Source organism: Humulus lupulus, chromosome 1 (assembly GCF_963169125.1).
Source record: "Humulus lupulus chromosome 1, drHumLupu1.1, whole genome shotgun sequence".
Taxonomy (NCBI): domain Eukaryota; kingdom Viridiplantae; phylum Streptophyta; class Magnoliopsida; order Rosales; family Cannabaceae; genus Humulus; species Humulus lupulus.
Window position 1 is genome coordinate 255,441,956 of NC_084793.1, and position 72,089 is coordinate 255,514,044.

At 36.5% G+C, this 72,089-nt stretch overlaps 5 protein-coding genes and 4 long non-coding RNA genes across 9 annotated transcripts; 6 read left to right on the top strand and 3 right to left on the bottom strand.

The window, feature by feature from the left end:
• Positions 1-13,201: 13,201 nt before the first annotated feature.
• LOC133805686 (uncharacterized) lies at positions 13,202-13,827 on the top strand. The gene is made up of 3 exons (XR_009878997.1): positions 13,202-13,436; positions 13,579-13,712; positions 13,813-13,827. It is a non-coding gene; the product is annotated as an uncharacterized LOC133805686 (long non-coding RNA).
• Positions 13,828-13,853: 26 nt separating this feature from the next.
• Positions 13,854-15,073, top strand: LOC133832696 (potassium transporter 4-like). The gene is made up of 5 exons (XM_062263009.1): positions 13,854-13,998; positions 14,144-14,387; positions 14,505-14,750; positions 14,851-14,901; positions 15,003-15,073. The coding sequence occupies exons 1-5, from the start codon at positions 13,939-13,941 to the stop codon at positions 15,071-15,073; spliced, it is 672 nt and encodes a 223-aa protein (XP_062118993.1). The 5' UTR covers positions 13,854-13,938.
• A 17-nt stretch (positions 15,074-15,090) lies between these two features.
• Positions 15,091-19,574, bottom strand: LOC133805698 (uncharacterized). Its single transcript, XR_009878999.1, has 3 exons — positions 18,032-19,574; positions 17,838-17,903; positions 15,091-15,410 (listed from the first exon to the last, which is right to left on the bottom strand). It is a non-coding gene; the product is annotated as an uncharacterized LOC133805698 (long non-coding RNA).
• Positions 19,575-22,179: 2,605 nt separating this feature from the next.
• On the bottom strand, positions 22,180-22,831 carry LOC133832702 (uncharacterized). The gene is made up of 2 exons (XM_062263015.1): positions 22,273-22,831; positions 22,180-22,184 (listed from the first exon to the last, which is right to left on the bottom strand). The coding sequence occupies exons 1-2, from the start codon at positions 22,829-22,831 to the stop codon at positions 22,180-22,182; spliced, it is 564 nt and encodes a 187-aa protein (XP_062118999.1).
• A 1,703-nt stretch (positions 22,832-24,534) lies between these two features.
• LOC133831915 (uncharacterized) lies at positions 24,535-27,750 on the bottom strand. Its single transcript, XR_009892563.1, has 3 exons — positions 27,505-27,750; positions 27,311-27,376; positions 24,535-24,854 (listed from the first exon to the last, which is right to left on the bottom strand). It is a non-coding gene; the product is annotated as an uncharacterized LOC133831915 (long non-coding RNA).
• A 1,019-nt stretch (positions 27,751-28,769) lies between these two features.
• On the top strand, positions 28,770-30,153 carry LOC133832710 (potassium transporter 4-like). Its single transcript, XM_062263021.1, has 4 exons — positions 28,770-28,819; positions 29,404-29,518; positions 29,615-29,869; positions 30,149-30,153. The coding sequence occupies exons 1-4, from the start codon at positions 28,778-28,780 to the stop codon at positions 30,151-30,153; spliced, it is 417 nt and encodes a 138-aa protein (XP_062119005.1). The 5' UTR covers positions 28,770-28,777.
• Positions 30,154-30,164: 11 nt separating this feature from the next.
• LOC133805692 (uncharacterized) lies at positions 30,165-34,832 on the top strand. Its single transcript, XR_009878998.1, has 3 exons — positions 30,165-30,264; positions 31,187-31,294; positions 34,602-34,832. It is a non-coding gene; the product is annotated as an uncharacterized LOC133805692 (long non-coding RNA).
• An 8,450-nt stretch (positions 34,833-43,282) lies between these two features.
• LOC133832715 (protein PHOSPHATE-INDUCED 1-like) lies at positions 43,283-44,146 on the top strand. Its single transcript, XM_062263028.1, has one exon. The coding sequence runs from the start codon at positions 43,283-43,285 to the stop codon at positions 44,144-44,146; it is 864 nt and encodes a 287-aa protein (XP_062119012.1).
• Positions 44,147-45,601: 1,455 nt separating this feature from the next.
• On the top strand, positions 45,602-47,683 carry LOC133805702 (uncharacterized). The gene is made up of 6 exons (XM_062243868.1): positions 45,602-46,013; positions 46,107-46,218; positions 46,307-46,476; positions 46,602-46,881; positions 46,951-47,123; positions 47,280-47,683. Exons 1-6 carry the CDS (start codon positions 45,713-45,715, stop codon positions 47,426-47,428), a joined length of 1,185 nt encoding a protein of 394 aa, XP_062099852.1. The 5' UTR covers positions 45,602-45,712; the 3' UTR covers positions 47,429-47,683.
• Positions 47,684-72,089: the final 24,406 nt, after the last annotated feature.

Here is a 72,089-nt window from a genome sequence, read left to right on the forward strand (position 1 = left end):
GTGAAATGCCAGTCTGAAAGTTTATCAGATATCTTTAGGGATTGAGCGCTGAGTAGGCGAATACTTGAGGTATTAAGGGAAGTGTAATCCCTGATGAGTTAGTCGTGGTAGCAGTTGCTGGTGTCTGGTTATGAAACGCGACATAGGACATGGTAAAAGGTGAAGGATAGTGGATACTACTATTTGGCAATGGCTCAGAGAGGAAGCCAGAGAGGCTGTTGGAATTCTTCAGGCAGGAGTGTCTGCCTATCTGAAAGAATAAAGAGCTTGTGAATTGTTAAATTATGAGGAAATAAAGCTCCGGAAGGAAAGAGTTGCATCTCTGCGTAATAACAGACGAGGATCTGTAAGGTGTTCAGAGAAAGAAGGGAGAGTTCGGACTCTTGATTCAACATAAAATTTCGAAGTTGTACTAAGTGTTAGGCCAGTGGGGCCTACAAGCTGATCCCACCTAGTAGAGGTGATGACGTTTGAGTATCTATGGAATCAGGAATAAGACAATGAATTGGTCATTGTAATCTAGGCAGACCCTGGGCTTCGGCAGGGTTGCGGTGTTAAAAGGGGCTATCGAGGGTATGGCTATTAGATGAGATCTTGCGAGCCAAGATTGTTCTCCTGAAAGAGCGTTGGTGGGAACTAAAGTAAGGCGATGGACCTTGGAGATTATGGTCAGATTGCGGGTTGCTGACTGATGTGTTTGGATAAATTTCGAGGACGAAATTTTTATGAGGAGGGGATAGTTGTAACAACCCAAATTTGCTATTAAGGCTTAAGGGCCTTGATTAGTGTGCCAGGAGGGCAGGTTGGGATTTATGTGTGATTTTATGAGTTAAATGCATGGTTATGATTTAAAGCATGTTATTTGGCTATTTGTTTAACTGAGATGCATGGCTATGTTTACTAGTATGCTTGTAGGCCCGGATCGTGTTAGAAGGGTGTAATTGTATATTTGGCCATGTTGGGCATAACTGTATTGATATGTGATAATTGTATTCTGTGAATTGTACCACGTGGGTATGGTTTTATTATTGTGATGCACGTGCTGAGACGGTCCTAGAGAGCTAGTTAACTTAAGAGTCACAACGGGATTTCTATACCCGGCTCGGGAGGAGCCTAGGGGTACCTCGGGAATTTTATGGCTAAGTTGAGATTTAGCGGGTAATGGTTATTGGAGATTTAGTAACCTGGGTAACCATTAGTTACTGCTGTGGGTAACAAGTTTTAAGGTAAAAAGTGATAAAATTGAAATGAAGTGTAAAGACTTAAGTGCCCTTGAAGGTTTAGTTAGGAGGATTAGTAGGAAAGGGTAAAATGGTCTTTTGGCAAGGATTATAGACAAAATTCAGCTGGGATTTAGGTGGGTTCAGTTTGGGCATTTATGTCACTTGAGGCTTGATAGAAATTGAAGAGAAGAAAGAGAAGGAGAAAGAAGTTAGGGCAAGAAGAAGAAGAGAAGGAGAAGTGGGAGTCTAGGAGGAGATCAAGGACTTTGTGTGGGTTCTCCATTTGAGGTAAGGGTTTTATACACATCTAAGTTTTGATTTCTGTTTTGATTTGTAAAATCTGGAGCTTGAGTTAGTGTGTTTGAGTTTTTGGTGTGAGTTGCTGAAAATAGGAATCAAGGGGTGGATTCTTGAGTGTGTTGATGTTTTGGTCTTGTATCTAGTGCCTATAGGTTGTTAGGTTGTTCATATGAAGTTTGAAATTGATTTTGGGGTTTGGGTATTGGTTTGGTTTGATTTGGGAAGGTTTTAGCTCGGTGGAAACGCAAGAGAAAACCCAGTTTTCTGGGTTCGCGAAGGAGCGCCGCGGCCCTGTTCTTGGGCGCCGCGGTGCGAGGCTGTGTCCAGGCGAGGGTGGCTTTCTGTCTTCCTGGGCGCCGCGGCGCTATAGGGCAGCGCCGCGGCGCTAGGCCATTTTCAGGGGTTGGAAATTTGCATTTTTGAGCTTTTGCTCCGGGGGTTCGGGGGGTGTTTCCGATGAATTGTTTTAGGGATTTGGGAGTCCCGAGAGTGTGGGATTGGTCCCGGGAAGCGGTCTTTGATTTGATTAGTGATGAGGGATGTTTCTTGTGTGTTGTGACTAGGTTATTGGGGAGGCTCGTGCTAGGGGACCGTGCTCGCGGCATGAGTGCATCAGGAGGCTCGGAATACAGGTAAGAAAACTATAACACCCGTAGGAGAGGGCATGGGCCCGTAGTATGATTGCGGGGCAAGGCCCTATGTTGCATGTTGCATGATGAGATGATTGCAGGGCACGGCCCTATATTGCATTATGTGTTAGGGTGTAGACTTAATTGAATTAATACTTGTTGGAATGTTGTTGTGTTATACTATATGTGTGATTATAGTAAATTGTACGGCAAGGGCCGAGAACGGCGTAGGCCGGGTACGGCAGCAGAGCCGGAAGTAACACCTAGCACATGGGATGCTTATATTCAGGGTGGGACCCAAGGGATACATGAGTTATCCTCGCGGTGAGAACCGAGACCTCAGGCTTTGGTAAGGCCTCGAGGGCGGCACGGCCGTACTTGTTTATTATGATGGTTTTCCTATTTATCAGTGAATTATGCCAGTGATATTATTATTTGCATATGTTATGTTCTGCATGAGTTTTCTTGCTGGGCTTCGGCTCACGGGTGCTCTGAGTTGCAGGTAAGGGCAATGGCTGAGTCAACCAACCATGAGTACGGAGAGCGTGAAGCGACGCGTACGTGTTTGGCCTGCCCGACTGCTTTGGTTGGGGGTTTATTTGAAAATGGCTGTAATAATCTATGATTTTATGATTTATCAACTGTAAACTTATTTCAAGATGTAAATAGTTTTCAAACCTTATTTTGGGATCCCAAATGTTTAATACTAGCAGTTTTAAATGAAACGACGCATTTTCTAAGATTACAGCCTTAAATTTTAATTAGTCACACTTTTGTCTCAAAACCTCGGTTAACGAGTTCATTGCACACTGTTTTGTCTTAAAAATCACTTAGTAACGGCTCTAAGGAAGTAGGGCGTTACAATCTCAACTCCAAATTCCTCACAGGCATTGAAAGTATTTTGTTAATGGGAAGGATACTACTCTTGGAGTTGAAAATGTAACCGATTAAGCTCAAATGATAAAAGATAAACTTTTTAGGACAAACAATTTGAACAAGTATTGATCACAAGATAGGCAAATCAACTTATTGGAATTCAAATGACAAACAACCTTTGGGATTTACATGAGAAAGCTCAAAGAACAAAATGACAACTAACTAGAAATGATAAATAAGAAAATGAACAATAATGATAATAATTTATTTTTAATACAATTACACAAAATAATAGATTTTTTTTTTCAACAACTACAAAATAATAGAGGAAAGTGTTTCTCTTATTCTCTTTTTTTTCATTTTTTTCATTATTCTTTTCCCTTTTGTTTTTATTTCTTTTTTTTTTTACAAGAGACAACACAAAATTAAAAAGGAAATTACAAATAAAATACAATAAATAGAACACAAATTTAAAATTTATTAATAAGACTTATTCTTATATGAAAAACAGTCCTCTAGGAAATGTCATGTTTTAAATTCCAAATATATGACTTTACCAACTCAAATGATCAATAAAAGTTCAAAAAGTTGTTTTCTCAATTCTCACAACTCACCAAGAAATGAAAAACTTTAAACTTGAAATGTCTCTCAACTATTTGTGTTAACAACCAATTTATCACATGTTTGGAAAGTGCACAAAAGAACTCTGAAAATCACTTCTTAATAGATAAACATAGTAAGAACTGACTCAAACCAACAAGTTATACTCATGCTTGGATAATTTTGAGAAAATTTGACTTAAAAATTCAACAATAATGTTTTCAAAATGAATGCTAATGACACAACAATAAGATTTTCCAAATGAGAGCTAATGCATGCTCACCACCCCCAACCAAAAATCAGACAGTGTCCTCAATGTCAAAATGAATAATCAATGAAAAAGGTAAGGAAAGAGAGCACCTGGATGATGACCATGTCCATGAGGCAAGACCGAAAATAACTTGGTAACAATACCCCAAAACAAACAACATACAACAAGAAAAGAGAGACAGGAAAATAAAAGGAAAAATAAATAAATAAATAAATAAAACAAACCATTCAGAACTTCAGAGGGTATAAATTGGGTCCTCGAGAAGGAGCTCTTCAACATGACTCACACTCTCAATATAATGCTTCAGTCTTTGGCCATTCACCCGAAAAATTCTCCCATCGGTTAGGTCCTCGACCTCATCAGAACCGTTGGGAAATGCTTGCTTCACAATAAATGGACCAGTCCATCGCGATCGTAGTTTATCGGGGTGCAAGTGCAAGTGAGAATCATACAGATGCACTTTCTGATTTGGCTCATAGTGTTTTCGCAGGATTTGTTTATCGTGAGCGATTTTCAATTTTTCTTTATAAATTCTAGAATTGTCATATGCATCATTTCTCAACTCCTCAATTTCGGACAACTGGAGTTTGCAATTAATACCTGCGTCATTCAGATAAAAGTTTAGGGCCTTGATAGCCCAATACGCTTTATGCTCGAGCTCGACAGGTAAATGACAAGCTTTTCCAAAGACAAGCCGATAAGGAGACATCCTAAGAGGGGATTTGAAAGCAGTGCGGTATGCCCAAAGAGCATCTAGAAGACTGTAGACCAATCTTTGCGGTCGAGATTTACCATATTTTCCAAAATGTGTTGTATCTCCCTACTGGATAACTCAACTTGACCATTAGTCTGTGGATGATAGGCATTTGCAACTTTATGAAGTACACCGTACTTGTGCATAAGAACCTCAAAGGATATGTCGCAAAAATGAGTGCCTTGATCACTGATGATAGCACGAAGAGTACCGAACCTTGATAACACATTTTCTTTCAAGAATTTGACAACTGTAGCGTTATCATTGGTTCGACATGGTATGGCCTCGACCCATTTGGAAACATAATCCACAACGAGAAAATGTAAAGGTAGCAAAAAGAAGGTGGAAATGGTCCCATAAAGTCTATCCCCCAACAATCAAATATTTCGATAACAAGAATTGGGTTCAAGGGAATCATGTGCTGACAGGATAAGGAACCTAACTTTTGGCACCTTATACAAGAACGATAGAAATCATTGGTGTCTTTGAACAAAGTGGGCCAGTAAAGGCCGCATTGTAAGATTTTTGTAGCGGTTTTCTTCACAGAGAAGTGGCCACCACAAGCATCATTGTGGCAAAAATTCAGCACACTAGACACCTCATCGTCGTGGATGCATCTTCGCATAATTTGGTCGGGGCAATACTTGAATAAGTATGGGTCATCCCAAAAGAAATTGTGCACCTCGACTAGAAATTTGTGTTTGTCTTGTGAACTCCATTTAGATGGGAGTTCACCTGTTACTAAGTAGTTTACAATGTGAGCATACCACGATAGCTTAGCAACAGAAAGCAATTGTTCATCGGGGAAATCATCATGAAGAGGAGGACCATCAGCGGGATCGCTGAATTCAAGTCGGGACAAGTGGTCTGCGACGAGATTTTCAACACCTTTCTTGTCTTTGATCGTTATATCAAATTCTTGCAGGAGAAGGATCCACCGTATTAATCACGGAAAGGAGATACTTAAGGGCGGAGTGATCTATGAAGATCGTAATACGCGATCCAATCAAATAAGATTGGAATTTGTCAAGGGCAAAGACAAGTAACTCTTTTTCAGTAGTGGAACAGCTCATTTGAGCACTATTGAGAGTTCGGCTTGCATAATAGACAACAAAGGGTTTCCCCTCCCTTCGTTGTCCTAGCACAACGCCAACAACAAAGTTGCTGGCATCACACATGATCTCGAAAGGAAGACTCCAATCGAGTGACTGAATGATGGGAGTGGAAAGCGCTCAGAATGATTCCTCACACTTAGGTGTCCATTCAAAAGTGGCATCTCTTGGCTAAAAGGTTGCTTAGCGAACGGGCAATCATTGAAATTTTTTGTAGGAACCTCCTATAGAAACCAGCATGACCAAGGAATGACCTAACGTCTTTGACAGTCTTAGGAGTAGGCAGGTTGGAGATAAGGTCGACTTTGGATTGATCAACCTCAATTCCTCTTTCAGAAACAATGTGGCATAAGACTATGCTAGAAGATACCATGCAGTGGCATTTCTCCCAATTGAGCACAAGTCCTTTATCAATGCATCATTTTAAAATAGCTTCAAGATGAAGAAGGCATGTGTCAAAGGAACTTCCAAAAATGGTTAGGTCATCCATGAATACTTCCATTGATTTTTCAATCATGTCACTAAAGATGCTCATCATGCATCTTTGGAAAGTAGCTGGTGCATTACACAAGCCAAATGGCATACGCCAGAAAGCAAAAGTGCCAAAGGGACAAGTGAAAATTGTCTTATCATGATCCTCTAATGCAATCTCAATTTGATAATAGCCAGAATAGCTATCAAGAAAGTAATAGAAAGGATGACCAGCTACACGTTCAATGATTTGATCAATGAATGGGAGTGGAAAATGATCTTTGCAGGAAGCGACATTTAATTTTCTATAATCAATGCACATGCGCCACCCTGTCACAGTTTTTGTGGGGACAAGGACCCCTTTTTCGTTTTGGATCATGGTGACACCACATTTCTTGGGCACAACTTGAGTAGGACTGGCCCATTTTCTATCAGCTACTGGGTAAATAATACCAGTATCTAGCAATTTCAAAACTTCATTTTTTACAACTTCTTTCAGTGTGGGGTTCAGTCACCATTGAGGGTCTCTTCGAGGGATAGCATCATCCTCCAGATTGATTCGATGGGAGCAAAATAAAGGGCTAATACCTTTGATATGAGCAAGCATCCAACCTATCACAGATTTATGCATTCACAGTAGCTCGAGTAACTGCAATTCTTGAGAATTTTGAAGGTTGGACGAGATGATAACTGGAAAGGTTTCACCGTCCCCAAAGAAGGCATGTTTCAAACCCTTGGGAAGTTGGGTCAATTGAACAATTGGAACCTCTTCGGCCGAAGTTTTTGGATGTGACTTCTCACGAGGTAGCTCTTCAAAGCGAGGTTTCCAAAACTGAGTCCTTCTATTGCATGAGTCTACGCGATCTGATATTACAATAGTAGACCGAATAGAACTGGGACTTTCATTGTCTGACAGAAGGAGGATTTCATCAAGATTATCAAAGTTGCTTCGCAATTGAACCTCCTCGGGAATTAAAGATTCAATCATGAAGGTTTGATAGCATTCATCATCTTCTCGGGGTTGTTTCCCGATGGGGAAGATATTGACTTCAAGAGTCATGTTTCCAAACGATATCTTCATTAGACCATTCTAACAATTGATCAAAGCATTTGCAATGGCAAGGAATGGTCTTCCAAGGATAATAGAAATTTTAGACTCTATGTTTACCACAGATTGGGTATCAAGAATAAGAAAATACATAGGGTAATAGAATTTGTCAATTTGAACTAATACATCCTCAACAATACCCCTAGGCCTTTTGGTGGAATGATTAACAAGTTGTAGCACAACAGATGTTGGCTTCATTTCTCCAAGACCGAGTTGCGAGTATACAGAGTAAGGCATGAGATTTACACTCGCGCCAAGATCAAGTAAGGCTTGGCTGACTTCATGGGTCCCAATTTGGCAGGAAATGGTGGGACAACCAGGATCTTTGTATTCCAGCGGTGCCTTTTGTTCAATCACCGCACTCACTTGCTCAGCCAAGAAAGCAGTCTTCTTGACATGGTGCTTCCTTTTTGCAGTACATAGATCCTTGATGATTTTGGCATAAGCGGGCACTTGTTTTATGATGTGAAGCAAATGAAGATTAATCTTCACTTGTGTCAAGTGCTCAAGGATTTCATCTCGATTATCAAGAAGTTTCCCAACAGGTTTCAAAGCCTAAGGAAATGGTACTTTTGGAGTGGCATTGAGTGGTGGATTTTCGGGAATAACTTTTGTAGTACTGGGGGAGTTGGATTTTATGGGTGGATCTTGTAAAGTTTTACCGCTTCTAGTCGTGATGGCATTTACCTCCTTGACATTTTGATCATTAGAATTTGAAGATTGGGCCATGTGTTGGCCTTGCACATTGAATTTCGGTTGGGAAGGAAGTTTTCCTTTTTCCGGAATGGCCAAGGATTCAGTCAATTTTGAGAATTGACATTTCATTTCCTTGATTTCTTCCATCATTTGGCGATTTAGTTTGGATTGTTCCTCCATGAATGCATGAAGGGTATTCTCGAGAGAATTTCATTGTGGATGAGCATTATATTGAGGTGCAGAATACGCCTTTAATGGTTGAACTTGTTGCTCATTTCTCCATTGGCCTCCAGACGTTTGAGCTTGGTTGGAATCTCTCCAACTGAAATTTGGGTGCTTTCTCCAACCAGGGTTGTACGTATGGGAGAATGGCTAGTTATATGCCCCTAAGGAATTGCGTTGCTCCTCATAAACCCCCATCGTTTCATTCAAAGCTAAGCAGTCCTTAGCTAAATGCTTCGTCCCTCCACAAACAAAGCAAGGCTCTTGGGATTCCGCTTGAGTGACCATGTGTGGTTTTTGGCCATTTTTCTTCATTAAGACCTCAAACTGCTTTTTCAAAGCTTCGAGTTGGGCCTTAACACTATCCTCTTCTCGAAGTTGATAGATCCCAGATTGTTTGTGTCGGTTGGTGTTATCAGTAGCACTTGGGCCAGTCCAAGTGTGAGACTTTTTTATGGTTTCTTCGAGATATTCAAGAGCATCGTCTGGCTCTTTTTCGAGGAATTTACCATTGCATAACATTTCTACAAACTGGCGCTCACAACTCATGAGGCCTTCATAGAAGTAATTAACCAAACGCCAGTTCTCATAAACCTGGTGCAAGCACTGATTCAACAGATCTTTGAATCTTTCCCAAACTTGATAGAACGTTTCATTGTCCTTTTGGGAAAATGTGGAATGGATTTCATCATTGCAAGCCATTGCGAATGGATTATTATAAGCTAAAGTTTGTGGAGAAGCAGGATTGGTGGAAGGAGTTCCGGAAGGAGTGGCAGATGAATTGGAAGAAGTGTCACTGGAAGTTTTGTGATGATTCATCCACTCTCGGAAATCAGAATTAGATTTATTTTATGTCTTTGTTATTATTATTATTATTATTATTATTATTATTATTATTATTATTTTAAACTTGTTCCCAGGTAGATTTAGAGGTTTTTGGGTGATCTCCAACGCCTTACTAGAACTCCCCGAGGTTTCTGAGTAAGTATGGTGGATCACAAGTTAAACATTTTCGACCAAACAACATTTATTCAGAGTGAAATTGATTATTTTGACAGAGCAAGCTTGGTTTTCTTATAGTAATAAGTTCAACAATGTAATAGTGCAAAGGTATATGCTCGAAATGTTCTCATGCTGATTGGGAAGGTTGCCAAGGTACCGCTTTAGACCCACACTTACCTAGACAGAACTCCTCGAGGTTCCCAGGTAAGTGTGGAGAGTAACGCTATCACAAACTTTAATTAACAACCAATCTTTCTAGACAGAACAATATCTGTTTCTACCATTTGTAATATTACACAATTGTTCTCAATACTAAGCGTTTTATGATTGAAATTTTAGGAATAATTTTATGCAATTATATGTTTTTTTTTTTTCTTTTGGAAAACCTAAATTCTAAGGAAAACTAAGGCAAAGGAAAAGAAAAGCCTAAACTAAGCAACAAAATAAAAAACACAAAAATAAAATAAAGAAAATTAAATTAAATTAAATTAAAGTGAAAGTAAAATAACAATCTTAATCTTTTTTTTTTTCAAATATGTATTAAACTAAAAAGAAAAATTAAGAAAGGGAAATGAAATAAAAAAATTAACTAAAAAGAAAAAAAATTATATATATTTATATGATTCTTTTATTTTTTTTGTAACCAAAAGAAAGGAAAAATATATATATATATATATTTACGTTTTTTTATATATAAATATTTATATATATATATAATTTCCCTTTTTTTTATTATTTTGATTTACCGAAAAAAAAGAAAAGAAAGAAAGAAAATATATATATATATAAATAACTATTTTTTTTTATGATTTTTAGTTTTTTTTTCTTTTTATTTTTGTTATAATAATAATCCAATTAACTAAAAAAATTAGTAAATAAAAAAAACTATACTAACATAATATTTATACCAACAAAAGTACAACTAAAGTTACTAACATTTTTGTAAAATTTTCACTAAACCTTTGAAAACTACCTCCCCGTCAACGGCGCCAAAATTTGTTTAACGCCCAAAATGTGACTACCACTAAGCGGTAGTTGTAGTAAAATCGGGCGGTCGATCTACAAGGAAGTAACCTAAAACCAAAAGATTAGTAGAAAATAACACAAAATGTTAGTAACATGAAATAAATAATAATGGAAATGAAAATAGATTTGAGATATTGGTGTTGTCTTTTTGATGAAATGATAAAATGAGATAATTGAAATAAATGTAAGATGCAATCAAGAGTTTGAGAAATGGAAAGGTTTCAAGAATCATCCATATGCTTTTTTAGTTACTTAGTTACTTGATTTACAAAAATACACAAGTAAATAGTTCACATCCCAACATTTACTTGGAAAATCTAATATTAAAGTCCATATTATTTTCTAACAAAAGTCTATTTGAGTTATAAAGTTCTTTACTTTAAGAGCATAATATTAATCTTATGAAAAATATAAAATTGACAAAATACCCAAGGGCAATAATGCAATAGAAGATTAGACATAAAATTATGTATCAATATTACTTTTACTAATTAAAAGCACATAGAAAGAGCATGACTAATCCTATATACTATTAGCACAAGTAAATAGAGATAACAAAATAGAGATGAGGATGGAAGAACATAAATAACTCAAATACATTATATTAAGAACATAGTAAATCAAAGTAGCAAAATAACATCACTAGCATATGGAATCATCCCTAACCTTCCTAGGAAGATTAGGCCATTGTGCTCATGATTCTCACAAAATTCTAAGAAGAAAATATGAGAAGAAAGTAAGTATAAATTTTGCTATAGTTTCTTTACCCTCAAAATTACGTACTATTTGTGAAGAAAGAATCCCTATTTATAGAGGGAGAAAGTGACTAAAAAGAAATTAAACAACAAAATTGGGTTTACAAAATAAATATGAAATATTAATAATAAAATATGATTTTGAAAAAAATTAAATATTATTATAAATATTAACCTAGTTATTTTGGTGCATGGTCAAATTTCTATTTTTCTAAAACACAAAAAAAAAAAATTGAGCTTTGAAGCTCAAAATAGCAATGTGCATGGCCCAATACCCACAAAATATGAGTTGAAGGTGGCAGGTGGAAGAAGTGGGTTTTGGACCCATTCCCAGCCAATGGGGAGGCGCCACGTGGGCGCTGGCTGAAGGGAAAGGAGGAGGCCTTCGGTTTTGGGCTGCTGGAGGTGTTGGGCCTGCGTGGGCTGGGCGCTGGAGTGCTGGGCTATTGGGCTGGTGGGGAGCTAGATGGGGAGTGTGTCGTTTGGTCGAGGATCTGGGTCAGAGGCGGGTCGCCAGGAGGGTCTGCTGGGAAGGGCTGGGTTGTGTGGCACACTGTGAGCACGCCACCTGATGCGGGGAGAGAGGAGGAGAGGGGACTGGGCCTTCAATTTTGAGCCTTCGGGATTGGGCCAAACTTCTTCAAAAATGTAATTTTCTTTTTGGACCATGCACCAAAATAACTAGGTTAATATTTATAATAGGCTATTTAGGTTTTTTACCCCCCGAACTATTACATATGCATTATCATGCCCCCTAAATTTTTCAGGCAGTTAAAAAATCCCCCCCATCTATTCACAGTCATGTAAATTAGGACTTCCGTCCAATTCCGTTCATTTTTTGTAACAGGAGGATGATGTGGCTGTAGAGTCCCAGAATTTACTTAGCTAGTTAGATAGTACTAGTAGTAGTATTAGTAGTAATAGCTAGTATTAGTTATAGTATGTTCATTACTGAGGATTTCGGTTCAAGCCGGGACTTAGTTGGAAACTCCTAGCAATAGTTATGGATTTTATAAGTTTAACCTATAGTTTAAGAATATTAATTATAACATAAGGTTTGATTAATATTGCTGGTTATTAATATGATAATTATTATAACCTAAGGTTTAGATAGAGCCAATAAGAATATGACACTTGTCATGAGCATAGTTATTCATAAGGTTTGGATAGAACCAATAGGAATATGACACTTGTCATATGTATGATTATTAAGGAATTATTATTTTAATGATAAAATAAGGGAAATATAAGACTTAGTCTTCACCAGAATTTTTTAGGCGCGTGACATTTGTCATAATTTTATTTATTTGTGATTTAGATAATTAAATAGATTTTTCGTAACTTTAGGGTACTGTAACTTCCGACCTATTTTTTACCCAGTTATGTTATGAATTTCGAAAAATAGTATTTCTAAAAAGTTTTAGATAATTTAATTATCTTTCTAAGGGTATAAAGATATTCTAAATCGGAGTCCTATAGCTCCAGATATATTAATTTTACTGTAGGTTAGTTTAGAGTTACAAGATTTAGAAAGTTAGAAGTTGGGATTCTATTTTAAATTTAAATTTAAATTTGGATTATAATTAGAAGATTTTTATTCCTAGAACTCTATAAATATGACCTAGCACCAAGCTTTTTCATTCATTCTTCAAGCATTGATCAGAGCCTTCTAGGTGCTAGTGAGACTATAGAGTGATAAACACTTGGGTTGGGGTTATAAGCTTTGTCATTCTAAGCTTATTAGACACTTGGGAAGTAAGGTTCATAGAGTGTATTTCGGTTTCGAGGTGTAGTTCGGTCATAGCAATTTCAAAGGTATTCCTATTCTTAGTTCCTTTTCTGTATTGTTAGTTCTTATAGTTTTTCTCTACTCAATTTCTAACCCAATCTTCTCTATTCTTGGTTAGGCATCTAAGTTCTTTGAACTTGCACTACACCAAATACCCATTTCCATAACACATGAATATAATACTAATAAAAAAGTGTTATGCTAGAGTACTATAATGGGCCACTTTGTGAAAAAAAAAGGGCGGTAATAAAAAAAGGGCGCCACTTAGATTTTTTTTCATTTCTGACCTCAAAATTTGTGAGACCCGAGAGAGACCCAATTCTCATACCTTTTTTCCCCTTCTCCTTCTCATCTCTCTCTTCCCTTCGCCCTAGCCGCACTCCCATAACCACCATCATCCTCAGCTCCAACCACCTAACCACCATCCTCACACCCGTTTTTCTCCGAGCCAAGCTCCAAATCTCAGGCACCCGTGAACCCAACCCCCGAACCAAGTGACCCCAGGTGCGAGCCCACCTCTGCGTGCCTTCGACCCAGTGGTCTCATCGTTCTTGGAGATCGCCGTTGGACAAACTGCCGAGACTGCCAGGCAGTTCTTGCAGGTTTCTCTATCTCTCTTTGTCAATTTGTACTTTCCTCCATTGGTCTTCTGGTTTATTTAATTTTGGTTGTGTTGAAATCGGAAGATTTTTATTGAGAATTGGGCTTTTGGAGATAATTTATGGAATTTTGTTGGGAGAACAGGCCACAAGTTGGAAGCTTGAGGAGGCTATTCAGCTTTTTTATATAGGCAGTGAAGGCGGCACTGTAGTGGGAGGATCGTCTTCTCAATTTCCGCCTACAGAAAATATTGAAGCTTTGGCCAAACAGACTGCTCGGTATGTTAGATGCATCGATTTCTTTATGTATTCATTTTTCTTTGTTTTATGTGTCTCGTTCTGCATTATTGTTTATGCTGGTTTAGAATGATCGACTCAGTGAAGCCGAAAGGAAAACAGTATTTTTGGCAGAGTCCTGACCTGAGCTTCTGTTCTCTTCTCTTCTGTATATAATTTTTTCGTTAGATTGAGAGAACAAGAACGAGATTGAGAGATAAACAAGGCTATGGAGCCAGAATCTGGGATTTCCACTGCTCACCGCTCGACTTCTACTACTATAGGCCAAGTTTGTACCAATCTTTTCACGTCTTTATATATATATATGTATGTATAAAGATGAGAATTTTGGGGAGCGAATCTTTGTTAGATCTTGTGATGGGTTGGTGATGATGATTCTTAGTGTTGTTTACTGATAACCCTTTTTGTTGCAGCAATTTTCATGGCCGAGGATGTCGAGGAATTTGTTACTAGCTTATCAGAGCTTTGGTGTAGTTTACGGGGACTTGGGTACTTCACCTCTTTATGTTTACTCAAGCACATTTTCTGGGAAGTTACATAAACATATTAGCCAAGATGCAATCTTTGGTGCTTTTTCATTGATCTTTTGGACTCTTACTCTTATCCCTTTGCTTAAGTATGTCTTTTTCTTACTCAGTGCTGATGATAATGGTGAAGGTGAGTGTTTTGTTTCCTCCCTTTTCATTCAATTTTATTCAATTCAATCCAATTCAATTCAATTTCAATTTCAATTTTTGGTTCATTTTGATTCATTTCAATTCAATTCATTTTCAGGTGGGACCTTTGCTCTTTACTCACTGCTTTGCCGCCATGCTAAGTTTAGTTTGTTTCCCAACCAGCAAGTAGCTGATGAAGAGCTCACTGCCTATAAATATGGTCCATCTTCTCAGCATGCTAGTTCCTCTCCCTTGAAGAGATTTTTGGAGAAGCATAAAAGGTTAAGGACTGCCCTTTTAGTTGTTGTGCTGTTTGGAGCTTGCATGGTCATTGGTGATGGTGTCCTTACTCCTGCTATCTCAGGTCAATTTTCTAATTGCTTATTTTGCTTCATATGTAACTACTGGTACTATTATTTCCTTGTCTCTATTTAACATCTTTGTAAAAAAAGAAAAAATTGCAGTTCTATCTTCCGTTTTGGGGCTTGAAGTTACAGAAAAGAAATTAACTAGTGGTAAGTTGTCATGTTTTGCTATATATATATACATATATTTTATTTTTACTTTGATTCTTTATGATTGACTTAACAAACTATGTGCTGCTCATTGTTTTTAGGTGAACTTCTCTCGATTACTTGTTGCATCTTGGTCGGTCTGTTTGCTCTGCAGCTGCAAAGAACGCCCTAGACTAATACTTACAAAACTTTCGCATAACATAGCTTATAAAAGAATACCGTCCATTATTAAAGTCTCAGGGGGACTTATTTAAAATCATGCAAGTTGGCGCCATAAGTTTAAAATAAAACATAGGTTTTTATGCAACGTTCAAGAAAAAAACCAATTAAGTTAAATAACAGAGTCCCACTGATAATTTAGGAAAAAAAGTCCCTTAAAACAAAACATAATTTAAATGGCGTTCTACGTTGATCGTTTTATCGTCCATAGGATTGCCCCACGCCATACACCCCATGATGAAGAACTCCTCACGTCACCACGCGTGCCATAGAGAAATCCTATTTGCTACCTGGAAGGAAAGTAAGGGGGTGAGCTAAAAGCCCAGTAAGGAAGTACAAGCAAATAAGCAAGTAAGAAAAACAACAAACAACCAAACACTAACGTTCATCTAAAAACATAATGGTATATCATAACATAATCGTAACATTTCATCATAACATAACATAAATGTGACATATCAACATATCATAACATAAATGTGACATATCAACATATCATAACATAAATGTGACATATCAACATATCATAACATAAATGTGACATATCAACATATCATAACATAAATGTGACATATCATCATATCACAACATACAGCATACATGATGAGCATGGAACGCTAGTTGTCCATGTCACCCTACGAGGTAAACAGGAGATCACTGGTCCTTGAATAACCTCGGCGCGTCCGCCCTAGGAGTCACGTCTCAATGTCCTTAGTAACTCGGTCGATGTATCTGACATCGAAATCTGTTTGATGTATCTAACATCGTATTCTGTTTGATGTATCTAACATCCATACACATATCACATTCAACATTTCATCACATTAAGGCATTCATAATTTCATAACAGTTCATTCATATAACAGCCTTACCATTCATAGCATAAAAATCATAAAATCTATCTAACTTCCTTACCTCCGGTTCAAGCTAAGAATTTCACAATCTTTTCAACGAGCCTATATCATAATCAAAATAACGTTTCTTAGGTTCATAAAATTACTATTTTGCCCTTCCATACAACTCATGTGTGCATGGGCCATGCACTCATGATAACAGTTACACTAAAACATGCAATTATCGCCAAAAAGAATAATGCTCGTTCTACCCATTTTACTAACATGATTGCTTTATAAAAATTACATAGTTGCATAATAATCATGATTTTGGACGTAAAAGTTGATTTGCATGTAACATGCATACGTGGGAACGTTGCGCAATAAAGACGTTTTCAAAAATGATAATTCTACATTTCTTGCTTTTATTGTTTGAAAATCAATGGCCATATTACATGCTTTATTTTTCTTAAAATTTCTAAGTTGATTAAATTTCTCAAAAACTTTATTTTATTTTATAAATTTATTTTATTTTAGCTCAAAATAAAATATGTGACATTTTCATTAAATAAATATTAATTTACCAGGAATTAACCAACAAGCTTGGATTTAATTAAAATACCTATTTTAACATGTTTCTTTAGAAAAATATATTTTATTATTGTGTTACAAAAATTATGTGAAAAATATATTTTAAGTGTGGAAAAATACATTTTGATTTAATTTATTTAAGACTTAGATTTTAAGTAGTAAAAACTCATATGTGATAATTTAATAACAATTGTTAACCTTTTTAAAACAAACTTTCAACCACTATTTATTTTATTCAAAAATCACAAATAAATAGAGTTTAAATATTTTTCTCAATCAAAATAAAGAAAAATCATTATTTATCAAAATATGCATTCATACCATTAAAATATCATTTTTCAATATTACCATAACTTAGGAAAAATAATTTATTCCAAAAATTAATCAAATTCATTTTTTAGTGAAACTTACTTCACATTTTATTACAAAATTCCAGCAACCATTTTTTTATCATTAAAATCACCATATTCAATTTTATAAACTCATTTTTTCTCAAAATTCAATAAAAATACTGTAGGAAGTTAATTGAGTAAAATATCATAACATGAGACTTAAAATCCTCTTTTAATTTCATAAAAATTAACATATTCATCAAGAACATTATTTATGCATGCAACTCATCTTTTTATCAACTTTTACCCAATCATTTGAAAAAAATAAACAGCAAGCTTAATTCTTTGTAAAACTCAACTTTTGTCTCAAAAATTACATAAAATCATTCATGCCTATAATCTCATTATGCTCTTATAATATGCATGATTCTACTAACATAATCACATGAATCCTTTTAAAATCATTTGTTGAAATTCTATGAAAACCAACAAAACATTAACAATAAAAATAGCATATAGTAAATTTATACCATATTCACATATGCCTTATTTTAACCTAGCATATTTCTATCATTATTTTCATGCATTTCATAATTTAATCATTTCAAATATAACATGCATCTAACAAAATTTCATGATCAAAATATCAAGATTACCACTTATTCTCTTACCCATATATCATAGATCCTAAAACATGGATCAAACATATTGTAAATCACACAACATATCAAGAACACCCTTGGGTGCACCTAGGCCGAAATCACCATACAAGTATTCATAGATTATTACAATTTTTTATGCATAGCAAAATCAACATCACAACCCTTAAACACAAATCATGCCCTCACAAAAATCCAAATCCTATACATCAATCCTACCCAAAATCAACCATTAGCACCATTAGCAAAACCTCATATACAACCCACCAAAAACATTATAAGGCTAAGGAAAAGACCATTACCTCTCTTGATTGTAGAATCAAGAACACAAAAGATCAATACCACAAACTCCACACCCTTGTTCAAGCCTAGGGTTTTTATGGGAAAGCCACCATGAAGAGAAGGAAAGACCCAAACACACACAAGAAAAATAACGCAATCAAAATCATATTATCAAATAAAAAGATTATGTAAAAGAGAAAACAAGAAGACATACTCTAGGGGGGTTCCTCTTCACTTTCTTCTTCCTTCTTCCTTTCTTTCTTTCTTCCTCTCTCTCTCTCTATCTCTACACGCCACTCTCTCTCTCTCTCTCTCTCTCTCTCTCTAGGTCACGGCAGCCACACACACACACAAGAGCAATGGCTCTTCTCTCCTTTCTTAGCCCCTTTATCACAAATCCTCTCATAAAGTCTCCCCAAACAATATTAAGGTAAGTTTCCATTTCTCTTTTATTTTCCTTGATTTTTTTCTTTATTTCAAAAAGATACAAAGGGATAAGATATGATCATGCCTATCCCCAAATGATCATGGTCTTCAAGTCTTGATTTTTTTTACCATTTTAAGGAAATATTCCATTCCCACTAGGTCACACGCCCACTCCTCATTTCCCTTTTCTTTTCTTCTTTTTTTTTTATAAATAAATTACTCAATTAAATCTAAAATAAGGAAACCTAAAATGTGTAGAAAATCTACACATGTGCACCATGCTACCATGCACTAGCACACACTAAATTACTAGGGTGCATTACTATCTATCATGCACCTTAGTGCATTCCACCATAGCTCACACAAATACCTCATTTGTCACACTTAAATAAAATGTAACACTAATAGTAAGATAACATGTTACACAATTAATCACTTATTAAATTAATTAACCAAAACATTTCTAACAATTAAATAAAATAACAAACAATCAAATAAAACAAATAAACAATTAAATAAAATAACAACACTTAAATAAAACAATTCATCACACTTAACATTTAAATCAAATAAAGCACAAAATTTAAATAATCAAAAAAAAATTTTTGGTGCACTACAATATACCCTCCTTAAAAGGAATTTCGTCCCGAAATTCTTTCTTACCAAATAACTCAGGGTATCTTGCTTTCATGTCATCCTCCAACTCCCATGTTGCTTCTCGTTCCGTACTATTCTTCCACAGGACCTTGACTAGTGGAATCCTTTTGGATCTCAGTTCCTTGATTCCCTTTTCTAAAATGCGCTCAGGCTGTTCATCATAACTCAAGTCCTGCTTCAGCTGTAACGGCTCGTAACTCAACACATGAGAGGGGTCTGACACATACTTACGCAACATCGAGATGTGAAAGACGCTATGCGTTTCAGCTAATGCTGGGGGCAGTGCCAAACGGTACGCAACTTGCCCTATCCTGTCCAATATCTCAAATGGACCGATATATCTAGGGCTTAACTTCCCTTTCTTTCCAAAACACATCACACCTTTCATCGGCGAGATTTTCAAGAAAACAAACTCGCCTACAGCAAACTCAATGTCCCTCCTCTTGAGGTCAGCGTAGCTCTTTTGCCTACTCTGCGCAGTAAGCATCCTTTGGCGTATCTTCTCAATTGCCTCACTGGCCTCACTAACTGCTTCAGGCCCTAAAATCCGTTTCTCCCCAACTTCATCCCAGTGCAAAGGAGATCTACATTTACGCCCATAAAGCATCTCATAGGGAGCCATCCCTATGGTAGATTGGTAACTGTTGTTATACGAGAACTCCATTAGAGGTAGATATCGGTTCCAAGACTCTGAAAAGTCCAACGCACAGCACCTCAACATGTCTTCTAATATTTGTATAGTCCGCTCAGACTGGCCATCAGTCTGAGGATGAAAAGCAGTGCTGAACTTCAGTCTTGATCCCATAGCTCCCTGTAGCCCTTTCCAAAAGTTCGATGTGAAAACTGACCCTCGATCAGAAATTATCGACTTTGGCACCCCATGAAGTCTCACTATTTCACTAACATACAAGTCATCATATTGATCCGCCGAGTATGTGGTCTTAACAGGCAGAAAATGAGCAGACTTAGTGAGTCTATCTACTATCACTCACACTGAGTCGTGCTGCTTGGTGGTTTTAGGCAACCCTACCACAAAATCCATTGTGATATCCTCCCATTTCCATTCAGGAATATAGAGCGGTTGAAGCAACCCTGCTGGTCTCTGGTGTTCCTCTTTGACCTGCTGGCATGTCAAACATCTAGCCACAAACTCAGCAATGTCCCTCTTCATTCCATGCCACCAATATAGTGCCTTGAGGTCTTGGTACATTTTCGTGGATCCTGGGTGCAAGGAAAAAGGAGTTGTGTGCGCTTCTTTCATGATACTTTCCTTAATTTCAACACTGTCAGGTACACAAATCCTACCCCTGAATCTTAGCAATCCACCATCAGACACCGTGAAATCGCTGTTACCACCTTCTTGTACCAAAGCCTCTTGTTTCACCAAGGCTTCATCCAATTTCTGTCCTTCTCGGATTTTCTCTAGTAAAGAGGATTGCAATGTGAGGTTTGCCAAACTTCCTGTCACAATTTCAATCCTGGCATTTATGATCTCTTTCTGAAGAGGCATCTCTATCGCATGCAGTGCTGAGACACTCCCATGTCCCCGCCTACTCAAAGCATCAGCAACTACGTTTGCCTTGCCTGGGTGGTATAGGATCTTGCAATCGTAATCCTTCACTAATTCCAACCACCTCCGCTGTCTCATGTTTAGTTCCTTTTGTGTGAAAACGTATTTCAGACTTTTGTGGTCGGTGTATATCTCACACCTATCTCCGTACAGGTGATGTCTCCATATCTTGAGTGCGAATACTACAGCTGCCAATTCAAGGTCATGAGTGGGATACCGCTGCTCATAATCCTTGAGTTGTCTGGAAGCATAAGCTACCACCTTCCCTTCTTGCATCAACACGCATCCCAAACCGTTCTTTGATGCATCACAGTATACCACAAATTTTCCGCCCTCAGTGGGAACACAAAGGATAGGCGCGGAAATCAACTTATCCTTCATGGTCTGAAAACTCTCTTCACATTTTTCTGTCCATGCGAACTTCTGATGTTTCCGTGTTAAGTTGGTCAACAGGGTAGCGATCTTCGAGAAACCCTCGACAAACTTTCTGTAATAACCTGCCAACCCTAAGAAACTCCGAACTTCTGAGGCATTCTTTGGCTGGGGCCAGTCTCTAATGGCCTCGATCTTTGATGGGTCTACTGCAATCCCATCCTTGGAGACTATATGCCCTAAGAAGGTTACCTGTTCCAGCCAAAATTCGCATTTAGAGAACTTGGCGTACAACCGATGTTCCCGTAATCTGTTTAGAGTCAATCTCAAGTGCTCTTCGTGCTCCTCCTTGGTCTTTGAGTAAATGAGGATATCATCAATGAACACTACTACGAACTTGTCCAAGAAATCCTTAAATACCCTATTCATCATATCCATAAAGGCTGCTGGGGCATTGGTGAGTCCAAAAGACATCACTAAGAATTCGTAGTGTCCATAGTGAGTTCTGAAGGCTGTTTTCGATATGTCTCCCTCTTTCACTTTCAACTGATGGTACCCAGACCGCAGATCAATCTTTGAGAACACTGAAGCCCCTTGTAGTTGATCAAAAAGGTCGTCTATCCTAGGCAAAGGATACTTATTCTTAATGGTGATCTTATTGAGCTCTCGATAATCAATGCACATCCTCATACTCCCGTCCTTCTTCTTCACAAATAGGACTGGTGCTCCCCATGGCGAATGGCTAGGTCTTATGAACCCTTTGTCCAACAACTCCTGTAGTTGGTTCTTAAGTTCCTTTAACTCTACTGGAGCCATTCGATAGGGTGCCTTAGATATCGGTGCAGTTTCAGGTGCAAGCTCGATTACAAACTCGATCTCTCTGTCTGGGGGTAGTCCTGGTAATTCCTCGGGAAACACCTCCGGGAACTCACAAACAATGTGAAAATTTTCTGGCTTTAGTTCTGACTCCTTGGTCTTATCCACTACACTGGCAAGGAATGCCGAACATCCATGTTGCATCATATTCCGCGCTTCCAGTGCAGATATTATGGGTGTTCGAAGGCCTGCTACATCACCTTTAAAGGAGAAAACCTCTCCTTCCTTTGGCCTGAACTCTACGATCTTCTTTCGACAGTCTATCGTAGCCCCATGCTTGGATAACCAATCCATGCCGAGTATGACATCATAATCCAGTATACTCAGTTCTATGAGATCTGCTGGGCACTCTCTACCTTCTACCGTTACAGGTGTTGATGGTAACCACTTATTTGACAACATCATATCTCCCGATGGCAACAATGTACTAAAGTTATGTGCAAACATCTTACAAGGCATATTCAGTCTATCAATCACATTCATGGAAACATAGGAATGAGTTGCTCCATAATCAATTAAGACTCTACACATTGTACCAGATATAGGGAGCTGACCTGTAACCACGGTATTGCTATTGGCCGCTTCGTTCTGAGTTAAGGTGAAGACTCTTGCTGGCACCAGATTGTTATTGGTATTCTGTCCCGACTTCCATTGTGGGCAATTCTTCCGCAAGTGTCCTGCCTGGCCGCACTTGAAGCATTTGTTGGTACCGGCCTGACACTCTCCTGGGTGTTTCCTTGTGCATTTAGGGCAGGTAGGATGCTCAACTCGGTTGCCCTGTTGGTTCCCACGGTTCCGGTCATTGAAGCGGTTATTGCGGTTGCTATGGTTCTGAGAGTTGTGGTTGCTACTGTTCAGGACTGGAGGTCTAGGCCTTTTATCAACCCCACTATTCTGCCCTTCGATAGCCTTTCTCTTGTTGTTCTCATGGAAGTTCTTGTTACGGTGGCTCTCTCTTCTAGCGACATTATCCTTCCATATTCGATCCTCCAAATATTCAGCCTCAAGAGCTCTATCCAATACTTCTGCATAACTGGCCACCTCAGCGCTGGTCATCCTAACATCCCTTGCTATCATTGGTTTGAGTCCCTTTACAAACCTCTGAACTCGCATTGCATCAGTCGGCACCACTTCAGGGGCAAACTTGGCCAATCGATCGAACTTCTGTGCATAGTCGGTGACCGAAAGGCTCCCTTGAACCAGAGTTATAAATTCATCAACCTTAGTTGCTAGCACCGCTGGACTATAATACTTCTTACTGAATGCCTGGACAAACTGCGCCCAAGTCATGGTATTTGGGTCATGAGTCTGTTTTGTCACGTCCCACCAAATACGTGCATCCATCTTAAGTAGATAAGCTGCGCAGGAAACCCTTTGGCGATCATCTAACTCCATATGATCAAAAATAGCCTCGACAGACCTTAGCCAATCTTCTGCCACCATTGGATCAGCTTTCCCCTCAAACGTCGGTGGGGCTTGTTTCCTGAAGCGTTCATATACTGGTTCAAACCCATAGGCTACAGGTTGTGGTGCAGGTGGTGGTACTGGCGGCTGCGGTTGTGCCACTGGTACTTGGGGTATAGGGTGCGTTTGAGATGTCTGTGGTGCTTGTCTAGCTTGCGCTAGCTCCTCATCTCTTAGTCTCAACTCTTCTCTTAGCCTTGCCACCTCTGCAGCCAGGTCCACAGTTGGCGCTGCTGGAGCTGCAGGTTGAACAGTTGGCACTTCAACATCAGGGATGGTCGTAGTTTCAGACCTTGTGGAGGCACCCTTTCCTCTGCCTCTACCTCTTCCCCTTCCTCCTCTTCCTCTGGTTGACATGATGATGTTCTAAGGCAATCACAGGAAAAATCGTAAGGAAGGAACTTGCATATCGATGGATATTTGTAAATCATGCATTCACATCACACCATTAAATTTGAAACAAAATATCCATAGCATTTAAAATATTCCAAAATTAAACAATCCCAAAAAAGTGTTTAATTAACCAAAACATGTTTCCTTAAAGTCTTAGGAAATTATTACTAATCCATCTTATTTATTGGCATCCCCATGCGACGATCACGAAGTGGACTCTAGTCCTCGACGGTGGACTCGTCCCCTGAATCATAGTTGAATATGTCCTCCGGAATGTGGTAATAGTCAGGCGCGCTTTCCATAATTTCCATCCTCGGGGTCGGACGCGGTATAGCACGCAATACTTCCTCCACGTCATATATCGACTCTAAACGTTCCTCTATCTCGCCATCATCCGTCATTACTAATACCAGCTCCTGATGATCTAGTTCGTAACTTACCAGAAAGTCGCAAATCGTGAACTCCATAGTGCTAAACTCCATGTCATCTATCACAACGCTATTCCATGACTGATTTAACTGTAAAAGAGCCTCTGGGTACATTGACAACGCCTCACACATTACCCAGTATTGTTCTATGGGCCAAAGCAAGGCTCCTCTCTTATTCATCATTCTTTGTATACGTTCGCAAACCTCTTTCGTCGTCTTTAAGACCGCTACCTTCCAATCGTAGTAGTCTTCGTCAAGCTCAACTTTAGGAATTGCACGAATCTCCTTAATCAATTGTTTCTTTGTTGTTCTTAATACAGGAAGCATATTTACTACAGCAGTTAACAAATAGAAACATTAAATAAAATAGAAACAAGTAATAACACATAAGCAAATACTTACGACGCGGTGAAGTGAGATTTTCCCATCTTTAGTGTGTATGGGGGGGGGGGGGGGGGGGTCCTTGGAAAACATGGACGACCATCTCTGATACTATTTGCAAAGAACGCCCTAGACTAATACTTACAAAACTTTCGCATAACATAGCTTATAAAAGAATACCGTCCATTATTAAAGTCTCAGGGGGACTTATTTAAAATCATGCAAGTTGGCGCCATAAGTTTAAAATAAAACATAGGTTTTTATGCAACGTTCAAGAAAAAAACCAATTAAGTTAAATAACAGAGTCCCACTGATAATTTAGGAAAAAAAGTCCCTTAAAACAAAACATAATTTAAATGGCGTTCTACGTTGATCGTTTTATCGTCCATAGGATTGCCCCACGCCATACACCCCATGATGAAGAACTCCTCACGTCACCACGCGTGCCATAGAGAAATCCTATTTGCTACCTGGAAGGAAAGTAAGGGGGTGAGCTAAAAGCCCAGTAAGGAAGTACAAGCAAATAAGCAAGTAAGAAAAACAACAAACAACCAAACACTAACGTTCATCTAAAAACATAATGGTATATCATAACATAATCGTAACATTTCATCATAACATAACATAAATGTGACATATCAACATATCATAACATAAATGTGACATATCAACATATCATAACATAAATGTGACATATCAACATATCATAACATAAATGTGACATATCAACATATCATAACATAAATGTGACATATCAACATATCATAACATAAATGTGACATATCATCATATCACAACATACAGCATACATGATGAGCATGGAACGCTAGTTGTCCATGTCACCCTACGAGGTAAACAGGAGATCACTGGTCCTTGAATAACCTCGGCGCGTCCGCCCTAGGAGTCACGTCTCAATGTCCTTAGTAACTCGGTCGATGTATCTGACATCGAAATCTGTTTGATGTATCTAACATCGTATTCTGTTTGATGTATCTAACATCCATACACATATCACATTCAACATTTCATCACATTAAGGCATTCATAATTTCATAACAGTTCATTCATATAACAGCCTTACCATTCATAGCATAAAAATCATAAAATCTATCTAACTTCCTTACCTCCGGTTCAAGCTAAGAATTTCACAATCTTTTCAACGAGCCTATATCATAATCAAAATAACGTTTCTTAGGTTCATAAAATTACTATTTTGCCCTTCCATACAACTCATGTGTGCATGGGCCATGCACTCATGATAACAGTTACACTAAAACATGCAATTATCGCCAAAAAGAATAATGCTCGTTCTACCCATTTTACTAACATGATTGCTTTATAAAAATTACATAGTTGCATAATAATCATGATTTTGGACGTAAAAGTTGATTTGCATGTAACATGCATACGTGGGAACGTTGCGCAATAAAGACGTTTTCAAAAATGATAATTCTACATTTCTTGCTTTTATTGTTTGAAAATCAATGGCCATATTACATGCTTTATTTTTCTTAAAATTTCTAAGTTGATTAAATTTCTCAAAAACTTTATTTTATTTTATAAATTTATTTTATTTTAGCTCAAAATAAAATATGTGACATTTTCATTAAATAAATATTAATTTACCAGGAATTAACCAACAAGCTTGGATTTAATTAAAATACCTATTTTAACATGTTTCTTTAGAAAAATATATTTTATTATTGTGTTACAAAAATTATGTGAAAAATATATTTTAAGTGTGGAAAAATACATTTTGATTTAATTTATTTAAGACTTAGATTTTAAGTAGTAAAAACTCATATGTGATAATTTAATAACAATTGTTAACCTTTTTAAAACAAACTTTCAACCACTATTTATTTTATTCAAAAATCACAAATAAATAGAGTTTAAATATTTTTCTCAATCAAAATAAAGAAAAATCATTATTTATCAAAATATGCATTCATACCATTAAAATATCATTTTTCAATATTACCATAACTTAGGAAAAATAATTTATTCCAAAAATTAATCAAATTCATTTTTTAGTGAAACTTACTTCACATTTTATTACAAAATTCCAGCAACCATTTTTTTATCATTAAAATCACCATATTCAATTTTATAAACTCATTTTTTCTCAAAATTCAATAAAAATACTGTAGGAAGTTAATTGAGTAAAATATCATAACATGAGACTTAAAATCCTCTTTTAATTTCATAAAAATTAACATATTCATCAAGAACATTATTTATGCATGCAACTCATCTTTTTATCAACTTTTACCCAATCATTTGAAAAAAATAAACAGCAAGCTTAATTCTTTGTAAAACTCAACTTTTGTCTCAAAAATTACATAAAATCATTCATGCCTATAATCTCATTATGCTCTTATAATATGCATGATTCTACTAACATAATCACATGAATCCTTTTAAAATCATTTGTTGAAATTCTATGAAAACCAACAAAACATTAACAATAAAAATAGCATATAGTAAATTTATACCATATTCACATATGCCTTATTTTAACCTAGCATATTTCTATCATTATTTTCATGCATTTCATAATTTAATCATTTCAAATATAACATGCATCTAACAAAATTTCATGATCAAAATATCAAGATTACCACTTATTCTCTTACCCATATATCATAGATCCTAAAACATGGATCAAACATATTGTAAATCACACAACATATCAAGAACACCCTTGGGTGCACCTAGGCCGAAATCACCATACAAGTATTCATAGATTATTACAATTTTTTATGCATAGCAAAATCAACATCACAACCCTTAAACACAAATCATGCCCTCACAAAAATCCAAATCCTATACATCAATCCTACCCAAAATCAACCATTAGCACCATTAGCAAAACCTCATATACAACCCACCAAAAACATTATAAGGCTAAGGAAAAGACCATTACCTCTCTTGATTGTAGAATCAAGAACACAAAAGATCAATACCACAAACTCCACACCCTTGTTCAAGCCTAGGGTTTTTATGGGAAAGCCACCATGAAGAGAAGGAAAGACCCAAACACACACAAGAAAAATAACACAATCAAAATCATATTATCAAATAAAAAGATTATGTAAAAGAGAAAACAAGAAGACATACTCTAGGGGGGTTCCTCTTCACTTTCTTCTTCCTTCTTCCTTTCTTTCTTTCTTCCTCTCTCTCTATCTCTACACGCCACTCTCTCTCTCTCTCTCTCTCTCTAGGTCACGGCAGCCACACACACACACAAGAGCAATGGCTCTTCTCTCCTTTCTTAGCCCCTTTATCACAAATCCTCTCATAAAGTCTCCCCAAACAATATTAAGGTAAGTTTCCATTTCTCTTTTATTTTCCTTGATTTTTTTCTTTATTTCAAAAAGATTCAAAGGGATAAGATATGATCATGCCTATCCCCAAATGATCATGGTCTTCAAGTCTTGATTTTTTTTACCATTTTAAGGAAATATTCCATTCCCACTAGGTCACACGCCCACTCCTCATTTCCCTTTTCTTTTCTTCCTTTTTTTTTATAAATAAATTACTCAATTAAATCTAAAATAAGGAAACCTAAAATGTGTAGAAAATCTACACATGTGCACCATGCTACCATGCACTAGCACACACTAAATTACTAGGGTGCATTACTATCTATCATGCACCTTAGTGCATTCCACCATAGCTCACACAAATACCTCATTTGTCACACTTAAATAAAATGTAACACTAATAGTAAGATAACATGTTACACAATTAATCACTTATTAAATTAATTAACCAAAACATTTCTAACAATTAAATAAAATAACAAACAATCAAATAAAACAAATAAACAATTAAATAAAATAACAACACTTAAATAAAACAATTCATCACACTTAACATTTAAATCAAATAAAGCACAAAATTTAAATAATCAAAAAAAAAATTTGGTGCACTACAGCAGCACTGTGGCACACATAGAGTTGCCTTTTTATTTGCACCTATCGTATTGATCTGGTTATTTTCCATTTTTTCTATTGGTCTCTACAACACAATACATTGGAACCCAAAAGTTGTTTATGCTTTTTCACCCCATTAGATTGTCAAGTTCTTTAAGGAGACTGGTAAAGATGGTTGGATTTCTCTTGGTGGGATTCTTCTTTCTATAACTGGTATGTGCTATATCCTACTTAATGGGAATAAACATCATTTTCATTGTCTTTGTTATGTTAAATTCCATAATGCCACTACTCATCTTTATTAGTTTGGTCAACCATTAAGTTCTATGTAGTTTACTAAGGACAAAATGTCGTTATAATACCCTAAAAAAAATGTCGTTTTAGTTCTAGAGTATATGTTTCTGTTAGTTAAATTAACGATAGGAATTTTCTAATTCCTTCCTAGAACCGAAGCTATGTTTGCAGACCTTGGTCATTTTACTGCTTTGTCAATAAGGGTGAGTTTTATATTATTATAATTTTTTTTGACTAAATATATTGAATTTCTTTAATACACATAATAGGAAACATGTACATATTGGCTGGTTTGGAAAATTTAGTTTGGTGCAAGGCAAAGTAAAAGGAAAAACCACATGAATTAGAACCTGGTAGGAAAAAGCCAAGTAAAAGGAAGACCAAATGAGATCCAAGAAGGTTAGAATGACTAGTTGGGCTCTTGGTTTGCTCTCATAAGATCGGGGTTTGATTCCTCATGAGACCTTCCTAGAAATTTGTTAGAGTTTCCTGCCTCCCCCAAAGATTGTAGGTTCAATGGGGGAACATGTTAAAAAAAATTGAAATAAAAAACCAAAAAAGAGGACCAACTGAGTTAGCAAGTCATGTATAGAAGTAACTCCATTAGATGCTGCTGGAAAAGTAGAGCATAGTGTTGAAGATATATCTTCAAAATCAAGCGTTTATACTTCTGTATTTTATTTACCCCAAATCACTGTGCTTTTGCAGGCCTTGTTCACCATGATGTAGTAAATGCTTTTTGGCTATCAACAAATGATAGTTATGGTTCCCTTTTTTGTCTGTGCAGCTTGCGTTTGCTTTTGTTGTATACCCATGTTTGGTTGTACAATACATGGGTCAAGCTGCATACTTGTCCAAAAACCCCGATAAGATTCATTACAGCTTTTATAATTCAATCCCTGGTTAGTACTCCCTGGCATTATTAATATTGCTTCCAGAATTGCATTTTAATATATGAGTTGCTCTAATTGTGCTTTCTGTTCTTGCTTAAATTGCAGAATCTGTATTTTGGCCGGTGTTTGTTGTTGCCACGCTAGCAGCTATTGTTGGCAGCCAGGCTGTTATAACTACTACGTTCTCCATCATCAAGCAATGTCATGCCCTTGGTTGCTTTCCAAGAGTCAAAGTTGTCCACACCTCAAAACACATATATGGGCAGATCTACATTCCAGAAATAAATTGGATACTCATGATCCTTACTCTTGCCATAACCATTGGATTTCAGGATACAAATTTAATTGGAAATGCTTATGGTATGATGCTTGTCGAATCTATACTGTTTTCTTATAATTATTATTGTTTCCAAGTTTTCCAAGTAAAAAAAAAGGTTTGCTTTATAAAAATATAAAAAGCAGCAATGTTTTTTCCTTTCTTATCCATCTGTGTAAAACTATAATTGGAAAGGTTGTAATATTGGGTAGTGAGATCATTGAATGGGTAATTTTACCTAAAAGTTTCATCACATCTCTTGATTGTGAGCAACATAACTAGAATTTTTCTTTACTAATTGTGTCATAGTTTGATTTAGACAGGATAATTTCTAAAGGATTCTTCTGTTGTATGAATAGTTATATGAACTGGGTTGGAACTGGGACAATTTAGAACTTCTAGCACAGGGCAGAAACTTCATGTTATGATAAATGGCAGTGTAAGTAACATCTCATTCAATGGAAGTCTTAAAGGCAGTGCTAATATAACAATACAACTTTTTCTATAAGCCCTGCTAATTTAAAATTGTATTTGTCCTCTGTTTTTGCTAGTCTACTTAGTTTTGTTTCCTCAACTGAAATATATGAGTACTACCCTGTTTTTGTTTCTCAGGCAAGTAAAAAAGCCTTGGATCCAGTTGCTCCAGTTTATAAGTACTGCCTTATATCAATATCTAACATCTTAACTTCAACATGCCAAAATGAGGTTAGTTGTCTCCATTTTCAGCGTTCAAGTCTAGCGCTAATCCATATTGCATTTTTTTTCTACTTTTGGGTATAAACTTATATATGGCTCTTTCTTGCATGAAGTTTGGGGTGAATTTTAGTTAGTCATTTTAAAGTCAACACCATAGGTTTGCTGTTTTAGCGTGTTCGAGTTAATGCATTTTCTTTCCTGATCATTAATTTTTTTATTTGAACAACTGACCCATTGTTTCTCATTTAATATATTTTAATTAATACACCGACTAGGTTGCTGATTTGAAAGATTCTGCAAGCTTTATTCTAAGAATAAACGAATTGTACTAAAAAGAACCAAATCTTGCACAAAGTCTAGGTTAATTTGAGAAAACCTAGCAAAAACTCCCAGAGTAGAAATTCTAAACTTTAAAAAGTAACCAAATTCTTCTATATATCCCTTCCAAGTATTCTCTTATACTATTTATAGACTAACAATAATACTTACTAGCCAACCAATAGAACTTGAGTAAATTTACAAGTCAACACACTAATCCTATATAGCTCTATTCAATATCTGATGCCTAACAAAATGTTTGCAGATCATATAGTTTTAGATGGCTTCTTTGATGTGATTACTGATTATTGGCATTTTAAGATAATTTATATTGTAAATATATGCAGGTTTCTGCCAGTTTAGTCATGGTGCATTTGATTGAGAAATTAGCTGCTGGTGATACTGGAAGTTTATCTGTATCAATACTTCAGAAGATGAGCACCATGTCTAAAAAGGTTTGTTGCTTCCCTTTTAAGATTGGTATAGTTAGTTTAGATAAATAGTTCAGGCATGTTGTCCTAAATTAATTGGGAAGTATTGAGCTCTTTGAGGGCTCATTTTAACTAAAATATTAACTGGAACTTATTCACTTTCTTTCAGTTTTTCATAAATTTTAGGTAGCATAATATCTCTGTTTTTTTTTAATTCCATTTGCAACTTAAAAGTCATCCTGCTTTCTCTGAATTGTTAGCCCAATATTCACAGAGCGGTTATAGGTATTAAATTCATTTTTGTTGTAAATCAAAGCATATTGATTCATGATACCATTATTGAACTTCTGAAAAAGCTTTGGAGCTTATTTGTTTAATGGTCATTAACTACATGAGGTGTTCCTCTTATTTAGTATTTTAATTTATATTAGACTGAGCATAAACTTCTTAGTTGCATGAGTGATCTTTTTGAAAGTTTTTTTAAGTTATGATAGGTTTCTTACATTTTGTGGTGTATCTCTCTATTTAGAGATAGAGTTCGTCTCTTAAATTACCAAAATACATGTTTCTCTCAGCACCATTGATCTATTTCTCTTCATTTTATTTGTAAATATGATTTTGTTTTTCCGCATTTGGGTTAGCATTTATAACTTGAATTTCAAATTGGAAGGTCACTTTTGTTTTAATACTATGAAAATTTCAGGGTCATGTATAGTTTCTTATGTAAATGATTTCTAAACATGCGCTAGCTAGCTTTGGCAGAGAAACCAGTTATGTAACGCCCTGGGTAGCCAAGACCGTTACACTGTGTGTTTATAAAGTGCCAAACTTGCTAACCAAGTCATTTAAATAAAATCGTGTTATTGAAACTATTAAGGAACTAGGGTTGAAAGCGTTTTGGTTTCGTTTTGGTTTCAAAAGCCACATTTTCATTAAAAAAAACATTGTTTGCTTACACGGGATCCCAAAAAAATCAGTTTAAAGGTCGTTTATAAAAGTTACAAGGTTCAAATACATTAACCAGCCATACTAAGGAAAAACGAGCAGTTAGGTAGATCCCTGTCCTGACTCACTCCTCGACCATGGTGATCGAACAGCTGGCTATGTACATTTCACCTCAGAGCTCTCCACCTCAGGCTTGGTCCAGCTTGCCCTTGCCTTTACCTGCACCACGTAGCACCCGTGAGCCAAGGCCCAGCAAGAAAACACAACAACAACAGAGCATGAACAATTAACAGACAAGTCAACATCTCACATTGCATCACATATACTCAGATATATCATCAGTCAGTATAATCAAGTATTCCACATACTAGGCATTTCAGTTCATAATATTCACAATTCACAAACGATAACCAGGGCTAGCGCCCTCAGACCGCTCCCTCCGCTATCCCGCTGTTCTTGGCTCCCAGTGGCCAATTCGCGCTCTGTGCGCTAAAATCATGTACGGCACTCTTAGACCGCTTTTACATGTCCCATGGCGTAATACCAATGTTGACACGATATATCTTTCGGGAGCACTTAGTCCCATCACAATCATACAACCGGGTGCAGTTTTCTTACCTTTCAATTCACTAGTTCCCGATGCCTCGAAGCCGCGAGCACGGTCCTCTACCCCGAGCCTCTCCAAAGACCTAATCACAACACAAATGAAACTTCCTTTGTCATTAATCAATCCAAAACTATTTCCCGGAACCAATCCCACACTCTCGGAACCCCCAAATCCTAAAACAATGCACCGAAGGCATCCCCCGAACCCCCGGAGCAAAGGCTCAAAATTGCAAATTCCTATGTCCTGAAATTGGCCTAGCGCCGCGGCGCTGCCCTATAGGGCCGTGGCGCCCAGCAAGTCAGAGAGCACACACCGCCCAGAAATAGCCTTGCGCCGCGGCGCTCCTTCGCGAGCCCAGAATTTTGGGTTTTTCCCCTGCGTTTTCCCGAACCCAAATCACTCCAAATCACCCCAAACTTATACCTAAGCCCCAAAACCAACTCAAAACCCCAAATAAACCTCCCAACAACCTACAAACATCATAATCTAGCTCAGTTATACTACCATTCACAGAATTCATACTTAGATTTCAGACTCAACACTTAAACCAAAACTTGAGAAAAAGTACAAACCAGACCTCTAAATCCCTAAATCATAACAACTACGAGATTACAAACATGTTTAATACCCTTACCTCAATCAAAAATTCAACTTGAGCTTCCTCCACTCCAAGATTTAAACTGAGTTTCCCCTTGACAAACCAGCTGAATTTTCATGCAAAACAAGTCATGGCTATCTTTCAATTCCTTCCAAAATCAAATTCAGAACTTAAAAAAACATGGACCAAATCCTTACCTCAGTATAAACCTTGATATGTGCTTGATTCCACACCCTTAAGCCCTTTACTAGCCTCAAAGAACACAGCTTAACTCCTCTTCCACTTAGCCTTCTAGGTTCTTGATTCTCCCTTTCCTTCTTGATCTTTCTAGCCTTCCAAGTCTTAACTTCAGTTATACTTAGCATAAAAGAATCGTATACATCCTTTTCCCTCAACCAAAACCATCTATACCACTGCCAAAAGACTACCTTAGCCCTCCACTAATATCCCTTCCTAACTAAACCTCAAGGGCATATCTGTCCTTTTACTAGCTTTACAATTCTACCACTTCTCCAACAAAACCTGTTACTCTCTAAGGTTACTAATAGTTACACAAGTTACCAAATCACCAGTTACCATTATCTAGCTTCCTAGGACCGTCTCGGCACGTGCATCGCATTGATATCACCACACCCACGTGGTACAATTCACATAGCATAATTATCACATAACATAATACACATAGTCATATAACATGCTTAAAATCATAATCATGCATCTTAATCATTAAAACCACACATAATTCCCATTATGCCCTCCAGGCACACTAATCAAGGCCCTCAAGCCTTATTAGTGAATTTGGGTCGTTACAAATTATGATAGTTATTTATATATATTTATATATAAGAATAAAAGAATATCATTAAATATGATAGTTTATATATAGCAGTATAGTATCTATAGTCCCAACTGACTATTTTGAGTCATCAGACTCATCACCATATAGAAATTATCTACTGATTCTCTCTTATTTTATTGTTCATTTGAAAATTCCCTAGCTCTTTCTTGATAGCTCTCTTATTTTATTGAACTAAAACAGATAAGTATTTATCTTAGTTTTCCATTTTCTTCTTTTGAAGTTTTCAATGTATCATTTAAGAAAAGACTGTAAGTTTGTTGTTGTGGTGGCAAGAACTTTTGTTCTTAATAATAAAAGGACTTTTTTTTTTTACAATGTGCAGGTATATTGAGATGATTTCTTTGGAGCAATTCTTGACAACATTTGTAGTTGAGGCCTTTAGAATGGAAGAATGTATTTCACTAATTTTTGTATACATTTCTTGTTTTGTATTTAGTGATAAAGGAATCTAAATTTGGCATAAATTATGTTGTAATATGATTTCTTAAGCCTAGACTAGTAGACTAAATATTGTAATTACATTTGAGTAATTAATAAAAATCTATTTATGTTACCTTATTTGGCTTCAACTTTCATATTTGTTTTCCTAGTTTTGTGTAAGTAAAAAAAGACTATGTTTCTCTAAGCTAATATAACACATGTGTTATACTAAAGTGTAGTATAACACAAAAAATGTGTTATACTAAAGTATAGTATAACACAAAAAATGTGTTATACTATAGGGTAGTATAACACAAAAAAAGTGTTATACTAAAGTGTAGTATAACACAAAAAAAGTGTTATATAATCGACTATAAATAACATAATTAAACACTTATCTATATATTAAAATAACACAAAAATTGTGTTATCGTTGACAGTACAATAACACATATGTATAACACTGATAAAGTGTTATGTAAAGTACCCTGACCTATGATAACATAGTCGGTCTTAACACATCAGAAAGTGTTATCGTATGTTTTGATAACACATTTTTGGTGTTGTTAAAAGCATTTTTTCTTGTAGTGTTGAGATTTCTTGTTGGTAAGTATCTTCTCGATGGTTTAGTTCATTCCTCTTCATCTCTTTCTTTTAGAAAACTCACCTCTCTATTAATGGTTTTTAGGAGTGTTCCAAAATCCCGACTTTGTTCTCATCATCCCGGTATTTTGGTAAGGAAAATAGGATAGATCTTATATGTTTGTATGATATGTTATGATATGTTTATGTTATGATATGTTTATGCTATAATAAGTATATGTATGCTATGTTTTGTAGTCCTTGGGCATATGACTTGTTTAGATAACAAGCCCCAAGATTATGTTTTTAGTCGCTTGGGCATATGACTTGCTTAGATAGCAAGCCCCAAGATTAGTTTATCATTTTCATGGTTTAGAGTTATGGTTTACCCTACCTCAGATATTAGATAGGGGACCTAGATGGGTTATCATATACTACCATGTGATCTAACCTACCTCAGATATTAGACAGGGGACCTAGATGGTTTATCGCATGCCATGTTAATGAGTTAATGGCCATTAATATTGTAGTCCTATATGGTATATGTTCTTATAGCCATATGTTTTATAGTGTATGCTTATGATATATGGTATATGTTTTATAGTTTATGTTTATGATGTAGTTTTATGCTTATGATATATGATGTATATTTTTAGTAGGTTTTCCTTGCTGGGCATTAGGCTCATTCCTTTATTTTTTTTAGTGTGATGCAGGAAAATGAATATGGAAGGTGGAAGGATTCTTGGTAGCTTGGCTTGTGTGTTGAGGATGGATGGAATGTGTGGACTGCGTGTCGATCGAGGATGAAGTTATTTATTTTTAGTCTTTTAAATCATGTTTTTCTGCATTTAGTTTTATAAATTATTTTCTTTAGTTTAAAATTATGTTTTATGTTTTAAACAATGGGTACCCATGCCATATTTTCTATTATTATGTAGTTGATACAATATTTTGAGATTTAATAAAGTTATATTATTTCTTATGTACCTTTCCCAAAATAGTAGCTATGTATAGTAGATCTAATGGTCCAAGGTCTTAGAAATAGTTGGGTTATTACAGTTGGTATCAGAGAAGTGGTCCATTTGTATGAAGTTCTCCTTGATACACACGCTCAAGCTCCGAATCTAACCGCCAATGTAAGTGATTATGTTATAGTTGTTATGATTATGTGTTAGTAAAACGTTTTAGCCCTTATGTTTTTAGTTAAGAATACCTGTAAATTAGTTTATTTTCTTTATTTATTATCTTTGCATTTATGATTGTACATAGTGAAAACTTTTTTTTCCAAATAAATATCATGGTTATTTTGTTATCATGTATGAGTTTGATTTTTCTTTTGCAATCATAATAAATAATAAATAAAATAATTAATGACTAAGTTCGGTGAGGGTGGATACAAATCAATGAACCAAGATTCTATATTGAGAGTTAGGGGGCCATAGTAGTGGGAACGATTTTACTGATCCCAGCCCTCCCTCAGTATGGTTAACTTTGGAACAACGACGAGTTTCGAGCCTGAGAATTAAGTCATATAGGATAATTAGAAACACACTTAGAAAATAATAAAGATGGCTTATTTTTTTTAAAGTTTAGAAACACACCCTAATTTTAAAGAAGGCTCACACATTTTTTTCATAAGAAGTCATAATTAATAGGTCTGAGTTATGTTTGCTTAGATTAAGTTTTGCCTTAGAGCCTAATAGGGTAAGTTCTAACATGTTCTCGACTGTTAGAACTTTTGTGGAAGATGTCGTTCAGAAGATCTGCTCGCAACAACGCCAATGCCTCAAGCGTTGCTCCTGAAACTTATGAAGCCCCTCCAGGTCGCAGAAGGGGAAGGCGTGCAACCAATGCTGTTGCTAAAGAGAGAGCGCCGCCGCCGTCGGCTGACAACACTGCAGAAATTGCAAGACTACAACAGCAAGTGGAGGAATTACTACAGCAACAGCGACAGCAAACTCAGACTCAGCCTCCACCTCAGCCTCAACCACAGCCCCAGCAAATGGCTCAAGTACCCCATCAAGTAGGTCCTTATGGGGGATTGCCAATGGCGAACTATGCGCCATACCCAGCTCAACACATGGAGCCAATCTATGAGCAGTTTCGTAAGCAACACACTCCAAACTTTGAAGGGACAACAGAACCCTTTAAGGCAGAAGAATGGCTCAGAAATGTAGAGCCGATCCTAGCGCATATGAATCTCGGCAACGCGGACCGTATATCCTACGTTTCGTCTCTACTTAAGAAGGATGCTAGAATATGGTGGGACTTAGTTCAGCAGACTAACGATGTCGCCACCATGACATGGACAAGATTTGTGGAGCTGTTCCACAAGAAGTATTACAACTCAGCAGTCATCGCTACAAGGTTCGAGGAGTTCGCTAGTTTGAAGCAAGGCAACTTAACGGTAGTAGAATATGCTCGACAGTTCGACAGATTAGCCAAGTTTGTACCAGAGTTGGTTCCAATTGACTTTATGAGGGTGACCAAGTTCATTAGAGGACTTAGACTAAAGATTGAATTAGGGGTTAAGCTAGCAAACCCGGGAAATACTACCTATGCCAATGTTCTAGAAACGACAATAGAAGTAGAAAGGCTTCAGGCGAATGTTAGTAAGGAGAAGGCTAGTAAGCTTGAGCCTAAACAGCACGGTCAACCTCAAAATGGTCAAAAAAAAAAAAACAGCTGTCAGCATAGCAATAGTAATAGTAATGGTCTTTAGAGAAGGAATCCAGATGATAAGCAGTCCAATGGTGATAAAAGAGCATGGACAAACAATGGAGGCAATAAGTCGGGTTATGTAGAATATCCGCAATGCTCTAAGGGCCAAAAGAAACATCAAGGGATGTTTCAACTGTGGTTAGGAAAGTCATCGAAAGAAGGAATGTCCATAGCTCAAGCAGAAGGAGAAGAGGGATTAAACGATGGTTCCAGACCAAAGTCTTTGCCTTGACCCAGGGAGGAGCCCATGCTAGTAACAAGCAGTTACAGGTCAGATTCCTATCCTCGATAGTATATGTTCTAGTATCGCTTGATTTGGGAGCAATATACTCGTATATCTCATTAGGAATGATAGAGAAATTAGACAAACCTTGTAGAACTAGGTTTGTGACATAGTTGCCTTCGGGTGAAGTAGTCATATCATCATGGATAGTACGAGGCGTACCGATCAAAATTGAGGACGTAGAACTAGAAGGAGACCTGATAGAATTGGAGATCAAAGACTTCGACATGATATTAGGCATGGACGGGCTAGCAAGGCATGGCATAACCATCGATCGCAGACGTAAGCAAGTGATGTTCGAGACTCCTGACGGTCAGAAACAATGCTATATGGGAAAAGTTTTAGGACTACATATGCCGCTTATTTCATCTCTCAAAGCTCAGGGATGATAGAAAAAGGATGTTACGCATTCTTAGCTAGTGTTACGCATGTGGTAAAGGGAACACCACTAAAGGTCGGAGATGTACATATTGTAAGGGAATTTCCAGAGGTATTTCCTGACGACTTGCCAGGATTGCCGCCGACTTGGAAGATAGACTTCACAATCGAACTAGTACCGGGCACCGAGCCATTTGCTATGGGGAGCACCGGTACTATTTATGAAGAAGAAGGATGGAAGCACGCAGATATGTATAGATTATCATGAGCTGAATAAGGTGAAAAATAAGAATAAGTACCCGCTACCCCGAATTGACGACTTGTTTGATCAACTCCGAGGGGCAACCATTTTTTTTAGATTGATCTACAGTCCAGGAATCACCAGCTCAAAGTACGGGAAGAGGATAATCCCAAGATGACTTTTAGAACTCGTTATGGGCATTACGAGTTCTTAGTTATGTCTTTCGGTCTTACCAATGCTCCAACCGCGTTTATGGACTTGATGAATAGGGTCTTCAAGGACTACTTAGATAAATTCGTCGTAGTGTTCATCAACGACATCTTAGTATACTCCAAGGATGAAGAAGAGCACGAGGAACATTTGAGATTGATTTTGTCACGACTAAAGGAGCATCAACTTTACACCAAGTTCAAGAAATGAAAATTTTGGCTTTCACAAGTAGCATTTCTCGGCCACATAGTATCCAAGGACGGGATTGCGGTAAACCCATCAAAGGTAGAGGCTCTGAAGGATTGGCCAAGACCAAAGAACGCATCCGAAGTAAGGATTTTTCTGGGATTAGCAGGTTATTATAGGAGGTTCATAGAAAGCTTTTCTAAGATAGCCACTCCACTTACCAACCTGACCAAGAAGCAGCAAAGGTTAAACTGGACGGATAAGTGTGAAGAGAGTTTCCAGTTGCTTAAGGATATGCTCAGCACTAGTACTTTGTGTACCGACACCCAATGATAAGTTTGTAGTCTATTGTGATGCGTCGAAGTAAGGATTGGGTTGTGTGCTGATGCAGAATGATAAGGTGATAGCCTACGCCTCAAGGCAAATGTAGTTGTTGATGTGCTAAGTAGGAAGAATTATGGAAGTCTAGTAGCGTTAGCTGGAATAGAAAAGCCGCTACAGTAGGAGCTGATCAATGCTGGAATAGAAGTAGTCATTGGTAAACTGGCTAACTTGTCCATTTAGTCAAGTCTATTAGAAGATATATGGAATGGGCAAGTGCATGATGACACGTTAGTAACACATATAGATGCAGTTAGAGAAGGGAAGGCCACAAATTTCTCAATATCAAGTCAAGGGTTATTAAGATATAAGGATCAAGTATGCGTGCCAAACGATCAAGTGATTAAGGTGAAGATTCTAGAAGAAGCGCACAGTACCCCGTACTCAGTTCACCCAGGGTCGACTAAGATGGCACACGACATCAAGGCAATGTATTGGTGGCCAAGGATGAAGAAGGACATAGCAGAATTTGTGTCTAAGTGTCTAGTATGCCAGCAAGTGAAAGCAGAACATCAGCGGCCTGCAGGTTTATTGCAACCACTTAGCATTCCAAAATGGAAATGGGATGATATGGCCATAGATTTCGTGACGGGTTTGCCATGAACAAGTAAGCAGCATGATTCGACTTGGATAGTAATAGATAGATTAACCAAGTCAGTTAATTTCCTGTCTGTTAAGACTTCGTACACAGCAGATCAATATGCATACGTTTAAGTCACCCTACAAGCTACTTTATGGAAGAAGGGTCGATCGCTGTTGCATTAGGACGAGGTAGGAGAAAGGCAACTACTTGGACCTGAAGCTGTTAGAGGAGCTCAATTTGTAGTAGCACTGATTAGAAAGCGTATGCTCGCTGCTCAAAGCTGTTAGAAAAGTTATGCGGATGCCAAGCGGCGTAATGTGGAATTCAAAGTCGGAGATCAAGTTTTCTTAAGAATATCTCCTATGAAAGGTGTGAAGCAGTTTGGGAAGAAAGGAAAACTTAGTCCTTGATCTATAGGTCCTTTTGAGATATTGGACAAAGTGGGAGCAATTGCATATAGATTAGCCCTACCGCCAGCTCTAGTAGATAGCCATAATGTGTTCCACATCTCGATGCTGCGTAGATATGTGTCAGACCCATCTCACGTCCTCAAGTACGATACGATAGCACTCCAGAAAGACTTGAGTTACGAGGAACGGCCAGTTAGCATCCTAGATAGAGGGATGAAAGAATTATGGTCTAAGAGTTTTCCGATAGTCAAGGTCCTATGGAGTAATAGTTCTGAACGGGAGGCAATGTGGGAGTCGGAGGAGGACATGTTAGCCTGGTATCCGGAATTGTTTGATAAGTAAATTTCGGGGACGAAATTCTTTGTAGTAGGGGAGAATTGTAGAGTCCCAGAATTTACTTAGCTAGTTAGATAGTAGTAGTAGCAGCAGCAGCAGTAGCAGCAGCAGCAGCAGGAGCAGTAGCAGTAGTAGTAGTAGTAGTAGTAGTAGTAGTAGTAGTAGTAGCTAGTATTAGTTATAGTATGTTCATTACTATAGATTTTGGTTCAAGCCGGGACTTAGTTGGAAACTCTTAGCAATAGTTATGGATTTTATAAGTTTAATCTATAGTTTAAGAATATTAATTATAACATAAGGTTTGATTAATATTGCTGGTTATTAATATGATAATTATTATAACCTAAGGTTTAGATAGAGCCAATAAGAATATGACACTTGTCATGAGCATAGTTATTCATAAGGTTTGGATAGAACCAATAGGAATATGACACTTGTCATATGTATGATTATTAAGGAATTATTATTTTAATGATAAAATAAGGGAAATATAAGACTTAGTCTTCACCAGAATTTGTTAGGAGCGTGACATTTGTCACGATTTTATTTATTTGTGATTTAGATATTTTATTTATTTGTGATTTAGATAATTAAATAGATTTTTCGTAACTTTAGGGTACTGTAACTTCCGACCTATTTTTTACCTAGTTATGTTATGAATTTCGAAAAATAGTATTTCTAAAAAGTTGTAGATAATTTAATTAGCTTTTTAACGGTATAAATTTATTCTAAATCGAAGTCCTAAAGCTCCATATATGTTAATTTTACTGTAGGTTAGTTTAGAGTTACAAGATTTAGAAAGTTAGAAGTTGGGATTCTATTTTAAATTTAAATTTAAATTTGGATTATAATTAGAAGATTTTTATTCCTAGAACTCTATAAATAGGATCTAGCACCAAGCTTTTTCATTCATTCTTCAAGCATTGATCAGAGCCTTCCAGGTGCTAGTGAGACTATAGAGTGATAAACACTTGGGTTGGGGTTAAAAGCTTTGTCATTCTAAGCTTATTAGACACTTGGGAAGTAAGGTTCATAGATTGTATTTTGGTTTCGAGGTGTAGTTCGGTCATAACAATTTCAAATGTATTCCTATTCTTAGTTCCTTTTCTGTATTGTTAGTTCTTATAGTTTTTCTCTACTCAATTCCTAACCCAATCTTCTCTATTCTTGGTTAGGCATATAAGTTCTTCGAACTTGAGATTTCTTGTTGGTAAGTATCTTCTCGATGGTTTAGTTCATTCCTCTTCATCTCTTTCTTTTAGAAAACTCACCTCTCTATTAATGGTTTTTAGGAGTGTTCCAAAATCCCGACTATGTTCTCATCATCCCGGTATTTTGGTAAGGAAAATAGGATAGATCTTATATGTTTGTATGATATGTTATGCTATGTTTATGTTATGATATGTTTATGCTATAATAAGTATATGTATGCTATGTTTTGTAGTCCTTGGGCATATGACTTGTTTAGATAACAAGCCCCAAGATTATGTTTTTAGTCGCTTGGGCATATGACTTGCTTAGATAGCAAGCCCCAAGATTAGTTTATCATTTTCATGGTTTAGAGTTATGGTTTACCCTACCTCAGATATTAGATAGGAGACCTAGATGGGTTATCATATACTACCATGTGATCTAACCTACCTTAGATATTAGACAGGGGACCTAGATGGTTTATCGCATGCCATGTTAATGAGTTAATGGCCATTAATATTGTAGTCCTATATGGTATATGTTCTTATAGCCATATGTTTTATAGTGTATGCTTATGATATATGGTATATGTTTTATAGTTTATGTTTATGATGTAGTTTTATGCTTATGATATATGATGTATATTTTTAGTAGGTTTTCCTTGCTGGGCATTAGGCTCATTCCTTTATTTTTTTTTAGTGTGATGCAGGAAAATGAATATGGAAGGTGGAAGGATTCTTGGTAGCTTGGCTTGTGTGTTGAGGATGGATGGAATGTGTGGACTGCGTGTCGATCGAGGATGAAGTTATTTATTTTCAGTCTTTTAAATCATGTTTTTCTGCATTTAGTTTTGTAAATAATTTTCTTTAGTTTAAAATTATGTTTTATGTTTTAAACAATGGGTACCCATGCCATATTTTCTATTATTACGTAGTTGATACAATATTTTGAGATTTAATAAAGTTATATTATTTCTTATGTACCTTTCCCAAAATAGTAGCTATGTATAGTAGATCTAATGGTCCAAGGTGTTAGAAATAGTTGGGTCATTACAGTGGCCTTTTTTTTTACATAATTTGGGATGACACGTGGGATTCTTTCCGATGAGTTCGACAAAACCCAGGAGCCACTTCCTTTCCAGTACCACAATGGCCCTCTTCTCTTTGGAAAAATCTCCATTAACCTGATATGGTACGGAAACTTCAAGCCATCCCGACGAGCCATTGTCTCCGACTTCATTACCTCCCTTACTTCTCCATCTTCTTCCAAACCCAAAGCAGACCAACCATCAGTCAACACGTGGTGGAAGACCATCGAAACCTACCAGCGCCTTACCAACTCCAACTCCAAGAAACCTTCGTCCCTCTCCGTCTCATCAGGAGCCGAGTTCATCGACGAGACCTACTCTCTCGGAAAAACGTTGACCAGTAAACACATCGTGCGCTTGACCTCCAAGGGCGGTCAAAAGGATGCCGTCAAAGTTGTTTTGACTGCCGCTGACGTTGCCGACAACAAATTGAGAGGAAATATAAAGAGCTCCAAGTTCTCTTACATCTGGGTCAGAAACTCGGAGACCCAGTGCCCAGGTCAATGCGCATGGCCGTTCAACCAGCCCATTTACGGACCACAAGCACAGCCACTGATTGCTCCAAACAACGACGTGGGTCTTGACGAAGTGATCATCAACCTGGCTAGCCTTTTGGCTAGAACCGCAACGAACCCGTTCGGAAATGGGTACTTCCAAGGGCCGAAGGAGGCTCCACTAGAGGCGGGTTCGGCTTGTCCCGGTACTTTTGGGAAGGGGGCCTACCCTGGATACGCCGGTGATCTCTTGGTTGACCCCACGACTGGTGCCGGCTACAATTTTCACGGCGGCTATGGAAGGAAGTACTTGCTTCCGGCTCTGTTTTACCCTTCCACCTCCACTTGTTCTACCTTGGTTTGATCAGCTTAAGATACGAATTAAGAGCATTTGGAGGTGTTATATGATATGATATGATGTGCCTAATACTTGTTATTAATTAGTATATATAAATATATATATATATAAATTTATATGTAGAGAGGGATTGATAATTAATTATTTAATTTTTTTTGTACACTTTAGAGTCCCACGTGTCATCCTAAATTATGTAAAAAAAAGACCACATCATCCTCCCGTTACAAAAAATGAACGGAATTGGACGGAAGTCCTAATTTACATGACTGTGAATAGATCGGGAGGATTTTTTAACTGCCTAGAAGATTCAGGGGGCACGATAATGCATATGTAATAGTTCGGGGGGTAAAAAACCTAAATAGCCTTTCTTTTTTTCAATTTTAACTAGTTCTTTCTTTTATCTTTTTATTATTGTCCAAATGTAAATTATTTCTTGAAAATTAAACATAAATTAAATTGAAAATTAATATTTTCAATTAAAAAAGATATTACAATAAATTCATGAGAATATTAATTAAAACTTAATTTATTTTACACTTTAAAACTAATAAATTGATATTTTTGAGCATTAATCAATAGATCTACATTACAAAGTTATATTTAATGTCTACTATTCATCATTCAAAACAATATTTTATTAATTTTTTACTTCAACACAGCATAATTATGTATTACGAAGTCTATGCATAGATCAAATAATTAAATACCTATTTAACTTAAAATTTCTTATTTGTAAATTTTTTTTTAGATTAATTGATATTCTAGTTTATCTTATAAATTTGGATAAATTTAAATTATAATATATGTGGTATTATATGGGTAGATGTTGTAAATATTAAAAGATATAAAAATATTATTGATAGTTTTAGAAATATTTAAAATGAATAAAAAATGTTTAAAAGTATAATATTTAAATGATATATTGAAAAAAATATAGAAGTTGTTGTATTGTATAATGTAAATTTTTGAAGCAAAATAGAAAAATATCTGTTTTAAATATGTATTTTAAAAGATGGAGTGTGTGCTCTAAGGACAGCTCCAATCGGACTACAAAATGGTAAATATAGTGCTAAAAAGACACAAAATCAAATCCAACTCAACTCCATTTATTCCACTATTATGTTGTCAAGCTACAATACCTCTACTATATTTGGTGGAGTACTAAAAAAATGACAAAAACAAAAGGTAGTACTACTTTGCTTTTTATATTAGTATTTAATAATAAATATATGAATATTATTTTATATATAAGATAAAATAATAAATAATATACTTTAGCGCAATTTTTGATGTGGGGTTGAAATGAAAAAAATATATAATGCTAAAATTCTTTAATTTTGATGTAGGTGCATAAGTGGGTTAGAGATGTCATAAGTTAATGTAATTGTGAATTTGTGATCATAGGATCCAAGGAAAACGATCAAACAAATAATCATAGCTGCTGCACTCTAATCAAGTTCTTTCATTCACTACTACTTTCCTATTCGTCAAACATTACGACCTCAATTGAAGTAATCCCCCAAAGCGCAAAAAAAAAAAAAAAATAACAGAGTTTCCTCGTTGGGGTTGCTAATGGCATCTTCGCCATCATCATGGAAACCCCGAATTCCCCACAAAAAAACAGAGAGTGACGTTTCATCTTCTTCTTCATCTCTACCTGCTCTTCCCCATAATATACTTTTCTCTCCAGAAGATCATTTTCGAAATTGCGACACTGGCTTTCAAACAGCTCCTTGTTCTCCGCCGCCTCATCCCACCGACTGTACTTTTCCGGCTGATGTTTCATCCCAAAGCGGAACTTTCATTCAAATATCTTCTCCTCCTTCCCTCCAGACTACCAAACCCTCTTCCCCTCTTACCACCGTACTACATGGTACTGTACATTTCCTCTTTACATACTACTGTTAAAAGGGTTTTTATTTATTTTAAGGCGAAGATTTCTCATTTATGTTTTGGTAACGTTTAGAAAGAGATGCTCTACCGAGTCACAATTTGCTCAAAATCAAGTCCTTTTCAACACTAGCCAAATCGTCCATAGAGAAATTCAGTAATGATTTTGAAGCAGGGGGCTACAAATGGTATGTTAATTGATCTTGTAAGCAACTCTAAATTTGATCTGCTTGCTAGCTGAGTTCATTACACACTGAACTTTATTACAATGTATAGGAACTTTTGTATATACCCAAATGGGGACAAGAGCAAAGATGGGGAAGATTATATATCTGTCTACTTGGAAATTTTGGAAACAATTACTCTCGCTGCTGGGTGGGAGGTTAATGCTATCTTTAATTTCTTTATATTCGATCATATTCGTGACAAGTATGTTGGTACCCAAGGTAGCTTCATCAAATACTTTCAGTTAAAATATTTCAACTTTAGTAACATGTTATGAGGACCAAGTAAATGAGTTTCATTGTTCTTACCCTTTTTCCTCTTTACCTTGTGATTGTGAGATATGCAGATGCTTCAGTAAGGCGATTCCATTGTATGAAGACACAATGGGGTGTAGTCAAATTTGTTGATCTGGAAACATTTAACAACCCATACAACGGTTACCTTGTTAATGACACATGTAGTTTTGGTGTTGAGGTTTTCATAGTCAAAACTAGATCGAAAGCTGAGTGTTTAACATTGATTAACAATCCCGTGACTCTCAAGGCCGGTTGGAATTTCTCTTCTGTGACAAAAGTAACACGTAAATTTTTAGAAACTCCTTTCGTTGTTGGTGGAGACTACAAATGGTATGCTCTGTGATTAATGATTTGGTTTATAATTGAATGTCTCCATGTAATTTTTTACATCTTTCTCAGGAGGCTGTTATTCTATCCAAGTGGTTACCAAATAGAAGGGAACAAGATCAACAATATCGTTTCGGTATATCTTTATGTGGATACTTCGACACTTTCTGCTGGCACTAAACTACTTGTGCATTACACTTTTCGATTGGAAGACAAAAGGAACGGCAAACATTTTGAACGAAGTGGTGAGATCACAACTCTTAATTCAATGTTTTCCCTGCATTTCTTAAAATTGTGACTTTTATCTGAGTTTTAGATGTGGTTCTTTGTTCTTGAAGTTGTGATCACAGATTCACAATAATGATTGTAAATTTTTGGTTTTGGTACTTGTTCTTTTTCAGATACCAAACTGTTTGGTGCTGCTGCTCGGGGTTTTCGTGAGTTCATGTCTGAGACTAAATTCAGAGACCCAGAAAATGGTTTTCTGGTGAATGATGAATGCCTTATAAGAGCAGAGTTTGAAGTTCTTGGTGTAGTTACACTAGAATAGTCAATTATATTGCCATTCGGCTTTACATTTTCTTTTGGTTGCTAATCAAAGGATGTTGCTCTAGTTAACACTGATCATTTTTATGCTAGAGCTTAAGAATGTAGACATCTTCCATACTTCATGGAGTTATTAATTATAAATAGTTGTAAAATGGCTTAGAACTAATTTATCGTTCTCTTAAGGGAAGATTAGGATTTCTAAATGCAACGAGGCAATGTTTTAAATAAATATATGTCAACTTTCTAATTTGGCAAAGATTGATTCTTTTGGCCCCTCCCCTTTTCCTTCTTACCTATTTTCTCCCTTATAAAATCTTTAAATAATGTTTTATTATTTTACTTTGGTTTTACCCCATATTATAATTGTACCACTAAAGACCATATATAGCCTTGAAATTTCAAAAATTCAACAACAAACCCTATGATTACTAAAATGTACAACAGATAACCTTTAAAATAAATTAACAAATCAAGAATAAATTAAAATTTTCAAATATAATTTCATGACATCATTTACTTATAATAAAATGAAAGAGTATCTTTCAACAAGGTGTCTAGAATTCGGTCCGTTATATCTGGTATTTAGGTAAAACTCAAGGAGTATACCCTTTCTTCTCTTCACAGCCTTAGTTTTAATTCTTCACTTGCTTCAAAATTCTTTCCCAGTGATTGGTACCATGTTCAACTTCTTCTAGGGACAAATAAAATCTTTTCCACATCAATGTCTCATTTTCTTATGTATTGATTATCCAATTTTTGTGATTTTTCACACGTTTTACTAAATGGCCAGAGCCATTGCAGTTTCTTAGAGCACTCCCAATAGATGCTCTACTTCATCATTTAAAATACATCTTCAAAACACACATTTTTCTATTTTACCATACATCAATTTTTTTTTCTTTATATCATTTAAATACAATATTTTTAAATATTTTCTATTAATTTTAAATATTTTATTTAACTATCAATAATATCATAATATCTTTTAATATTTATAAAATCTACCCATATATTATATCACATAATTATATTATAATACTACCCATTAAAAAAATGTCTGATATCGCCCAATAATACATACAGGAACAAAATAATAGATTCATTCAACACAATTATAATTCTACATCATTAATTATAGTTAGAAAATATATATAATAAAGTTCACTTTAAAACATGTTCTTAATTTATACTAACATCAAATTTGAAAATCTATCAAATTATATACCTTAGAGCGACAAAATACTAATGACATAATGCAGTAAAAAGCATATAATATAACAAATATCCTAAATTAAATCAATAGTCTAAATTACATAAGAAGAGCATGACTAGATTTATGTAAAAGACACCAATAAACTTAGAACAAAAAATAGAAGAATAGAAATTTAATTGTAACAAATATATATAAATGACGAACAAAGAGAATCAATATATTAAAAATATAATGTCAAACATGAACTCCACTCTAGCCTTTCGACAAGAAAATTTAGCCTAAAATAGGCATTGTTTTCACTCAAAAAGTATAAAAGAAATGAAAGAAAAATAAGAAATAAGTGTATTTCTCTCTAACTCTACTCTCTACTTTGATTTCCACATTCTCCTATTTTACACTTTATTTGGCTCTCTATTTATAGTGAAAATAAGACCCAAATTGTGTGAAAATCATGTACAAAGAGAGTGGGAAAATGACTCAAAAAGATGATGGAAGTGGGAGACAAGCTACAGCAATGGGGAGACACGTTCGACAAGTGTTACGTGGTGAGTGGCTCGGCAGAGAGATGGCAGCGTGGTGGACTCTACCCGCGTCAGGCTTGCTAGGGAGTGGGGAGACACGGTCAGAATTGGGGACGTGTGGCGTCTTCGGAGTGGTTCAGCAGGTAGTGCATCAGGCGGCTTGGCTCGGGTCCATTGGCTTGGCTGAGGAGAGTGGCATGCGTGACAGGGACACATATCGTGCGTAGGTGGACTCGGCTGGGCTCGGATTTGGGCCTGGTTCATCTTTAAAAATGCCACTCTTTCATCATTTCTTCAATTATAATTCTATATTTCTTCTTTCTTTATGTTTGTGTCAAAATACATTTTATTTCCTGATAATTAAACACAAATTAAATTAAAATTAATATTTTTAAATATAAAATATATTACAATAAATCCATGAAAATATTAATTAAAACTTAATTTATTTTAAAATTTAAAACTAATAAAATGATATTTTTGAGCACTAATCATTTACCTCACTTAGTTTATATTACTTTTTTACCTTTTATTTGTATTTTATCATTAACTCCCACTAAGTCCCTTGTAAATGATAAATATGTGAACTTAATCACAGATATGAGTGCTCAATCATTTACCCTTTTAGACTAAGCTATTAAGGAAGTCATCTTTTCACCTATCATACAGAAGCTATAGATTTCATATCTATGATTAATACTTTCATTCAATTACACTACTAAATCTCCAAGATGTAAGTATGGGCTAGACCGTAGGGTAAGCTGGTAACGAATAAGTCAAAATATTTAAATAATATAATTAGCAGAATATTATCACTTAGAATTAAGATCAACTTGACCTATGGTCAACATTATGACATTGATTAGATTCAATAACAATGATACTTATTTATCTATCAATATTCAATATCAGTCGTAGTTCAATGTACCCATATACATCAGATCTTTTCTACTTGGTCAATGTCTTGGATAAGACATCACACCCCGAATGTGTAAGTAGATCACATCGTAGATTACCAAATCAGTGAAAATCCAATGCACTAACTTAATATTAGGACTCATTCCTTTGAACATATAATTACAATTATAATCCAATGTGACCTAGTCACTATAATTGTAACTATTTATATATTCGAGATTTTATAAATGTTTGTATTATTTCAATAATCATGTAATAAAACAAGGAAGCAACATAGTTGTCAACTAAATAACTTCTACTTCTTTTATTGACAATATAAAATCGCGTTACATGCCTGTCACGATTTTATAAGGGCATAAAACCCAACAAACTCCCACTTACCCTTTCAAAACAAATGGGACATGTTTCTCGAAACCATTCATTCTACATGCTTCACAATTATTCTCTATGCTTATATCTTTGTAAAGGGATGTGAAAGATTGCATTCCAATGCTGTCTTCATCACCTTCACATCACGCCTGCCATACATCCCCGATAATGTGGTACTTTCTCTCTATATGCTTTGCTATTTTGTGGCTTCTAGGTTCCTTCGAATTCTTTATTTCCTCATTATTGTCACTAGACAAAATGAGTGGTTTATAAATTTTTGGAATAACACCAAGATCCATTTGGAACTTCCTCATCCTGATTATTTTCTTAGTCGCCACAGACGCAACTATGTACTCAACGTCCAAGGTGGAATCTGAAATGGCAGGTAGCCTAATGCTTCTCCAAATCACAGCTACTGAGATGGCAAATGTTGACGGTGAAATCTCGTCAACGAAATTAGATCGGAAAACTCAAAGGTAAGTAAGGTGATGTTTATATAGGAACTGAGAATAAACTTTAAGGAAAAGTAAACACAGATAAACAATGGAGCAAGCCTTGGTATATTTCTCAATAGCCTCTGCATACAATGAATTTTCCAACCCTCTGTTATGAGGGGTCAAGCTCCTTTTATAGCTGGGCTCTAATGGCCCCTTATACATGGTGGTCCCTTGGGACAAAATAGTACATGAGTACACTGTCAGGATAATAGCATAGGTGGTAGTGGTGTGGGAAGAGTGGTGGTCTGCTCTAGTACGTGTTAGGGGTCTGCCAAAGTACTCCTGTCGTGGTACCATATTATGCCTCCACTACTTGTCGGGTACAGACCTCATAAGCGTGCTAAGGGAGTCCTGACCAAGCACCATTCTTGTACCACCACTACCTGTCTGGCGTGGACACTGTATCCGTACTCTAATTCCTCTTGGTTTGTTGGCTCATTTTGTATCTCTCTTGGCTTCATGTCAAATCGTTGTGAGGCCCCTTCTGACCTTCCTCGGCCGCATGTCCGAGAGACCCTTGACTCTTCATCTCATGTGACTCATAGGGAGAGTGGTGCCCTGTTGGTGGCACTTACCTCAGGAAGAGAGGTAAGGCCTCTTCAACAAGGCCTGCTGCGTGTGTGATGAGACATGACGCCTACAAATGAGATGAGGGTCTCATCTTGTGAAACCATCACTTTGCAGCCCCCACATTACGAGGCCCCTGGTATATGGCCGAAGGGTGTTTAGTGGGGGCTATGTCTCTTGAGGCCCTTAATGATGTGGCGGGTGCGAGAGGCGAAGCCTCAAGGCTTTTGACGTGGATGGTGCGCGAGACGAGGCTACTAAGTCCTTAGCACGGTTGGCACGAGAGGCGACGCCACGAGCCCTTAGTATGGCTGACGCGTGAGGCCACGAGCCCTTAGTATGGCTAGCGCGTGAGGCGGTGCCTGGCCGAGACGGGGGTTGCATCTGCGTGGGGTGCGAGGCCTGTTGGAGCACCTCCACGAGGCGCCACCCACGCGAGGCCCCTAGGCATGCGAGGCGGAGCTTGAGCGAGGCAGGGGCTGCATCTGTATAGGGCACGAGGCCCGTTGGAGCACCTCCGCGAGGCGTCACCCATGCAAGGCCCCCTAGGCGCGCGAGGCCGGGGCTGCATCTGTGTGGGGCGGGAGGCCCGTTGGAGCACCTCCGCGAGGCGTCACCCATGCGAGGCCCCCTAGGCGCGCAAGGCCGGGGCTGCATCTGTGTGGGGCGCGAGGCGACGTGTGGCCCTCGGATGTGCAAGACGCGAGGCCCTTGGCCTTGCTATGCGAGGCTGTAGGTTAGTGCAAGGCTTCAGATGTGCAAGGCGCGAGGCTACGCGAGACCCTTAGGACGAGGCACATTGCGAGGGGAGACTTGCGAGATGCGAGACATGTTGCTACATGAGAGGAGCATGGCTCAAGACAAGTAGGGCCTCGCTATGCAAGGCCCTCATGCACTTGCCCTTTTGCAATGCGTGGCTTGGCCCCTTAGCCTAGCAAGGCCATACTTCATGGCTCATAAGGTGATGCTTCCCTTGGGACAATCTCCCGGTTCTGCAAGACTTATGGGCCCAAGTCTAATAACATGACTAAGTGACCTTTAGACTTGTATTCCAATGATGGACTTAGAGATTTTTTTTTTATTTGGTGGATTTTTGGCATCCACAGCAAACAACCTATCTCTTCTCCAATCCATAGCTCCACCCCAAGAGTAAACACCTTTTTCAGAAGTAGACTTCCTATTATCAACATCAGTCTGAATCTAGGGCTAAGCATAAAATCTGAAAAACTGAAAAAAAAACTTAGTAAACCGACCTTCCAAACACCGAAAAAAAAACCAATTAAACCGAACACCGAAAAAACCGTTAACAGCGTAAACCGCCACTGTTCGGTCAGTTTGAAAAATCCGTGTGGACCGACTGGTTTGAACCAAAACCGACCGAAATTATAAACATATGTAGGTTATGTTATGCTTATGAACTTTTCGTTATGTTTTCAAAGTTTTAAATTTGTGAATGTAACTATGTTCTATGTATTTATGTTTTAAAAAAGCACAAAAATGGATTCCAACAATAAAAAAAAATTTAGTTTTTTTTTTTAAATAAAACATTTTCAAAGATTATGGAATTTTTTTAAAAAGAAAATGAACTTCAATTTGATCGGTTTAACTGACCAAACCGCGGTCCAAAACTGTAATGCCCTGGATAGCCAAGACCGCTACACTGTGTACTTATAAAGGTGCAAGACTTGTTAATCAAATAATTAATTTAAAAACGTGTCACTAAACATGTATGAGCTAGGGTTAAAAAGGTTTTGGTCTTAAATGCTTCATTTTATATAATTAAATTGTTATATACATGGGATCCCAAAAGAAGCAGAGTTAAAAGTTGGTTTACAGACTTCCAAAAATACATAAACAGCTGTTAGCCATACTAAGGCAAAATAGACAATCTTTGGGTCTTGTGTCCCTGCCTAAACCACAACCGTGGCGGCCAAGCAACTGTCCATGTACATTCCGCTCGTAGAGCTCTCCAATCAAGGCTGATCAAGCTTGCCCTTGCCTTTACCTGCACCACGTAGCACCCGTGAGCCAAGGCCCAGCAAGAAAACATGTGCAACACAAACAGTAATAACAGATAGCAAACTCACTAAGCATGAACTCTCACCAAGCAATCCACATTAATCATTCAGCATATATTCAGAATCATGGATGCAATCAAACACTTATAGCATTCATATCACATGATAATCAGGGCTGACAACTTAGGCCGCACCCCCTGTTTACCCCACTGACTCCGGCCCGCTTAAACCGAGCTCAGTGCATATTAAGTTGTCCTTGGCTACCAGTGGCTAAGCCGCGCCCTGTGCGCTAGTGTAACCCTTGGAACCCTTAGGCCGTTGGTTCACTAATTAGCTTGCATGTCATAATACCATCGATTCAAGCATACATAATAGGGAACCCTTAGTCCCATCACATATATTCAACCAGGTGCAGTTTTCTTACCTTTAATCTTTGAGGTTACTGATTATGAGCAACGCTCCTCAAGCACGATCCGTTCCTGAGCCTTAGCTTATATCACCTAGCCACAACAAAGGTGAAGGATACCATCAAAAAACTTAAATGAGCTTCTATACAAAGTTCTAATCTCCGGAACATTGAATTTCACTAAACATGGTAAAAGATTCAATCCCGAGCACCCTAGGTTAAATTCCCAAGCCTAGAATCTCAAAATCCCAAAATCCCTTAACGGCCGCGGCATTAGCCATCCATGCCATGGCATGGCCCCAATCAGAGACCACCCAATGCCCAAAAACAGGTAAGGGCCGCGACCCTACTTAGACCATGTCGCGGCCCGCCCTCCTTCCTCAGCATCCATCAGCTTCGAAGGGCCGCGGCTCACCAAGAACTATGCCGCGGCCCGATCCCTTCAAACCCAGAAAAACCACCATTTTTAACTCCCAAACCTCATGCAAACTCACTCAAAACCACCCCAAATCCACAACTCAATTATCCAAAAACTTCCCACAAGATTCCAACAACACAACCCAGCTGAATCCTAGGCTAGAAACCCATCAAAAACCCATTTCAATTACTGAAACTTTCTAACCCAAGAACTCAAAACCCAGCCATGCCAAACTCGAATTTAAGCCTCTAAATCATGAATTATTACTTACCTCTTCAGCTGAACTCCTTTTCTAAGCAGAATCCCTGTTAATTCCCAAGTTTTCCAGCTCTAATTCAACCTTAACATCAATATCACAATCATCTCATTAAGTCAAAAACTCAAGTTTCTAACTTCAAAACACAGTTTAATTCTTACCTTAGCCTTGATTAATTGTTCCCTGAATAATCTCCGAGCTTAGCTTCAAATCCCCACTGAATTCCCAGCAAATTCCCAGCTTAAAGTCCCAGAAATTCTTTGTTTTTCCCTTCCTTGTGCTTTCCTTGAGAGAGAGGAAAGAAGAGCTGGGAAGAAAGTCTAAGTCAGTTTATTTCTTCTGTCTACCACTTTCTATTTTTAGTAAGTTATCCTTATCACTTAGGTCAACCTAAGGCTCGGGGTGCTGGAACAGTCCCCGAGGGCAAAACGGTAAAATTCCCCAATATTCCCGCCTAGACTTCCTAACCTCAAATATATCTCCATATATTTATTTTCATAACCCGATAGTCTAAAAAACTACCCGATACCTAAAATACCCCTGACTTATCCAAAGTCAACTATTAAGCCCCGTTGTGACTTTTCCCGCTATCTAGCCTTAGGATCGCCTCGAGTCGTGCTCTACAGATTTACCCACATAATAATGTGGTTCTCACATTTATAACATTTAATCACAATTCAACATTCATATAATCACACATGCATTCTTAACATATAATCATGTATTAAATCAATAAATTCACACATAAACCAATTATGCCCTCCCAGCACACTAATCAAGGCCCTTAAGCCATATTAGTGATTTTGGGTCGTTACACAAACAGTCGGTTTTTTTTCTTTAATTGGTTTGGTCGGTCAGTTTTTGGATCGCACCAATCCGGATCGAAAACCGAATTCTGGATTTAATAATATGAAAAAACCGCCCAAATCGACCGATGCTTAGCCCTATAGGAATCTGTGTAGCCTAACAAGTTTAAAGATCCACTCGAATAGACTAACATATAGTCTCTAGTTTGTCTAAGATACTGACCGCTATCTAATGTTCATTTCCAGGGTTTCACTGGCACTTTCTCACCACTCCTACTGCATAGCAGATCTCCGGTCACAGAACACAACATAGCATGCATTAGAATTCTAACTGCAAATGCATAAGGAATTCGTTTCATCTTTTCTTTCTCTTGAGGATTCTGTGGATACTACTTCTTAGAAAAATAAATTCCATGTCAAGACGCTAAACATCCTTTCTCATAATTTGTTACAGAGTAACGCCCAAGCACCTCACCTAAGTAGGTCGCTTGAGTCAGAGCCAAAATTTAGTTCTTTCTATCCATGATGATCTGGATACCAAGAACACGACTTGCTACAACAAAATCTGAAATTTGTTTCCAACCAGTTCTTTATGTCTGATAATTTCTTTACATTGTTTCCAATGAGTAAGATATCATCTACATAAAGAATTAAGAACCATAATATCTTTTCCCCTAAGTTGGTTAAACACAAGGCTCAACTACATTTTGTTCAAAACCATGTCTTAATGTTTCCATTAAACCTTAAGTTCCAGGAGAGAGTGAAACTTGTTTAAGTCCATAGATTGTCCTACTCATCTTGCCGACTTTCCTGTCCAACTACTTTAAATCCTTATGATTGGTCCATGTTAATGGTCTCATCAAGATAGCCATTAAAAATGCTTCTTTGATGTCCATTTGCCTTATCTCTTTATCAAGAGTTATGGCTATGGATAAAAGCATACTAAATGAATTTTAACATGGCTACTGGAGAAAAAGTTTTCTTTAAGTCAACTTTTTCTCTCTGCCAAGAGTTGAGCCTTAAATGTCTCAACCTTTCCATCAAATCCTCTCTTGTTCTTATAGATCCACTTGCACCTCATGGGCCTAAAGTCCAATGGCGCATCTACAAAATCTCAGACAATTTAGAGTACTTAGAATCAATTTCCTGGTACTTGGTTTTGAGCCAAAGATCCCTTTCAGACATACCCATTGCCTGTTTAAAGGCCAAGAAATCATTGTTACTTGTGTCCCAAACTAGCTTGTGGGCTTCACTATCCATCTCATAGGTACTGGGTTCTGAGATACCCTCCCACTACGATGAGGCACCGTAACTTTCTGACTTTGATTAGTGGTTTCTAAATCTACCTTGTTTTCCTCGACTTGCGTTGGTGGAGATGGAACAATAGTTTATTGTTTTTCATCTAATTCTATTTTGATACATGGCTTGAAATTCATTATGTAGTTGTTATCTAGAAAAGTAGCGTTTGTAGAGCCAAACACTTTCTTCTCTACTGGACTATAAAATAGACCACCCTGAGTACCTTTAGGATAGCCAACAAACAAGCAAGCATCAATTTGTTGTTCTAGCTTTCCTACATTTTCCCCAGGACATGAGCAGAACACCCCCAAATTCCATAATGATGTAAACCAGGTTAACGACCATTCCATAATTCTATTAGTGTCTTGGAGACAACTTTGAGACGACGCAACATTTAAAAAATGTCACATGCGGTCTAGGTAGTATGTCTCTAGAAAAGATCTGAGTAAGAAGTTGGTAGAGTTGAATAGTTTATCATAGAACACACATTTTCATAAACGCATGATCACGCTGCTTTGCAACACCGTTTTGTTGCGGAGTTCCTGGGGCAGTTGCTTTAGACAATTCTCCAAGTTCAATTAAATGATCTTGGTTCAGATTATCCAAATATCCTCAAACTTGAAATTCCGTATTTTATACATACCAAATGATTAGATTTAAACAACTTGTAATATGCAAAATGTGAAATGAGTTGTTTAAAAAAATTAACATTTTGTTACCACAGTTATGGAAATTGTCAAAACAGAAAGCAAGTAAAAATCGACATAAGCGAATTTTTACGTGGTTCAGAAATCCTTTCGGATAACCTACATCCACGGGGCCATGCCCAGAGAACAAACAAACTAGTAAAGAACAAAGTTGTGCAAAATTATTGACTTAAACAATGTAAGAATCCCTCTTAAACTATTGCCACAAACTTGTTGTACTCTTTTCTACGAATCTGGCTTTTATGAAATGTTGATTCTCTTGAACTCTCTTCAAAGAATAGCGAGTGCTCTCTTCCTCCCAAAGTGAGTCTTGAAGAATCTTCTCCCGAAGATCACAATGAATGTCCACTTGAACCAAAACCTGTTATCGAGAACAATGAGTATACATGAAACACGGTGCACACGACACAATACAAAGGACTAAGGTGAATGACTTAGCCTTTACAAAAACTACAAAAATTACTCTGAAAGGATTTCAAAATCTGATCAATTTTACAAGACAAGAGAGACAATGTTTCAAGAGCACTAGCTATCTATTTATAGTTGTTTGTCTGTTCAGAAGAGGATCTTTTGTAATCTGGAGCAATAAAGAAATAATTTGCAAATTTCTTCATAAGGAAACAATCTGCCAGTCTGTGTGATTCTGTCTCGATGGGTTGGGCATTCAACTGGGCAGTTTTTGTACTTGGACAAAATTAAGTCCAGATTCATTTGAAAAAGTAAATCACATTTAAAACAAATGTTATCTTGAGAATATGTGATTTAATCTGCACGAAATCATCATGATAAGATCGTATCTTCAAGGATTTTCATTTCCATGTTAAGAATCCTTTTAGATAGAGATAAGAATCAAAACTTTTGACAACCCAACAATGAGTCACACATGATTTTTACAGCATATAAAATGTAGTTTTAATTCATTGAAATCATGAGAAATAAAATATATGGTCTAGAAAAATGTTTGCCAAACAAGATTCTGACAATCTCCCCCTTCTCACATTTTTATAGACAAAGCACATATATTTTATTTTGTTAAGAGATCCTGTAACGTCCCGTAAAATCTCTTAACATAATTTGCTGAAAACATAACCATTTTCTAAAATAAGGTAACCGAATATCAATATAAAAAAAACTTTTCAAACACATGCAAGAGTTCAGAAGTATGCGCGCACTTAAAAGAAAATTACAATGTCATAATTTTAAAACTTTCAACAAGCCCAAAATAATTTCTTAGTTATCATATGGGTTCTAGTCCCCAAAACATAAATTCCCAAAAGGTCGGTCCACATGTACATCCTCGCAGATAAACTCCAGCGTTCACTGATCCACTTTGCCTTTGATCTTACCTACAACACCAAAAAAATAGGCAAGCGAAACACTTAGCAAGAACAACTTAACAAAAATAACCACATAAACAGAGCAAGAACTTAACTAACTGTAACTAGGCAGATAAACAACGAAGAATAGGGTTCTGATGAAACCGAACCCTAACATACAATTTAAGAACGTGCGAACGTCCTAGCAAACTTATGGTCATGCCTCATAACCAAAATTTATATCCTGAAAGTACACCTGCACGCAAACAATCCCAGAGCATACATACAGTCTTAACTAGTAACATGCATACTTTTTTACTCAGTCATATCTTAACATACATACTTACTTATTCTTCATATCTTAACATACATACTTACTTAGTCATCTTAACATACACATTTACTTAGTCATTCGTACCTTAACGTACATACATACTTAGCCATTCATATCTTAACATACATACTTACTTAGTCATTCAGATCTTAATGTGTATACATACTTAGTCATTCATACTTGAGTGAATCTTATAAGACTAGTTCAATTTATTTCTCTTACATCGTAGCCCATTTTTTCTGGCATTTTACCAGGATATTTAATCATATCTAATTTAATTTCGCTCAAAATTTCATAATTTTTAGGATAGGGGAACCCATTAAAAAATGTAAGACAATCTGGGCAATGTTTGCTGCCTAGAAATTTTATTTTCAAATTATTAGGGCAAACTTTGAAAAACCATTACACTTAAACCATTTTGCATTTTCCTCTAAACTTTTTCTATGATCCTTATACATATTTAAATTACAATTTTACCAAATTTCATGCCTTTTGGCTCAGTAAAACGTGTTCAATATTCAAAATGATCTCGGCAGTGCATGCTGGCTAGAAATTTTCCAGATTGCATCAAAATGCCAAAAAGTTCATAACTTCGGTTTGAAAACACCTTTTTTCGATTTTAAAAAGCATAAAATCAATTAATCATATAGAACTACACAAACATACAAATTATTTCCACAAACAGAGGTATTAGGGTATGATCTGACTTTGAAAACACCTTTTTTCGATTTTAAAAAGCATAAACTCAATTAATCATATAGAACTACACAAACATACAAATTATTTCCACAAACAGAGGTAGTAGGGTATGATCTGACCCGTTGGAAGTCAGACCACAAAAACTTGGCAGCATGCATTTCTACACATTCTAGCAAAAATAAACACAACTAGCAAAACCCTAGCCACATGCATGCATGAAAATCAACAAATCAACCAATCTAACCCTTAAGCATAAAAATAAACTTAAAAAACCAACAAAAAAACCTATACAACAAGATCTAACATCAATAACAAAAACAACTCAAAACCAACCAAGAATCTACCTTTGATGGTTCTAGCTTGGAGAAAAGGTTCCCTTGGCCTTTCAAACTTCCTCCTTGTGTTATATACACTCAAACCATGCCCCAAGGTTCCACATGCAGATTTTTTTTTTTAGAAAAAAAGGAATGTTAGGGTAGAAGATGGAGGTGAGTGGAAAATTGCCAAAACTCTAAAATCTTTACTTTTGTTCTCACTAAAACATCAACAAGCTTCAAATCTTTGAGATCCTCCTAGAACCACCACTCTTGAACCCTAGAATACAAGATCCATGCCATGCATGGCCATTAGAATCACATGCATGCATAGTAAAGCACCTTAATATTTTGGGTTTGAAAGAAAAAGAGAAGGAAAGAATATACTAGGTTCGAAACTTACACTTGCCTAGTGTGCTCTTGAGTTTTCTTCCTTCCTTCAATGGAGAGTGAGAGCTCTTTCTCCTTGGAGAGAAAAATGGCAGAAAATGGATAGGGAAAAGGGAGAGCTTCAGTTTTGGGGAGAAGAGGAGAGAGCTATTTTTTTGTTTTCTTGAGGAAAAAAAAAAGAAATAATGATTGGATGTGTAAGAGGAATGATTGGAGGGTTAGCCAATGGGTGAGGTAGTCTCTTACTCTTCCTAGGATAGGTGTCATAGACACTTGAGTATACTAGGGCATAGCCTAGCTGCCCATCACACCCTCTCTCCTCCTTTGGAAATGACTAAAATGCCCTTGCCCCTTTTAACTCAGTTCTAATGCACTCAAGGGCCCTTTGGTAATTTCACTCTCCAAATTTAACCAAAATGTTTACCCTATAGTTTTTAAATATCTCCAAGCTAAAATAAAATAAATGTGACCAAAAATAAATTTTTTCACATAACACATAATTTTGGTAATTTACTCAAATGGACCAAAATGCCCTTGGAGGCTCGGGTAAGAATTTCTCATTCTTAAGCCCAGATGATTGAGATTCAAACCTCAATCAATTTTTCTTAAACTTATTGGCTCGACTATAAATTTCTAGTGCCAGAAAAAATTAATATTTTTATGCCATATTATTTCCTATTTAATTAATCCGATATTTTTACCCGATTAGGGATTTTGACCCGGTCCATGACCAAAGGTCTCGGTTTCTAAAAAAAACCGCACTTACCACATCATGGCTAGCATTCAAACATTACAACTTCTTATAACATAAAATGTTCCCCTGACATAATACATAATACAGGGAATTAAAATACCCGAGTTAGGGTTTACCCGATGCCATAAACGCGGGCGTTACAAATCCATGCAAGAAAACAGTTAGATTTGCACAATGCCCCCTGCAAACAACATCTAACTTTAAACAAAACATTTGAACAAGGCATAGTCGAAATGCCAAAGTATCCAAAAACCAAACATAGCAAAATATCCAAAACATAACCAAAATCAAAAACAACTTCTCCCCCTCTTTGTCTATCGAAAGGGCCAAAAGACATAAAGAAAAGTAACAACATACACATTTTGTTGTTATTTATTTAAGATAAAGAAAAAACTTGAAACTTTCATAGTGGTGGAATAGTGTTGTCAGAGAGGCGACCAACGAGTTGTTCCAGAGTGAATCGCTACAAGCCTTCAATGGAATTAAGACGATGATGGAGGCTGTCAATATTGGTCTAAACAACATCGATATCTGTGTTCACAACTGCAATGTCAGTCAACACATAATTTGGTATGTCATGTAGCAGAGATATACCTTTCGTCTTTTTGGCAGAGGTAGAGCTAGATTCATCTTTCTCCTTGTAGTTGACACCAGTAGAAGCAACCATCAAGGATTCATACTCCATTTTGAAAGGCCTTTGAGAGTCAAGAAGTTTGTAAATCAAACAAGGAAACATAAGATGATGTCCCTTCTTCTTGTCATTTGCTAGAGCCATGATTTGATCAAAGATCACGACAACAAGATTAATGCGCGCACCAGTCCCAATTTTGAACAAAAAGAAAGTCAATTCTTGAGTGATGGTTGAGGAATGAGTAGATGGCTGCCAATTGTAAATTGCAAACTTATGCAAGACAACATAGAAATGAGTAAGATCAAAAATCTTAAGGGTGGTATTGGCTTCCCATTGCATCTTTTGACCAACCATTTCAGATAACAAAAGATCCTTATCAAAATCAAATTTGTCAAATTCAACATTAGGTGGTGAATTTAGAACCTTAGCAATCTCAGCCTCAGAAAAAACATACCAATGACCACAGACATAGACTTTGCCAAACATAAAAGAATTCTTATAAAAAATTTGATCATTGAGATTCACATAGAATTCTTTAACCACCCAAATCAGTAAGAGATCCTAACCAACCCTGTAACAGCCTCCTAATCCATGACCGTTACACTGTGTAATTAAATAGTGCTTAACTTTCTAAATGAGTCATTTGGACTTAAACAATGTAATTAAAACTAACCACAGGTTTAGGTACTAAAAATTTTAGTCAAAAGTCAACCATTTCATTAAAAGCGCTTAATCTTAATACATGGGATCCCAACAGAGTTTAAAATGGTTACAACCCAAAACATATACAAAAGCCGACCTAAGTAGAAAAATCAGGGTCCAACCCTAGTTCCCACTGATAACCTCGGTCGTGGCAGATGAGCAGGCCGCATATGTACACTTTGCCCCTGAAGCTCTCCAACTCAAGGCTGGTCCAGCTCTTCTTTTCCTTTACCTGCACCATTTAGCACCTGTGAGCCAAGGCTCAGCAAGAAAACATAATCATGCTTATAAAAAGTGAACCAACAGATCACAAAATCATAAATAGCATGCCTAGCAATAATAACCCTACTCATGCATGTTGCCAATCTAGATAAGTGTCTATAACATCACACTAGGGCCTATTGCCCAATTTCTCATATAACTAGCCTTAGAGTTGGCCAAGCGGGTCTGGCGCTTAACATTTCAAACAAACTTAGGGTTGTTCAAGCATATATATCGCTTCCTAGTTAGTTTAACCACATCAGCCGGTGTCCAGCACATTATCGCCGCCCTCGACTCAGCCGAGTCTTTTAACCTTCGACTGATAAGTTGAGTCTTTTAACCTTCAACTGATATGTCGAGTCCTTTTCAAACAAGTATGTCCTTGACTATTAAGCCAAGTTTTTCATGAGATAACACAGATGAATCCTCGACTTATAAGCTAAGCTTCACAATTGGATAACCAGATAAGTAGTTATTACTTAACACATGTAAACACAATGCAATTAACATGTTTAATAGAACATTCTCAGCATAGTAATAATAATGTACTATAACCGGGCCAAGCCCTAAACACAGACCGGGTGCAGTTTTCTTACCTCAAGTCCTGAGAAAATAATATTTGACAACCCTCGAGTATGGTCCTTTACTCCCGAGCCTAACAGTTCACCCTAGTCACAACCATAACAATGAATAACTATCAGGAATTAACTAATGAAGGCTTCCAGACTCAACCCTAGCCTCCCAGGACCATGCATTCTACTAACTCGGTAGTAGAACCATTCTTGAGCCCTTAGATTTGGGTTCCCAGTTCCCAAAACCTATTTTTTTTCTCATTTACCCAATTAGAGTCGCAACGCCCCCCAATTAGGGCCACAATGCAACAAGTCAGAGACCCGCAAGCCCAAAACCACAGGACACGTGCCGCGGCGCCAAGGCAGTTTGAGGCATCTGCTTGTCCCTCAGAGTTCACAAGGTTTGTGGCGCCCAAGAACAGAGCTGCGACGTGACATAGCAAACTTAGAAAACCAACGATTTTTCAGAATCGCCATTCCTCCAAAAACAATCCCAAAACATGGTTTTCACATATTTTGACCATAATAATGGTCCCGACTGCTCAAAAATACGATAAACAATCTTAAACTCATTCAAAATCCCTTCAAACTAAGAATTCAATATAACATAAAAAAATAATATAAAAACCAAAACTAAACTCAAATAATTGAGTTACCTCAGATTGAGTTCGACCCCACCTATGCTCCTTTAAGCTTATAAGCTTTCAATCTACTAAAAGCTTGCCTCTAACCTCAAGGATCAAGGGTTTTTCCTAAGAAATCTTCAATCACTTAGAGAGAGAGAGAGAGAGAGAGAGAGAGAGAGAGAGAGAGAGAGAGAGAGAGAGAGAGAGACAGAATGTCCTACCTTGTTTTACTCTATTTTCCCCCTGCTTTCTAAGTTAATAAACTCAGCTGCAAAATAGCCTAAGGGTCCAAAAGAACAAAATACCCTCAAGGCCAAACTTCTCTTTCAAAGTCTACTAAGGGCAAAACCATCATGTTGCACTCCTATCTCTCATTACACTTAAAATTCCCAGTTAATTTCGCTAAACCCAGAAGATCACTAATTCTCCCAAAATATGACTCATACTCTAGTGAGTCCTGGTAACTCACCGAAATACCCCTTGGCTCACCCCGAGCTTGGTATAAATTTCGCGTTGTGATGAAACCGCTATCTTGCTTGAAAGGACTGAATCCTGCCAAATATCTCAAATACATCCACATAATAATGTGGTCTCAATCACATAATATCATATAATTACAATTAGACCCTCAACTGGTCAAAATTACAAATATGCCTCTTTAAATAAAAGCGAACCTGTTTTGCACATTTAATACACCTAAACATGCATAATCAGCTATATCATAATAAAACCCATGCAATCACATAATCACATCAATATCCAATTAATTCATATAATGTTACAAGATTGCCCTCCTGGGCCCTAATCAAGGTACTAAGCCTTATTAGGAATTTTGGGATGTTACAAAACCCGTCTTTCAAAGGTAAGTAAGACCCAAAATACACAGTGAACAGACAATCTAAACATTTTTTCATAGATAAAGTCTCGATTCACAAAATGCTTCATCTTTTCCTCATTTCCATTGAAGAAAAAAAAATCAAAAAGTGAGGACTGAAATCAGAACCTGAGGTTATTTTAGGAGCCACGAGTGTCTTTAATTGAAGCTTGAGAATTTTCACAGCTTTCTTGCCCTTTAATTTTAGAGAAACAAAGGGGTCCTTGGATGGCTTAGATTCAACTTCTGATGCAACCTTGTCTTCGACAGTGGCATCATCTTCAATATGATCCTCTTAAGAGGGAACAAACTCATTAGATGGGTTGGATTCAGAGGAGGAACAAGGTGAGGGAATTTTCTTAGCCTTATTTCCAAACTTGGAAAGAGGAGTGGAACTCATGGGAGATGAAACTTTTGGAGTGGAACCTGTGGGTGAGGGAATTGAACCTTTGGACCGAGATGTTTTTCACGAAGAGGAAACTTGGAACTAACCTTTACTTTTCTTCTTGGGTACTAGAACATCAGAAGAAGTGGATGGGTCCAAATGGGTCTTGGCCGAGGCACCTTCATGGTCTAAACCGTTGGCAGATAGAGATCCTCAAGCTTCTTTGGAGGACCTAGGGGCAAGGGCTAGTGGAGCTGCCAATGAAGGAGAGTCGATCGGAGCCTTGGGGGCCTCGAGGGCTGGAATCACCACAACTTTGCTCGTGGTGGTGGTTATTTGGTCGAGGCTAGGCAGAGACAAGGTTCTTTTGCGAACCTTTTTCTTGCTGAGAGTGGGAGTTGTCGACAAAGGGGCAGCCTTAGATTATTTGAGGGACTGTGAACCACTTCCATGGTTTTTCACCATGGCTGTAATACAAAGCAAAAAACAACCAAAGAGAAAGAAAAAAAATGTGGAGAAGAAAAAGAAGAGGGAAAAGAGATGTCGATTTGAGAAGGGGACCCTTGATTGACGGAGATATATAGGGAAGAATGAGACAATGAGGATTTTGATTTTATGACTTTTTAAGAATATATGTGAATATACAATATTAAAGTACACAACAATATCCCAAAAAAACTACCAATATTAACACAATAAAGGTCAAACATTTGAAAATTGGAAACAAGTAAAAAATGAAACTTTTGGTCATTAAATAATATATTTAAATGAAAAATTCATATTGGAAAAGCTTGCCCCTTTCTACTTCATACGCAAAGATGGATTCCCTTCTCTATACTCTTTTTTATATGTAGACAACAAATATATATATATGCCAAAAAGTATCATTTGAGTTTCTGCCCAATGTCCTCGTGTCCTGTCCTTGGAGAAAGTAACAAACATTTAATCATAGCATAAACTTAATATAAGGTTAGAAAATATATTTAATATAGATAATGTTTTTATCTTAAAAAAAATATCACAAAACAATTAATCCGGTCACAAAGAGTATTTTAATCAAATCAATAAGTGTGTATGAGTCTTACAATTTTTCACAACAATTAATTTCAAGCATTGGTGTGTGATTGTGAAAGCAAGGGATCATTGCCCTTTGTGGAAATTTTAGAATTTTTCTCAAAGAGTAACAAAATTAGACGCTTTCACACTACATTGAAGCCAACCTTTATCAATGGTAGAGAATCTTCTACATAATTTTAGTTACATAGTTCAAACTTACTTAAAGACGACGATTACACAACAATGCATGTAGCTCTATTCTAAAATGGACCCCAAAAAAACATTTTAAAGATCATATACTCACACAGAAACACAGATTGATTTGGAAAAATATTAATTGGAGGGAATATTTATTTTTATTTTTTTATTTTTTCTGAAGAATATGCATGATGTACATTAACTATAAAATCTAATCAGTAGTAAAGAAAAACTTTGACATAATGTTTGAAATGTTCTCTTTAGACAAGATAAAGAAGACTTCGAGCAACACTTTTTAGCACAGGGATATAGCACAACACAAATAATATTTAATTAGTACAAACCCCCAATGATTTCCTGAGGGAATCGAACTTGACAGTATCAAGGGCTTTTGTAAAAATATCTGCAATTTGTTTGTCAGTCTCAATATATTCTAAGACCAAAGTTTTATTTTCAACAAGTTACTTGATAAAATGATGACCAATGTCAATGTGTTTAGTGCGAAAGTGCTGAACATGATTTTTTGAGATATTAATTGCACTCGTATTATCACAAAAAAACAGTTAAAGTGTCAAGATCAAACCCATAATCTGTCATCATTTGTTTCATCCACAACAATTGAGTACAATAGCTTCCTGCAGCAATGTACTCAGCCTCAGAAATTGACAAGGAGATTGATTTTTGTTTCTTGTTGTGCCAAGAAACCATATTCTTCCCTAGAGAGAAACACCCGCCACTTGTACTTTTTCTGTCATCTACATTGCCTGCCCAGTCAGCATCACTACAACAAACAAGGTTAGAGTTAGTTTCCTTTTAATACACAAATTCAATACTAAAGTGTACCATTCACATAGCGAATAATTCTCTTTAAAACTGTCACATGGGATTCCATAGGATTCCCTTGATACTGAGTACACACCCCAAAACTGCAGCTAATATCTGGTCGACTAGCTGTGAGAAGCAGAAGGCTTCTGATCATGCTTGTGTATAGTGTTGGATCTACTTTTACACTATTTTCATCCTTGGTCAGTTTGATCGTTGTTTCCATTGGTTTTTTTTTTTGGCATGTTTAGCAAACTTCATAACAAATTTCTTGACCAAATTTTTGGCATACCTACTTTGAGAGGTGAAGGTTCCATCTTCTGACGGTTTGACCTGCAATCCTAGGAAGTAATTTAACTCCCCTACCATGTTCATCTCAAACTAATCTTTCATTTGCTTGACAAATTCTTGCACTTGCGAGTTAGAAGTGGAACCAAAAACAATATCATCGACATAAATTTGAGCAATAACAATGTCAGAATCAACGTTTTTAATGAACAAGGTTTTATCAACTCCACCTCTTCTACAACCATTTAAAACCAGAAATTGTGTTAACATTTCATACTAGGCTCTGGGAGCTTATTTTAAACAATAGAGAGCCTTTTTGAGTTGAAAAATATTATCAGGAAAATGGGAATCTTCGAATCCCTTTGGTTGTTCAACAAATGACTCTTCATTAAAGATATCATTCAAAAATACATATTTGACATCCATTTGCTGGAGTTTAAAACCTACAATGCAAGCCACAACTAGCAAATATCCTAATAGACTCAAGTCTAGCAACAAAGGAAAAGGTTTCATCAAAGTCTACCCATTCTACTTGCATGTAACCTTATGCTACCAATCTAGCCTTATTTCTAATTATTGTACAAAATTCATCAGTTTTATTTTTAAAAATCTATTTGGTGCCATTAACATTGGTGTGATTAGGCCTAGGTACAAGAGTCTAAACATTATTTCTAGAAAATTGTTCCAACTCTTCTTGCATTGCTTTAATTCAGGATTCATCACACAAAGCCTCTTTCACATTTTTAGGCTCAAAAGATGAAGTAAAACTCACAAATTGAACAAGATTCACATACCTTCTTCTTGTGACCATACTATCCTCAATATTACCAAGAATGAGGTCATTAGGGTGATATTTTTTACTCTGGTAGAAGGTTTTCTTTGTATTGGGTCTGAGATAATTCATGAACCTTCTTCGAGTATCTATGCAGAGGTTGTTGGAATAGATTCAACTTCTATTACAACTTTTTCGGAAGAAGTGTGAGTAGAATCACTTGTAGTCACATCAGATGAATCTGTATGAATACGATCATCGATTAACCTGTCAATCTCTTCTTCATTGGAATATTCAGAAAAATCTTTCAAGTCATCAACAACAACATTTGAAGATTCCATTACAGTTTGATTTTTAATGTTATACACACGATAGGCTCTACTGTTTGTGGAATATCCAAGAAGTACTCCTACATCACTTTTAGAGTCAAACTTTCCAATATTTTCACGATTTCTGAGTATATAGAAAATACACCCAAGAATGTGAAAATAGCTTACATTTGGTTTTTTTACCTTTCCAGATTTCGTAAGGAGTTTTGGTAGTACCTGGTCATAAAAGTACTCGATTAATTGTGTAGCATGCAGTATTGATTACTTCTGCCCACAATCATTTTGAGAGTTTTTTTTTGCTATTCAGCAAAACTCTCACCATTTCTTGAAGAGTCTTATTTTTTCTTTCAACAACCCTATTTTTCTCAGGAGTTTTAGGAGTAGAAAACTCATGAGAAATACCTAGAGATTTACAAAAATCATTATAAACAATATTATCAAATTCCTTACCATGACCACTCCTGATTCTCACAAATGTATTATGCACAGCATTCTCAAAAATCATCATAAACAGTATTCACAAATTCCTTACCATATTCCAGTCTTTTTTAACTCTTAGTATTATGCATAGAGTTTTAAAAGCATCAAATGTATTTGACTTTTCTCTCAAAAAGTCAACCCAAGTAAAACGGGAAAAATCATCAACACACACAAAAATATATCTTTTACCATTAATACTTTCCACTTGTATAGAACCCATGAGATCCATGTGTAAAAATTCAAGAACTTTTGAAGTATTAATATTTGTAACTCCTTTGTGGAATTTTTTGTAGTGTCCCAGAATATTTACTTAGCTAGCTAGATAGTAGTAGTAGTAATTAGTATTAGTTTGTAGTATGTTAGATTCTATGGATTTTGGTTCAAGTCGGGACTTAGTTGGAAACTCATAGCAACAGTTATGGATTTTATAAGTTTAACCTATAGTTTAGAAATATTAATTATAATATAAGGTTTGATTAATATTGTTGGTCCTAGATATATTATTTATTATAACCTAAGGTTAAGATAGAATTATTAAGAGCATGACACTTTTCATAATTATGATTATTAAGGAATTAAGTATTTTGATGAATAGTTTTAATAAAAGAAAGATCTAGAAGCTCTAGAACCTTCCAGCAGCTGTTAGGATCACATTTAGACTCAGTCAAAGCTATTTTATCAATTCAAAATATGCTGAAAAAGTGCAAATACGTGTTTGATATATCAATGTATGCCAATATATCACAGCTATAGGGGCCGATATATCGCCTAAAGAAGATACGGAAAACACGTCGACTTTGCACGAACGTTTGAACGGGGCTCGGGAAAATGGACCAGCAGATATATCGCCCAGGGTAGGCAATATATCGCCTCTGGTGCTTCATTTTTGAAAAGTTTGTGATTTTTATTTTAAAAATAGCCTTAACCACTCATACCTGCCTTTGAATGATTTTGACCGAGTTATGGGCGTCTGTTGAACGAAAATTAAAATCTTTTTCATTTTATAATCATTTATTTATTCAAATTAAAAGGGGTTAGTTTCACTCCTTGAACTCTATAAATAGGACCTAGTACTCAACCATTTTCTTCATTCTTCAAGTAGTCTTCAGAGCCTCCAAGTTGCTAGTGTTATTATAGAGAGAAACACGTGAGTTTTTGGTTAAAAGCTTTATCATTCTAAGCTTTTCTAAACACTTGGGAAGTGAGATATAGTAAGATTTGGGTATCGAGGTTTAGATCAATTCATAAGATCATTCAAGGTATTCATATCCCTAAGTTCAGTTCTTTATGGTTCTTTAGTTTTCTTTTTTTCAGATCCTAACTTTTGTTTATGATTCTTGATTAGGTGTTTAAGTTTCTTGAAAACTTAAGGTTCTTTTCTGTAAGTTTCTACTTGGATGGTTTAGTGTTCTTTTCATCTCTTTTTCTTTAGAAACTCACCATTCTTACTATTGGTTTATAGGAGTGTTCTAATCCTGTTCTTGTTCCCAAATACCCCGATTTTTGGTAAGGAAAATATGATAGATTATATGTGTTTATATTTAAGTTATGATATGTTTTATGTTATAATATATCTTTGTATAAATATGTTTTATAGTCCTTGGGCATATGACTTGCTTAGATAGCAAGCCCCAAGAATTTTTATCATTTTCATGGTTTAGAGTTATGATTTACCCTACCTCGATTAGTAGATAAAGGACCTAGATGGGTTATCATATACTACCATGTGATCTAACCTACCTCGATTAGTAGACAGAGGACCTAGATGGTTTATCACATGCCATGTTAATGAGTTAATGGCCATTAATATTGTAGTCCGATATGATATATGTTTTTATAGTCATATGTTTTATGTTTATGATACAGTCTTATGTTTATGATTTATGATTTATGTTAGTAGATTTTCCTTGCTGGGCATTAGGCTCATTCCTTTATTTTTAGTGTGATGCAGGAAAATGATTATGGGAGGCAGAAAGATTCATGGCAGCTTGGCTTGTGTGTTAAGGATGAATGGATTGAATGGACTGCGTGTCGATCTAGGATAATGTTATTTATTTTTAAGCCTTTTAAATTATGTTTTGATGTAATTATGCAAATAGTATTTAAACAATTAAAGTGTATGTTTTATGTTTTATAAACGATGGGATCCCATACCATATCACATTTTTTTTACCTTATCTTGTATTGGTACAATAATTTGGGTTTTAAATAAAGTTATGTTATTTCATATGTATGTTTCCCAAAATAGTAGCTATGTTTAGTAGTTCTAATGGTCCAAGGTCTTAGAAATAGTTGGGTCATTATATTTTTCAATTGTTTCCCTAGCTAACATGATTCACATTTACTTGCAGACTCTTTACTCAATCTGGGTAACCCAGAAACAAATCATGCACTTGCAATTCTTTTCAATTTTTTGAAATTAATGTGACTAAGTTTTTCATGCCATAAGTCAGTTATATTACTTATGATCGAATGACACGTGTGTGTTTGTGAAAGAGTGTAACAATTATCAAAAGACCTATATGCTTTCAAAACACTCATACCATTTTGATCAACAACATTGCAATCATCACGAGAAACTGTGAAGCCTTGATCACATATTTGAGTTATGCTAATTAGGTTAGCTTTAAGTCCTTCAACAAGTAAAACATTTTTCAATTTTGCCAACCCGTCAAGATTCAGGGTACCTTTTCCAACAATATTTCATGCCATACCATCACCAAAAGTTACAACACCACATTTCAAAGATTTTAAATTGGTGAGTATGCTTGCATCACATGTCACATGTCTAGAACATCCACTATCAAAATACCAAGCCTTGGAAGCACGAGTTTTATGACAAGTAAATGCAGCAAGTCATTTTG

What these genes read in the sequence shown, in the direction of transcription:
- LOC133832696 (XM_062263009.1), top strand. Translation starts at nt 13,939, where the DNA reads ATGGAGCCAGAATCTGGGATTTCCACTGCTCACCGCTCGACTTCTACT. An exon ending in TGCTGATGATAATGGTGAAG is followed by an intron (nt 14,388 to 14,504) that starts GTGAGTGTTTTG and finishes ATTCATTTTCAG; the next exon opens with GTGGGACCTTTGCTCTTTAC. An exon ending in AGAAAAGAAATTAACTAGTG is followed by an intron (nt 14,902 to 15,002) that starts GTAAGTTGTCAT and finishes CATTGTTTTTAG; the next exon opens with GTGAACTTCTCTCGATTACT.
- LOC133832702 (XM_062263015.1), bottom strand. Translation starts at nt 22,831, where the DNA reads ATGCGAGTTCAGAGGTTTGTAAAGGGACTCAAACCAATGATAGCAAGG.
- LOC133832710 (XM_062263021.1), top strand. Translation starts at nt 28,778, where the DNA reads ATGTTTGCAGACCTTGGTCATTTTACTGCTTTGTCAATAAGG. An exon ending in TTACTGCTTTGTCAATAAGG is followed by an intron (nt 28,820 to 29,403) that starts GTGAGTTTTATA and finishes TTGTCTGTGCAG; the next exon opens with CTTGCGTTTGCTTTTGTTGT. An exon ending in CTTTTATAATTCAATCCCTG is followed by an intron (nt 29,519 to 29,614) that starts GTTAGTACTCCC and finishes CTTAAATTGCAG; the next exon opens with AATCTGTATTTTGGCCGGTG.
- LOC133832715 (XM_062263028.1), top strand. Translation starts at nt 43,283, where the DNA reads ATGACACGTGGGATTCTTTCCGATGAGTTCGACAAAACCCAGGAGCCA.
- LOC133805702 (XM_062243868.1), top strand. Translation starts at nt 45,713, where the DNA reads ATGGCATCTTCGCCATCATCATGGAAACCCCGAATTCCCCACAAAAAA. An exon ending in TCTTACCACCGTACTACATG is followed by an intron (nt 46,014 to 46,106) that starts GTACTGTACATT and finishes GGTAACGTTTAG; the next exon opens with AAAGAGATGCTCTACCGAGT. An exon ending in CAAACATTTTGAACGAAGTG is followed by an intron (nt 47,124 to 47,279) that starts GTGAGATCACAA and finishes GTTCTTTTTCAG; the next exon opens with ATACCAAACTGTTTGGTGCT.